Consider the following 72,089-nt stretch of genomic DNA (forward strand, 5'->3'; position numbering starts at 1 on the left):
TGAAGGCACGGTCCCCAAACCACTAATAAAAGCTCTGCTTTTCGGAGCTTTTCGGCTTCTCTCGAAACCAGCCGAACCAAGCAGACAGCAGACACTACTAGAGTTGACGAGCTGTATCTTTGCGGGTGAACCCTGCCCAAGCACGGCTGCGCAGTAGCAAGGGGGAGGAGCTACCGGCTGCGCGTCATTATCCTTGCGTTCTGTCCTTGCTGTCGACCACCCAAAGGGCGATTAGGTGGCAACTACATAAACGTATCTCTCTCGCACACTGCGCGGAGTAGCCAAGGCCACCCGCAAAGATATAGCTCGTCAACTCTAGCAGAAACCATATAAGTGTTAACACGATCTCGAAGATAAATATTTGCTTTATTATAAACACAGAATTATTGAAATAAATCATTATAACTGTTCCAAATTCCAAACTTTAAAGCATTACTTTAAGTTTCACGATTTGTAAAACGTGTCAATAATGTCGATGTTCAGTTTTTTTTTATTATTTAAAGACAAACATGTTGTCCCCGGCACTGGAGAGCGCTGGAATCTGAAGAACAGCTGGCTGTTGTCCTCCTCACACCTCTCTCACCTCAAATTGCAACGCCACGCCAGTGTTGACAACTACCAAATACTTTACATGGTATTTATCGTGAGTTTCCAATTTCTATACAAACAAATTCAATAAACTGATGTTTTTTCGATAACACTTATGTCAAAAGCAATGAAACTGTTCTGAGATCTGCAAATAGCAAAAACTTTAAGTCCTAAATGCTATGAAACTCAAAACACTATTTTTATTAATATGATACATTGTCCAAAAAAAAAAAAAAAAAAAAAGAACGGCGCATTTTCTTCCTGTTCTAATGACTTATTATTCCAACGCTTAAAATAATTTTAAGCTTCAAGTAAGTTATTTTACTCTCCCGTGAACAATAATTTTTACAACGAAATTCTGTTAGTTTCGGAGCTTTTCGGAACATTTTCCATTTGTGTGGGAAGAACGAGTGGTTCAAGAGAGTGTTCTCTTTTGTTTGGTGTGTTGTGAGTTTACCAAAACAAACATGGCGCAGGAACGTTTTTCATTGGGGGGGTACAAAATACGTATATATATATATGCAAGCATCTAGAAATACATTTCGGGGGTCCAACAGTGTCGCAATAATAATAATAAGAAGAAGAATTATATTTAATTAAATTAAAATATTAATTAATTTACATATTTAATTAATTAACATTTTATTGTTATTATATTACATGAATAGGCAAAAATAGTAAAATAATAGAGATATAACAGAACGTATTCATTATCTAGCTTACGTCTATAGTTAAGATCGCCAAGATTTGCATAAAAACAACTGCCCTAACAAGGAATTTAATATCAAATAGAAATATAATTGAATGTTTATTGAATAAAGAAAGGAGTTGGATCCAATTAATGAAAAGTAAAGTTCCTGATTAATATTTTATGGATATTATAATTAACAGTGTGCATATATCCTTCGAACCCTTCAAAGCCGTATGAGCCAAATTCCTTGCCTTCAAATAAGTTCATCGATTGGATCCGGACCCCGCCTAAATACGTCTTTGATACCTAGGTATATCGTGAAGCCATACGAAATATTCTATTTTAGAACAGCACACACGAATGTCCTGTTATATAATGCAAAATTTGCATAAATATTTTATTCTTTGTTTTTCTTAGAATTTATGTGTTTTTTTTAAAAAAAAAAAAAAACAGATTATAAAACCAGATAACAATTCTGAAACATATAAAGCTCTGGACCTCTTTCTCGGCTTATTTGGATTTAACGGAACGGAAAATCAGGAGTTCGAAATGTGAAAATTGCGAACAAAGATGCATCTATTCATTTTAATGCAGGTTGAGATTAAAGGGCATGAGGAGGATCTTGAGCCACCCCAACCAGGAATAATCATCTCCCACCCACTGGATATAGAAACCACATTATTGAATATATATCATACTTATATAGAGTTTCACTTCAGTTCAGTTCATTCTAATTTTAAAGTCCTATAGCTATGCATAAAAATATCTTTATACAATTTATAGCAGATGTGTACCACAGTCAATGCCTTTTAGAAGCAGGCATGTATTTGGTATTTTTTCAGACATCTATGGGGCATTGTATTAAGAAGGAAAGCAAATTGATTTGAGATGGTTGGCGATCAACTCGTAAGAGTCTACCTTTGAATCATTTGTGAAACATTTTACAAAGCATTTATTTGTTATATAATTAGCTGTACCTAATGACACTCTTTATGCACTGAAAGCACTATCATTACATATACAAAACCGAAATCCTTCAGATCTCAGAGGAAGCAAGTATAGCGATACGCTCAAAAGTTTTTTTTTCTTTCCAATCTTTGGTGAACAATATGAAGAGCCGGCCAATGTTTCTTTTCGTATGCAGTGGAATTAAATGCAGGCACATGCGTGTGTTTTAGGGTGAAATGTCAATTTCTCGTTTATGTGAAAAGGTAAACTTTAATGTAAGCAAAAGCATGTGCGTGTCACAGTTAAAGATCTTCGCATCTACAAAGAAAATCCAAAACACATTCCCGCCTCGCCGGCCTCCGTGGCGGAAGGGTTATCATAGCGCGCTATGACGCCAGAGGTCCCAGGTTCGAATCCCTGCCTGGGCATGAGTGTTATTTGTGAGTGTCCCTTCATCAATTTCATCAAACTCATCCTCATCTTTGCGATTAGCCAAAAGTGGCAGAAATGCGAAGTAAAATAAACCAAATAAATCAATCAAAGCTTTCCATCTCACTCAAAGACCTGAATCCAATCCAAAATCTGCCAATAGAACCTGCAGTGAGTCTCATTTATCTCGTGCATTCATCTGACTAATGTAATTTTCTTATAGTTTGACTTTAGTGTTTAACTTAAAATGTTGTGTTTGTGTTGCATTCGATATCAAAATTCGATTTTAAGCAATTAATATCCAATTATAAGTATACCTAATACATAGGTAAAAATAAGTCTCTCACCCGTCTGATAAAATAGCAAATTACACCCTGTTTAAATGTCTAGGAAAAATTTCATTTCACCTAGGAATGATACCGCGTTGCGATGTGTCGAGAATTATCACAGCCTCATCTCGTCTTCTGTGTGGTGAGGTCCTTCTCGTTCTTTTTTGTGCTCATTTTTGTTTCGGTTTCCACTCTGAAGTTATTAAAACTTATTCTAGATTCACTTCATGCTCAGATAGGCTAATCGGGACTATATTTTCAAAAAAAATTCTTAATATATAGGTTTAAGTATAGATTTCCGAATACCCTCTTACAAAGTTATGAAAAATATGGATGAGTAGTACATTGTACCCCCTCAAGTTGGTCTGTCATGACTCGTCTCGTTCGTGTAAGTATTTCGTTTCGAAAAATTCCATTTTAAATAGCTATTCAAAAGGAAATGGGGTTGTATACTCTTCTGATGAAGATTTGTATCTTATCTTCGAATCGACGCGACCACTTCATTAGAAAAGTGTATCCCCTTACGAAAAGGAGCATTCGTCTGCAGCGTGATTTTCTGAGAGCAAATCTGATTCCATCGTTCCACACACATTCTAATCAATTTTCATCTCCTAAAAGAGGTTTCCAATAACATAGGTCAATGAAGTAACTAGTAGCAAGTACAATGTAGTAGAATAAGTTTACAATGGTTTGAATTTCTGTAGTAAGGAAGATAATGCTTTTACGTAATAAAAAAATACACATTTTTATTGGGCGAATTGAATATAGGTTCTTTTAACAGTAGCACCTTGCGTCTGCTGTAAATTACCAAAGGGGGGTACAGGGGGTACAACTCGATTTACGGATTTAGGGGGTACAGTACCCCCTTCAAAAATTTGGGGGTACAATATACCCCTGTACCCTCCGTTTCTGCGCCACTGAAATTGTGTACGGGAAGCTGTAAATAATAGCAAGTACTTCATTATATCAATAACATGACCAACAATTTGAACTAAGAAGTATGGCCGTTGAGAGAGGAGTTTGGGATATATTGTTATTATTTAAAATGTCCTCTCTTTCCTAGAAAAACTGGGGCAACGGGCTGTATAATTTATTTAACCCCCCCCCCCCTTTCGGAGTACGGCATTGCTTGCCTTCTCCTTAAGACCACGCTTCGCCACTGCTGTACTGTATAGTGCAGGCAACTTCAATCAAGTAGTAATCTATATTTTATTGTCACAACAGGCAGTAAGATACTATTAATCGTCAATCTTTGCAAAAATTTGTACCTACTCAGCCATTATACATTATAGAAGTTGAATTCAAATTACGTAGCTATATTCGTATAATTACAACAATAGATAACTGCGATCGACCAAAAAACGATCCGCAATCGATCGGTCGATCGCGAACGACGCGTTGGACATGCCTGGTATAGTGTATTTAGGCCTATGCCCTTTAAATACACCATAATAAACGTGTTTTGTTGCTATAAACGGATTTTTAATGCACTTTCAACTGTTCTTTTAGGTTATTTCAGTTAATCCGGACTTTCGTTAAACCGGTCAACTTATCCCCCTATTAGTCCGGATTAACGAGGTTTTACTGTAATAAAGAGAAATTGATACTGAACATATTTTTTTTCTTTTCTGTACTATAAGTTGTAGTTACTGATTGTATTTTGGAGAGTAAAATTATTTTTAAAGTAATTAAGATGACGGCGATCGAAAGGGTATCCCACCCAAGTCCCAAAAGTCGACTACGAACTGAATTGACCCAGGGGCGTGGCTGCAGCCCCCGCGCCCCAAAAGTGCGTTTTCAAAAGGTCGACCGGTGCCGAAAACATGGGTCGTTTTGGGATTTTTTGGCGCGAGAACCGTAACAGGTGGAGCAAAACTGACAAAATTAATTGGAAAGAGGAGGTTTCGGGCTACCACCAAATGCTTGTATTGAAATCAGGGGGTGGGGGCAGGGGGACATTGCCCGCTCAACCTTCGAAGGAAGTCAATTCTAGGGGGGGCAAGGGGCAAACATTGACGGCCAAGGGCACCTGCAGTGGGTGCAAAGAGGAGCAATTGCCCCCTTCGAAATCTTATGCATATTATATAAAATACATTTCGCAAAATTTTCTTGCTTGCAAACCCTGCTTATCTCGGTATCGTCAGCTTCAGAGTGGCGGGAGTCGGCCATGGATGCCGAGCGATCTAAATGAAAAAAAAGTTGTAAAAGAGAGAATGCCATGGCGTCCAGTGAAATTATTTGTGCCACATTAAATCAATATTGTTTTTTATTGCAAAAATTGGATCTAAAAATTTTCTTGCTCGTTTCGCTCGCATTTTACTTCATTTCTGTAATGTAATGTATTTAAATAATATGTGTTGTAAATATGCATTAAATAAACTTTGAATACGTACACAATTAATGTTGCATATGTATTTTCACTGTTATATATGTACAAAAAGTATTATCTTCGGAATGCATTTATCATTCATTTTCTATCATCAAAAATACAGTTTGAGTCCTTGTTTTCCATTATTAGCTCTAATGTGAAATTGACGGTGTTGAAAAAAATATTTCAAGTAGTTTGCTCCAAACAAATGCTTTAGTACCGACTTCTACCCCCTCTTTGCGTAATTTATGAGGATAATAAATAATACTACCACTAGTAATAATAATAATAATAATAATGCCTTTATTGTTATTATTAGTGTTGTTTTTGTTGTTGTTGGTTCGTATATCCTGGTACTTGCCCTCCCTCCAGACAAAAAAATCGTGGTTCCGCCTCTGCATATTACCCGTTACAATTCCCTTGGAAGTCTCCAAATTGCTATTTATATAGTATCAATGGTTAATTGATAACGTAATTCACTTGTGTCCAAGGCTATGTTGTTCACGTCCAATTTCCATCATAAAAATCCCCTTCTCCAAAGTTAAGTGGACGCAACGTGCGTCCACAAACCCACCTGTTGACGCCACTGCCCCTAAATACTTCCTTCTCTTCATATAATGGATTAAATATGGTGCATTTAAGGTGTAAAATTTTAGGTGTAAGGTGTTATTTTACTTCGCTTTTTGTGCAACTTTTGACTAATTTGCGAAGATGGGGATGAGTGATGATATGATGAATGGACACTCACAAACATCCATGCCCAGGCCAGGATTCGAACCCGGGACCCCTGGCGCGATGTTCTAACCACTCCGCCATGGGCCGGCTTGGGGGTAATGCGTCCACGGTTTTGGGTGAAATGTGCGCCCCTGTTTAGGGGGAGGGGCAGATCAAGTATAGTGTTAAGTGAAGCTAAAAAGGTTACTTTCAATAGACACGCTGTCATACTTTAATACTTTACGGGGATTATAACATCATTTGGGGGGACGCGCCTTTGCCCTTGTTGGAAGGAAGAGCGTCCTATAAAATCGAAATAAATCGCACACAAACCATTATTTTCATTTAACTCGGGATCTCGGGCGACTGACCTAGTTGCCCCTCCTGTCGACAACCCCCTTACACACCCAACATTTCTTCAACACCCCGTTAAAATTTTGAACAAATGCCGCTTACATTTACCCCCAACGAACTCCGCCCCAGATGGAAAATTCTAGCTAATTCCCTGTTCTTGAATCTCCGCAGCCAGAATTTAGGGCATCTCTATGAACAGTAGTAATGATTTGTGTGCTATTTACCGCTATACTCAGCACCTTCCTTCACCATCCGTACATTTCTTACGCGGCGACACACCCTACGATAAAAGTTCACGAATAACTGTGAAACCAAAAGTTCTCTTTTTCCCGCGCCAGAAGTGTAAAGGGGGGAGGGGAGGCAGAAAAACGATTGCACAGTTCCAATGCGCGGCGTTAGATGCAGCGGGTGGGGGACCTGGCGCGAGGCTAGTGACGTACGCGGCAGTGGCCAATGACTGAGGTCCCGCTAAGTAACGTGACCTTTATGTAACGCCGATGCGTTTCGTATCTTTTGTAATCCTGTCTTTCCAGCATGCTGCGCCGCTCGGATTCATTGCAAGTGAAGTGTTCGTAGGAGTAAGGTGTTGGAATGGTGCGAAGTGACTGTGTGATAACTTGCGAGTGTTTTTTGTCAATCGTTCCTGTTTCGGAAATTGTCCGTGACAGTTAAAACAAAAATATTAGTGTGTTGTGTCTGTGCATGTGTACATGTTAGGCTGGCGAGCATGGCCGAGGTAGCGAGGGATGCGTTTGTAAACAGCAACTACAGGCTGGCAGCCGAAATGTACGAAAGTTGTTTGAAGGAAAGGGGACACAAGCCTTTCGATGTTTATTTTGGCTACGGCGACTCTCTGGCTAAGTCAGGCAGAATCAGGGAAGCTCTAGATGTGTATTCTCACTGCTACAGACTGGGTACAGTGCCCCAGGACAGGTTGAAACACTTGGCTAGCGCCTTACTCGAGGTCGTTGCCGGCGATCCCGCTCTAGTGCAACAAAGGAACGCAGCCAGCAGGGTCAACCAGAGTGACAGTAGGTTCACGTGTCCCATATGCGAGGGGGTGCTTCTGCAGCCGGTTACAACAGTGTGTGGACACACTTTCTGTCGCAAGTGTCTGGTCAAGGATTCGTCAAAAACTTGCAGGAAGTGTGGACATAGGTTCGCGGGTTCGAATCTTGAAAACGTCGAAACTAACATACTCGTCAAGAGTTTGGTGGAAAAGTGGTGGAGTTGTGAGCTCGATTCTGCGAGAATCAGAGAAGAAGGGAATGATCTGTTTGAGAAGAATGAACTGGAGGCAGCCCTTTGTAAATACAATGAAGCAGCCTTGTATGGTAAGTACATTAATAAAATATAATTAATAAAACTAAATCTTTACAATGTGCTGTTTACTCTAAGTGTATTTGCCTTGTACGCATTTTAAAGAGTTTCGTTTTGTTTGATTAACGTAAGCTTTCCTTCTTACAATTTTGTGCAAGTAGGTAAGCCTATATAATTTACCCCCAAATATTTCGGGCGTAGACCGTTCGACTCCCGCCCTAGAAATTGACATATTCATTTCAAGTTACAAAAAAAGAGGAAGCTTTTTTTATTGTTAATAACACAAAATTCAGGAACCAAGTTATATTTTCATGTACTACCATTTAACCCAAAGAATTAATGATTTTACACTTTCTAAAATTCCAAAAAATATAGTTTTATGTGAGAGGTCACACAACAAACTTTACGAGTAAAATGTTCCCCTAACTTTTTTAACTTTTCGTGAACAAGATGTGTAAAAATTAATAACAAAATAGGAGACTTAAACTTTGCAAGTTAAGTGTATTTTGTTTAAACTACTGGGACCTGAGAAACAAGGAAACAAAGAGTGATTTTTTATGATTTTTCAGATGTAACTGGTATTTTGCATAGTAGACGTGGACACTATTTTTATGGGATAGAAAACTTAGTCTCTCCCCCACCCCTATCAAAGTTATGCCCAAATTCGATTCGAGCCCCTCCCCCCCCAAAAAAAATTAGGCCCCAGGTTACGCTCATGGTGTAAGGGTTGGTGCTATTGTTAATTGTCAGTTCTCCCTGTCAACAACGTTTCCTTTGTATTTACTATTTACTTTACCATGCACACGCACAGGTGTGCGTTCTTTCTATACATTGGTGTTGGCTGGGCGAGTGCATATTTCCTCAATTTGGTACCTGTGAACATTTAGTTGTCAACACGTGTTTGCAGTTTCCCATGTATACTTCCAGTGTCTGCTTGCGTCACGTAAAATGACAAGAATTGTAGTGCATTTTAAAATTTTAAGGACCTTCTTTCTGAACAAGTCTGACTGGTTGTATACACCGTTGCCCTTGTCATGGTCCTAGAGTTAACAAAACAAGCTGCAGTTGTTCAGTTATTACTACTATAAGGTGTGTACTAGGCTGTGTGTGTTCATTTACGATCAACTTTAAGTTTACCATAATATAATTTCAGTAATGATATTGATGGATTGAATCACTCGTACACAACTCAATTTAAGAACAAGTTTGTCAAATAATGTTTGAACTCAGCTTTGTGCTCAGATAGGATAATCTGGACTGGACCTACAGTTCAAAGTGGGATCCGAACTGTGCTTCCAAAATGATCAAAACTGGGACCCCATGATTACAATGCGACAGTGTTACTAGGAGGAGGCTCAAGTATGCATATAATACAATGAAATGGTTCACACTACTACTGTTTCTCGAAGTATGGTTCGAAGCCTATGGGCCTGAAACCTCCAATAAGAAAAGAGTGATGATTATCCGGCAAATAGGAGAACTCCTGACGAAGTTTAGTTGAGAAGGATAAGATGGATTTTTTTTAGTATTTGAAGGTAGAATTGCTTTTATGAACCATAATACTACTGTAATACTGATGGCTCAAAAACGGTTATAGGCTGGAAGAATCGCTAGTAATCAGAAGCTACAGGAAGTGGATGGGATTTTCAAGGATTCAAACTTGTTTGGGAGATAATAGTGTCTTAATTGAAGGCTTGAGGCTGCACCTATCCAGGTGTAGCAAAAAAGAATGCAAGCTTGATAGAAGAATGCCTTGACCTCCAGGCTACCATCACCGTTTTTTAAACGAAGGTCATCATTAGATAGAAATAATTCCACGCCCTAATTCCATGCCATCCATCTGAGGCATGCGTTTATTTGTTGGTGCCTTGCTAATGAAAATAGGATTGACACACAGGTAGAGGGCCTCCCGATGGCGCAGTGGTAGCGTCGTCGCCTTGTAATCAAGGGGTCCCGGGTCCGATACCCGGTGGAGGCACATAGTGGTTCGGATCCCAATTTAAACTATAGGTCCAGTCCCGATTTGCCTTACTGTTCATAAATTGGACTTAAAACACCAAATCAATCAGCATACAAGTAGAAGGAAAAATTGATGGAATTGTGCGGATGCAGGTTTCGTCGGATATCAAGTGCCTGTTCCAGAAAAGTAGTGCAATTCCCCGCAGCATCTCCGGCTTCCCTACTTGTACAGTGGGATCCATGAGTAGGCCATTATCGTGCAAATTGTCCATCACAATGTTCGTGCACTTTATTTGACTCAATAAGAGCTTCAAGAATTAAAAATTAAAAGGAAACTCAAAACAAGCTGTTGACAACTTCTGCACCAGCGTACATAAAGAATCATAGCTTAAAAACACAGGATGCGAGAGAAAAATGAATTATTAATGAAAATAGTCATGGACAATTTGCACGGTAATGCCCATGGATCCCATTGTACGTATGCAGATCAATCGCAATTAATTGCTGGAACTTTATTCTGCAATTCTGAGAAATAACCTAATTAAGTAGCACCCCCCCCCCCCTCATACCCCATAGTTCTTCTCCAGTACTCTCACTAACTGCTTAGGTTCTTGCTTGCTTTATATCTATTTTTGGCCATTTCTAGAACGTTTTTGGGCATTATTCCTCCATTCTTGCCTTAAAGGCGTCAATTTCCTCTTTTAAAACCATTCCAAGTGCCAAATTCGGATGCTTTCAGTACCTGTTATAGGTTTTCATGTCCGCGAATCCGTCCTTTACTCATAATTGCAGATGACCACTGCCGCCAAGAAATAACACGGTGCAGAAACTTACGTAATCCATTTGAAAGAGCTGTTGCAGGAACATTTGCCAAAGAATGAATCATGAACATAAATTGCTCAAGATATTTACATTATTTATTCTGTATAATTCAGTTATCTAAAAATTAGCTGTGATGTTTATCGAAATAGGTTATCACTCTTTCGTGCCATGCTTAATAAGATTAGTAAAATAACTGCAACTTCCTTGTAACTGACCAATCCCAGAAGGAATGGTGCAGAGGAAGTGATTATTATTAATCCAAGTCCCACGTGTCGAGCAGTTAGGACGGTTTCTTTGTTTTCATAGAGTTACGTAACGGAGTCTGTCCAAAAGCTGGTTGTATTCAACGCCTTTTGTTCTCGTGTAGTGCTTGTTCCGTTCGGAGGCTATTTAGCCAGTTGGATTTCCGCGCACAGACTATTTCATATGGGTAAGAAACAGGCCTGAAAAGAGAGATTGTTTTGTGGTTCCGATAGAAAGTGTGTAAGCACTATGTCATTGACCCTGTGCAAGCCTTGAAAGCGCAGATAACAGTAGTGTTGCTAACCCGCGTGTACGAAAATGATTCTAGAACACAGTTTTATCGAGAGAGCTGCCATCTTTTGATGTTTTCTTACAAGATTGTATTTTTACTGAAGTTGGATTTTGTATTGTATTTTTACTGAAGTTGGATTTTGTTTTCACATGCCAAGAACTTTTACGAACGTATGTACATAACTAGAAGGTTATGACGGATCTGTTACGTAAGATGGAATATCAATTGGAGATCAAAACAGTGCAACACTGTGCTTAATTTAAGAATACATCCGATCGGGACCACATTTAAGTATTTCACATCCAAATACAAATTAGAACTGCAAGACAAATTCCGATTAGTTTATATCTGAGTGTAAACAAACTTTGTCAAAAACGAACACAAGGGTCCATCATAAAATGCATAATTTGCAATCTTTATTTATTTTCAATACTTCAACTGTGTTCCCTATTCAGCAGAAAACTGTATTTTCTCCCATATCTGATTACGGCAATTTTCTGTACTTGTATCATACAAGGGCTTGTTTAAACCTTATAAAGGGTTTATGCTTCCGTTCACTGGGGGTGGTTGGGTTCCAAAAGTGGTGGGAGGGGCAAGGACAGTTTACTTTCCCTTGGTAGATAAGGTTTAGCATAGTGCAGGAGCAAAAGTCGCAAAAAGTGGGGGGGGGGGCAACTAACTGCCCCTTAATCGCCGCCACTGCTTCCTTTCAAAATAAAAATTTTAAAATTCCAAAAAATGTTTTCCCAAATTTTGATGATTTCTATTTGGAAATAATGGTGACTTACGTTGGCCCATGAATATTGAATCTTGTGCTTTATCACACATTTCCCATGTACAATGACAAACAAGTGTGAAGGGAAGGTGGGAATGAGACTTTACTCCTGTAGAGGGAAATAGTTGATGTGTCGTATTTTATTTTGGAGAGTTCTGAAGGTTTTTTTAATTTTTTTCCCGATGATTTTCCTTTGAACAGGTATCGATCGGTAAGCTGCACACCATTAGATGTGCTCTACCCACACGTTTTATCAGCCTTCAAAGGTCTATTGGTTAGCGTGAAACGTTTTGAAATCAGGCATTCATAAATTGTTAGCAAAGTTTATTTCCAAGTCAACCTAGCCCCACAATTTTATTGGAAGTATTTTTATTGCACAACATGCATAATATATGCATAAATTTGGTTATTTTTATTGACGTCTAAACGTTTGTGATATTGTTTTCCATTACATTCGATCAAACAAACAATTTTATTTTAAGTAGCGGGAAAAAGGGAACGTGATAGAAATGTTAAAATATCGCTTACATTCTTTCGAAAGAGAACAGTGCATTGCCGTATTTGAATATACAAGGAATTTAGAGTTAGTCGTTGAAATAATTGTAATAGTAAGGTACAAAAAGAGTTTCTACTGTGGTAAAAGTCGAAGCTTTTTAATGTTCAGAGTTGGCAACCCCGTTGCACATTGTTTGCTGTCTGTATTATTTTCCCGGTTGCGCTTCTCTAAGGTTAATGCCCGCTTTCCGGATGTTACAGTGCATTCTCCTCGTAACCATTCACTCTTTCTAAGCGGTAAAAGAGAAAGGCAGGCTTAGAAAAACACTCACCAGATACTGTTAGTTTCTAATAACCAAATTGTTCATACTTCCTGAAAACTAAGTGTTAGTTATCAACAGAAGTATGATCTGAACGAAAGGCTTGCTTTAAGGCATAACAAGTGTCTTGTGTAAATATATAACAAAGTTTTCAATTGATCCAATGTTGTGCTTGTAATTTTTTACTATCAAATTTAACTCTGGATTCACTGATTTGTTAAATTTTCCGTCCAATAGAAGATCATTTGTATTTTTTAAAATGATTATCCGTCGCTTTTTTTACCACTTTTGAGGAAGCCTCTCCGAACGTGTAGTGGTAACGTCGTCTCCTTGTAATCAAAGGGGTCCCGGGTTTGATACCCGGTGGAGGTACATAATGCTTTGGCTGCCACTTTAAACTGTATGTCCAGTCCCGATTAGCCTATCTGTGTACAAAGTGGACTTAAAACAAAAACTCAAGCTCTACCACTTTTGGGGGTGAATGATTACATGCCATTGAAGGAATGCTCGTAAAGAAACGGAAGTATCTACGCCGGGACTCGAACCCGGAACGTACGACGACGAGATCGTAAGTACACCGCTCTACATGCTCAGCCACGGAAGTAACAAACACAAAACAAAGAAATATAAGATGTAAAAATGGCATAATCACGTACGTTTGTATAACACTGCTCCAATAACGTAAAAACATCATCTCTGTTATCTTGAACAAATTCACCGGTGAGTAACAGCATAAAAAAAGATTGTTACGTAATTGCTTATGTAAATTGGAAGGAGGAGGAGATTATAACTGGTAAAGTTAGGCGCAGTTTCTTCCGAATTGTAAATATTGCGTACATTTTAGTCACTCAATTGAACTTTTCTGCTTGTTGATTTTGATCATGGTGCCTTATTAACATTGTTTGAAATATATTAATTTCCATTCTACTGTATCCTATATGAGTGTTATTGTTACACATTTTGACAAGTTTCTCATAAAACTCTGCCTCTACTACCAGAAACGTACTAAGACTGGTTGCGAATTATTCGCAAGTGTTCATTACCCACTAACAAAATGCAGATATAATATTTTCAGTAATCCTTCAATTTAAAGTCAGTGTTCATGTGATGTGAACATAGCTTTCATGTACGTTTTTCTTTATATCACTGAAGGTGGTCTCACTTGTTGCATTTTCGTACCGCTAGCGGCGCTAGTTAAGGGTTGTGGTGAGTATTGCCTCAAAAACAAATGCCTGAAGGGCAATGGAAAACTCTTGTCTGCCGCCCGTAACCAGGTCAATGACAAGCAGTGGATTGAGAACGAGGACACCCGTGTTTTACGAGTTTTTGCGAAATAAGTGTGTCATGAGAAAGGTTGAATCGTAACGCAAATGAACATACCGCCATGCTTGCATCTTGTGCGGAACTATTTTTAAGTGCAGGAAGTAAGTTTCGCGACGAGCAAAAGTAATATGAACGACTGCTTTCTGATTGGACAGCTGAGAATTACTTTTTGTGAAAACATTCAGTCTATGAGGTTCTTGTCGGGCACGTTCCCATCCTTGTTATGTGCACACAGTATCGCATATTTTATTACCGAAACTCTCTTTTTTTTACTGATATGGTTTTCTACTTTTGGGTTTATCGTGACGATAAGGATGCATGATAAATGATGGGGCAAACAAAGATACATCCTTATCGGAGTTCGAACCTGGAGCCTCTATGGAGTCCGGTACCAAAACTTAATGATTGCTTCTAGGTCATACAGAAAGAAGCGGTATATTTAATACATGTCTTTTTAACTTAAATTCTTAGACCATAATATGTAGGGATAGGATTTTCATGACTTATCCTATTTTTTTTGGTAAGGGTGATGTGTTCCCTAAATATATAGAAATCATATTATAAAGAAACTAATTTATTAAGGTGCTTTTAGGGGCATATTTGGTCATTTTTACGTGATTCAGCATATTTTCGCTTTTTCAAGCGAATTTAATATACAGCCATTTTCGAAGTGGATTTGTTCTTACTCCGATGTTCACTCAAGTTGTTGAATTTTGCGTCAGTTTATTTCCTGAAAAATGGTGAAAACCAGTCACCTTTTCTAAAGGAATGAAATCAGAAAAATGGACTTTGGCCCAAAATAACGCTGAGAAAATATTTGCTTATTGTTGAATTTCTTCGAAGTATAGATCACTGTTTATTTTCTGCAAAATTATGAGAACTACCTTTCTCCCCTAATGCAATGCAATACAATTTTTCTCTCGATTCTATAAAACTTGAGCCGAATGACATTGTTTACTTTAAAAATGTTCCTTTTGTGTCAGCGGAAGTAGAAAGAAGCCTTTCTCAGTACAAGGCTTTGCTGGCTGACAATAGACGATCATTTTTATTTGAAAATTTACAGAGAGTATTCATTGTACATTGCAACTCAGGCCTCATAAAGTGAACTAAAAATAGTATGTGAAAATATCGCTGCATGTGTTAAAAATTGATGTTTGAAGCTTGAAACAGTTCAGTTGCAAGGGCATATTTTTCAAATTATAGTGCATATTTTTCTAAACGTATAGGTCATAAAAGCATTTTTTTATTTTGCATATTTTGGTGATTTTTACGTCATAAAATCCTAGCCTTAATAATATGGTTTTATTTAAATTAGTCGGTTGTCAACTCCTTAAAGGTAATATTTATATATTTTTTCACTAACAGTTTTACGAATTGTTTCTTGCACCACCGAAGCTGGTCTATTTGATTCATTGTGTTTATCGTTTCACTTGTTTCATCTATCATTTATGGCCACGTCGTCATGATTAACGCAAAGGTGAAGAAAATAGACGAAATAACTAGATACAAGAAATCTTTAATTTCATCTTGCTGTTATCACGATCAGAAGCCACGAAGATCCTAGGTTCGAATCCTGGATGTGTCGTATTTGTTGCAATATTTATTTATTTAATTCATCACTCATCGTCGTGGTCGTGATATACTTGTAGAGTTAGAAGAATGAGGGAACGTAAAGCAAACGTTTCTGATGGACTTTTTACGCTACCTATGACACGTGTAGTATAACTTAGAGAGAGATAAGATGTATGGTATTGCCTAATTCTGTTATTTTTGTCCATTTTTGCCACTTTCGGCTAATAGCGACGATGAGGATTGATGATGACAGAGAGACTGAACAACCCAAGACTACAACACACAGAGGATTTATCTTACTGTGCGTTCAGACGCCAGAGCTACGTTAACTGGAACAAATAGATTTTCCAGGATTGTTTACATAACTTGTCACAAAGTCACCCCTTGAACTTCACAACCTAGATATAGTAAATTGAATGCATGATATAATTATATTTTTTAAAAAATGAAACTTTGTTATCGTTTTGTCGAATCTACAGTTCTGAGTTCTATTCATTCTTAAGCTTGATTCACATCTACACTCCAGTAACGAACGCTCAGATCCCAGCATTAGGGGAGAGTGACCTGAATGTTGCTTGAGCGTAGATGTGAATGGACACTTCTGGGTTGTAACGATCACATTGTACAACCATTGTTGATTGAAATAACTTTCACTGTAGCTTCGAGTAAGAATATTGACAAAATAAATAACAAGTATTAAGTTAAAGATATCACACATACAAGTACAGTAAGCGTAGCTGTGGCCGGACGAACATTTTAATATGCTGGGCATTGAACCCGGAACCCTTGGATACAAATCCTTGTTGGTAGATGAGCACGGTGCAAAGTGAAGGACCTAGGGAGAAATATGGGATCGGCGGCACGGCAGAGGGAAGCTTCACGTGGAGAGTTTGTGCAGCATTTCCTGTTGTAACAGAGTTTCGACTGCAAGTTACATAACGGCACCCTCTGTGACGCAGTGGGTAGCGTAATGCACCACGATGCCAGATGTCCAAGGTTCGAACTGGTCAGGCTTGGATGTATGGTTTGTGAATCACCATTCATCATCATCGTCGCGATTAACCTAATAGCAAAATAACTTAATGACAAATATATAATTAAATATAGTGAAGCACTACGGATCGAGGGGCCAGCATACTTAGAAGCTTGGGAAACACATGTATACATCACTGTGTTTGTCTCACCATTTTATAATTGATAGGGCCAGTTTAGCGAGGAGCATAGGCAATATTGAGTTCTTCCATTCCTCTGGATCATGTCTCGAAAATGTAACTAGCTACATGAAGTGTATTTTATGCACATTCCCTGATTTTATATTTTTTTGCAGATTTTCTTAACTTACGTCGCTTTTCAAAGCAACTAGTAATAACAACAGAACGGTTGATTGATTGAATTGATGTTTTACGTTCACTTTATGCACAATAAGGCTAATTGGGACTGGACCTACAGTTCAAAGTGGGATTCGAACCACTATGTGCCTCCACCGAGTATCGAACCCGGGACCCCTTGATTACAAGGCGACGACGCTACCACTGCACCATCGGGAAGACCCTAACAACAGAACGAAAGAAGCATCCATATCGTATACGGGATTCGAACCTAGGCCAGGAGTTGGGGAGCATAAGGGCTACAGCCCCGGGGGAAATTGCTTTGGAAAGGGTGTAAAAATGAAAAAAATCGACTTCCAATCCAATCTGGACGAAACAATTTGATAAGAAATAACTCTTGATCAGTCTCTCGACAAAGTTACAGATATCGAGCCTCAGACTCAATTTCAGTAGACACACGAATTGATCATAACTCGGCAATCTCAACCTTGAACTCGTAATACTTGCTTACAAATCCAAAACAGCAGACCTGAACTAGTGTTTTCATAATAATAATAAAGAAAACTGCCCTGGCCTTGAATGCATATAACAGCCTTACTCTTCAAGGTAAGAAAATGACACGCTGTGCTAATCGAGGACTTAAGCAGTCAGTTTTGTTAACAGCTAAAGGCAAAGCAAAATTACTTTTTTTTTCGCTGGGACTATACTGTCAGAGTGTATTCTTTTATCATGATGTAACACTCGATGACGATTTGCGAGACAATAATGAGTGAGTCCGTGTCACGACTGTGCATAAACTGTTTGGAAGTTTGTGTCTTTTACTTTTCAAATTTATATTTTTAGAGCACATACTACTGCGTCCACCATGTTTCATTACATAACTCCATGCATTGCAGTACTTTCATTATATAACTTGCTTCAACCACGTAACCCACTTCACCGTGCTAATTCTCAGATAAGACTGGAGTGTCTTTGGTGTTGATCACACCACCTCCACCTGCAACCAATATTTATCGTATAAGGGCCATGGATGTCCTGAAAGGGGGGACAAGGGGTGGAGGCCCCCGGAAAATTAAAGTATACCAAATTTTATATATTTCACATTATAATTTCATTTCAGTCACAGTAATATGTGTTTATTATTGAAAGGGCATTGCAGGAACATGGTACCTTCAACCTGTAGCAATGTTTCTTGAGCGAACAATACTATTACGGAGGAATGTGCCTGCTTTGCCTCTTCCCCTCCTGGAGAAAAACACCTTTCTTGCCCCTCCCTGGAGAAAATCCTCCGGACATCCATGATAAGGACTGATTTTCTCGTGAGGCGTTCAAATATCGGATTTTTTGTTCTGTAATCTGTCCGTGAATGTTTGTCACTGTCCCTTTATCAGTTCCATCCAATCATCATTTGATTCCTTCATCGTCTCGATTAACCAAAAGTGGCATAAAATTGACGTAAAGTAAAACCAATGAACGCCTTATGTGCTATCCAGGACAGGAAAAGTGGCCTTGAAGTGAAGCATAGTGTGTGAGACTAATGAGGAACTGCTTAATCATGCATCGCTGTGTGTTCACTCATCATTTTTCGAAATTCCCGCTTAATGTATGGATATAAACACGCGGTGTGCACTGTTGCCAAGTTAGCCTCTTGGCTCTTAAAATTTCCAAGTGCTCCAAGGAGGTTTTTATTTCCATACGAGGGTAAATTTCGCTCCAAATCAGTAAATTCGGATCAAAGATATGTTTTTCATGATATCTCGTACCACTTTTCGTTATGAGCTGAGAACTTAGAAAGCAAGGGTCACGTGTGTGTTACGGGTGGCTTGCCGAACTTTTTGTTGTAGGGGAAGAGCCTTTATTGCCAGCGTGAGATGGCGTAGAAGGAAAGTGACAGGGCTTTCTCCATTGTGTTACCTTCCAGGTTTACGAGAATTTACAATTCTACGAATTTAATAAGCCTGGCTTGCAAGTTGAAAGCCAAGTTGAAGCTTCAACTCTGCAGTGAACACTATACTGTCTATCCAAACGCGCTGGAACAAATTTCAACATAACTTTACACTACCGCACTGCCAGCGTAACACTCTGCTCCACCCTTTACGAAACGCTGGTTACGTCATACTGCTATTTAACCCACCATGGAACATCAGGACGTCAATAATTACAACAGTGGAAACAATAGAGCAACATCCTTTCCAAATTTTGCAAAACACTTTCGAAATGTCCCGTGCCTAACTGTTATGCAACACACTTCTTTTTGGCGTCCAGATTTTCTCGGTGATTCATCTCCTCAAGCATACCAGACGGCGTAGCAAACGGAAAGACCATCTTCGTGAATCATTTGCGTTATTCACTTGTTTTTTATCTCTATTCTACATGTGACGTCATAGGAAATAGAAGTGCACTGGGGTTGAGATACATAAGTTACTCGGTTCCGTTGATGAAAGGGGTGTGAGAATAAAGTAAATATATGGAAAACGCACAATGCATCATTTTTAAGAGTTTAACTATTATACAGGGTGTCCAAAAAATCACGCACCTAAGACTTTGAACGTAAGCAACTTTGGTACAAAATGCGATAGAGACTTGAATCTTACACTGTGTGTTTACGTCAGGGCATGAAATTTCAAGTTTGAAATCAGTCGCCGGACTAAAATCTTTGGTCGCCACTATTTTATATTGATAAATAATAAAAATATGAGCAATTATTAAATATTAATGTTTGTGTAGCGCTGTCGTTCTGCACTGAAGTACCACTTATCAATCGCAGCTGCTGGGTCAAACTCTGACAGGGAGGATGGGGGAGGGGGTTCCGTTTACGGAAACTCTGAGCAAATCATCCAGTGTCTCAGTCTTCAGAGAGTTCCTGTAAGTAGTGTTGAGTTTGTTGTGACAGCTGAAACCTCCCTCACATGAGGCTGTGCTCACTGGTAGAACAGCACAAAATGTCAAAATCTGGAGCAAGTTGGGGAATCTTGCTGAACACTCTGCACTGTGGATCGGCACTGTGGATCTTCTCCAGCGTCTGATTCAAAGCTGGAGAAGGAAACAAAAGTTTGTATTCTGTCCACTCTGCTGACAGAACATCCATTTTCTCATTATAAAGGCTCGGGTTCAAGTATATGTAGAGCTTCTTTATTTCTTCTATCCCAAACTGAAGAATATTTTCTTTGGGAGGCCAACCCAAAGTGTCGAAAACATGCAGAGATGCAATCGCATCTGTTGACATAGACGGCAATGTTTCTGTGATGTACACCTTCGCATTGTTAATTAAGTTTCCTCTAACAGTCTGAAACTCTTGCACATCCCTGATCTTCCCTGAAATGGATACATGGTCCAAGAAATCTTGTTCGCTTGGTCCAACATTAGATTCCAGGTCAGCCAAAACTGAAATACAGTGTTCAATTCTTATTTTCAGAGATGAAATCAAAAGATTCTTATTTTGTAGTGCCACGCTTAAAGGGTTCAATTTCCCGTAGAAATCCAAAAGGAAGTACAGAAGCTTAACAAATTTAAATTGCTTCAAACTTTTCAGCAAATCCTTAGCTTTAGCGCCATCATTGTCTTTTCATGGGCCACCTGTTCAAGATGGGTCACAACAGCTTTCAATGATTGCAAGAGAGCTCTTTTTGCACGTTCTTTGCTGGCTAACCACCTAATAGTGTGGATATCACTCAGTTTTAGAATTTCTTCTATAACTTCTGCCGTTTCTCTCAAGAGGTGAAGTCTTGAGGCGTGTTTGACACACATTTGAAACAACGAAATTTTAGTCGCCAGCCCAAAACTTTTGGTCGCCAATGGCGACCTGGCGACCGGAAATTTCGCGGCCTGGTTTACGTTGTCTATCTGGATATTTTTTAAACATTAAACAAGACAATCATGCTCTACATGAACTTTCATTATGGCCTCAGCGTTAGAGGTCCTCACCAGTTGGTTCAAACAGTCGGCACGGCACAGGACTAGCCAGAAGAGGAGTTTAAAGTAGTGGTTGCGGAGTGTGGTGTAGGTTTTACTGTTCATTTAAGTCAAAAAGTTTGTTGCTGGGAACGAACTGCTCCAACCGGTTTTAATTCTCGCGGAAACATTCAGGCCGGTTTGCTTCTTTATACAGCAGTTTTTGTCCAGTGTCAGTCGAACTGCAACTTGGACAAAATTGCTGTGTAGAGAAGTGAATTGGGACATAGAGGCGAGTGTACAGAACCGAATCGGGAGTTCATTGGCTACCTCCCTTTTAAATCAGCTTGTGCTGTGCTGAACCGTGCCGTGGCAGCTGTTTCTTCTTTATCGTATCTCGTAGGATTATGCGAGTTTGTAGCACATTTGTACATTTAGGTCTTTACCACTAGGTGGCACAAAAATCGATAGTGTTGCTCTTCATTTGTTTCGCACGATATTTGTGCTTGCTTAAGTATTGATTCGTGAATTCTAACAGAGAGTACTGTGCAACATTATTATATTGTATCAAGTAAGCAACGAAGATTCAGTGCTAATTGTTCTTTTCAATGTGTACCTAATGCTATACCATAATATAATTGTGTATTAAATTATATTGCTGTTGCAATAAATAAATGCCTCCTGGTATATTGAGGAAACATTACAACTTTGTAGGTTGTACATTTATGAACATAACAATAAAAGAAAAGAGTTCAAGTAATAGTTCTATAACTATAACTAGTGCTTTTTTCTGGCGGTACACCGCGGTATCTTTTTATAGGTGAGAATAAAACTAATGACATTTTATTTTAACGAAAGAAATGTGTAACTACATGAACATACCACAATAAAAACCAAACTTGAAGAGTACCGGGAGCTTTCTTCGCAGAAAATAGCATTGACTGTAACTATTTAGATCTTGTCTGATGATCTGGCTCGGCAAAATTGCTCGTTGCAGTAATTGAACAGTAGTGGCATCTGCAAAGCAACAAGTGAACCAAAGTAAGGCACAAAACTTGATCAAGATATTGTTACAACAATTGAGCAACCTTGCGATGTTTTTCTGTTGCTTTGCCATTACTCTGGGCTAATCGTGCTATTGCACGTTCAATTAAGTCCGCGGTCTTACATGCGTCCTTCAATCTTTGTTGTTGCGGAAACCTGCCCAACGCTCACATCGATTAGTGAGCGCTTGGCACATACAGTAGCGTGCAAAGCTGGCTCGGTGCCCAGCTTTCGATCTCGCCATCGCAGTTCCCGAGTTTGAATCCCGACCTAGCCGTGGGTGTTCTTTGTGAGTGTACCGTCGTCAATTTCATGAAATCCTCATCTTCGCGATTAGCCAAAATTAGCAGAAAAGCGAAGTAAAATAAGCAAAATGCAAGTATAAAGTAACGTACACAATGAGCTTGGTAATTTTAGAAAGGTGGGTAAGATTTGTCAAGTGCAAGTGTGTGTGTGTCTTCCGGTAATTATTAATAGTTGTTGTCAACAATATTGCTCTGGGATGTTTTCTTATTTTTCAAGATACGCTTATGTTCCCATAAACTGTAAGTAACGTTCTTCCAAATTACTTCTCGCAGTTTTTTTTAAAGAGTTGGCCTCTTCAGAAGACTTCCTTCCCTTCTGCGTAGTATGCCATGGTGTCTGCAGTGACGTGCCAAAGGGTGGTGTTGGAGGGGGTCATAACCCTCCTTTGGCCCAGTATTTCTAAAATAAAAACGTCAAAGGCACGAAAAGATGATAAAATGAGGACTCACTAATAAAAAAAAGTATGCGTAACCCCTTTTTGAAAATCCTGGACACCCCACTGGGCGTCTAGATCTACAGCCAGTATAATCTCTAGGATTTGCGTTGTGCTTGCATGCAGTTTATCTTTCCACCGTTTGTCCTCATTGTCGCGATCAGCTAAAACAAGAAAAGGGACGTAAAATAAAGCAATCTCACAATTTTTATTTCTTGTTCGTGAATTTGCAGTTCCATCAATCACTCCGTTGGGTACGGCGATGTTCACAGACCTGACCATTGCCCCAAAATAAACTTTTTTGCATTGGTCTACTAACAAACCCCAACAAATGGTACTTTTCTGTCAGACTTGCGCGTTATCGAGAGACCTAGTAGTTACGTAATAATCACTTCGTCGCATGAAGCTGGAATAATCAACCATGGTTCATTATCTTCCAGAACAACAGCACACAATGATCGACATGACGTGGCTCGAATAAGTCGTTCGAGGCGTGTGAAACTTAGTGTGTACAGATACGTTACGTTCAAAACTGCTGTCAATAATTTTCTGGGAATTGGCACAAAGTCGAGATAAGGGGTTACGTAAGTGTACACAACGGATTTCGACCGTTCTGTTGTTGCGTAGATGCAGTCCCTTCTGTTCGGAGCTCTTTTATAGATCATGAACAAAAAGCTTCGGTCCAAGACAAAACAATTGAAGCCATCCCATGTCATCCTTCCTCCCCACCTTTATTTTTGCCTCGTGCACAGGTAGTTACGTAAACCTTGAGCCTGGAAGAGAGGGGGTGAGGTTGAAGTTCACGTGCGCGTTTCACGTGCCAAAGTATGCAGCGGTTCAGCTATCGATTTTTCTTCCCCTCAAGCGGTGGGTGAAGGGGGAGGAAGGAAGCATTATTTAGGATATCCCGTAGGTGGGATTTTCCTCAATGAAGTGCAAATATTTTTCCACAAATTTTCAAAGAAATGCAGTAATTGCTTTTTGTTTTCCTGTTTGTTTCACCACTCTGTTGAAATACATTACACGTTGTGCTCGTAAAATGTGAAACGAACTACAAAGATGTTCATTTAGTCTAGTCCCCCTACCTTGTACACTTCTCGCAGAACTTTTCTGAAGAGGAAAGTTTAAATGTAAAATCTCAACATTTAAGAGAACTTTTAAAGTGTGTTTATTATTTTGTATACTTGCGAACCGGAAAATTTGCCGCCATCAATAATTGTCCGTTGTTAACTAAATTTTCAAAAAAAAAACATTTCATGGGTAGAAATTTTAGTTTGAAACGAGACCGGTGAACAGTAGTAGTATTGAACGAACATGCTGTTTAAAAACAAAAAAACATTGTTGATAGTTTGACTGAATTAGGCTATTTTACGCCACTTTTCGGTCAATTTTGGCTAATCGCGACGATGATAATGAGTGCTGATATGAAATCGATGAAGGGACCCGATTGCGCAATGGTAGCGTCGTCGCATTGTTATCAAGGGGTTCCGGGTTCGATACCCAGTGGAGGCACATAGTGGTTCGGATCCCACTTTAAACTGTAGATCCAGTCCCAATTAGCCGTACTGTGCATAAAGTGGACTTAAACCATCAAAACAATCAATCTTTCCAGTTTATGCTTGAACAATGGCTCAAAATTAGTATTAGTATAGGTTCAAGCGAATATATCAAAATAAATTACTTACACAATTGTTTATTCTTATTTGGTTTATACGATGCCACACTTTAGTGTTAACAGCAATTTACTATATATTCAATAGAAGGTACGACAAACTTGCTAGTTTTATGCAATCCCCTGCTGATTTAAATCAAGAGAATCATACTTCTAAAGTCTCGTCGATTACTGAAACAAACACATTAGGTATCCCTCTTTATTATACTTTGTAATAACGTGTTTATGCCTTGACATGTTGAAGCAGAAGCCTGGGGATTATACCCAACGACCAGTTCGCCAGTCATTCCACAAATTACTGTGTGGCGTTCAGTTTTGAGGAGAGATGGGGAGGTGGAGGGTGTTGGTACTTCTAGGTCACGTTACGAAATCGAGCGAGGTGATTTGAGTGTTTGAGAACAATGCCCAGGCATTCGGTCGAACTGAATCGTTGCAAACCGTTCCCGAACAGAAATTACGCAATAGTACCTAAAAGGAGAACACGAAGTGTGTTGATTACAGTTAAATTCATACACTTGTAAGGTAATCACACCCAATTTCTCGGGTTTTCACGTCATTTAGCGTCGCTTTTTTCCGCTTTTAGCTTATTGCGACGATGAGGACGAGTAGGTAAAATTGACACCCATGCCTAAGTCGGGACTCGAACTTGTGAACTTCTGTCGCACGGCCACCGAGTCGGCTGTATATTATTTCTTTCTTCAATATTGTTAAGCGTTTATATTTTGAATGTCAGTATTCCTTAGAATTACTTAATCCCAAGTGTGTATAACCTGTGCACATTTGACGTTTGCGAGAGCCATCTACCGAATGCTCTTAAACGATTAGTAAGTAGTACATTAATTCATTGAGCAAACTAATATTTTCTCTTAACCACGTTATTTTATACAAAATAACCACAATACAGTATATTTCTAGTTCCATATAAACCCAAACAGGCAAGGGAAAAGGCACTAAAAATTCGAAGAAAAACACGGCATTAGGCACAAAAAATAAAACTGGTATAAACTTTAATATTTTGATTAATGAAAAAAAATTAAAAAATCTTATGCAAAATTTTAATATTTCGATGACATCAACGACTGTAACGATAAATCGTCAACTAACGTAAAAATACGAAAAGAAATGTTAATGTACTAATGATGTTTTCCAATATTGTCACGGAATAATACTCACGGTAAGGACGGAATATGAAGAAGTGGGGGGCAATGGTAAATGAAAGTTGATTCGTTCGACTATGAACTGTGAAAAATGGGGTGAAATAATTTTGGACAATTCTTACATTTTACACATGCATTCTAGAGAAAGAAAGAGATGATGACATAAAAGAAGAAGGTTAGGAAAGAAGCAGAGGCCATCTGGTGAAAATTCGTCCACACTAGTCCATTGTTGAATTCCCCCGAACGAAATTGTCTGGCGACGCCGCAGCCACGAGAACCAAGCTAAGGGATCAACGATAGAGAAAAAAGCTCGTTAACATTTTGAACACTCCCCTATATGCGCACTTTTCCCCAAGAACCTCAATAATTTACGATAGCCGTTAAAGAGATTGAATAATCTCAAGGGCAGCCTGGGATGGAGGCACTTACGTAATGTCATTGTTCTGAAGAAGTTAGGCTGACCGTACATGCAAGAGTAGTAGCTGACGTGACTGGAATCGCGTGATTCTACCTAACGCCCAGTACCAGACACCACCTGCTCTTTCGCTGTTTTTTGTACCGTGTCTTTTTTCGCCCTTGTGCAATTTGTCCACACGAAATCACCTGTCGATTACACCCGTGCTTTTGAACGCATGCATCATGTTGTGTATAGAGTGAACAGGTGAATCCTGGATGAAAGGTGGTTGGACGACAGTAGTTGCAATGAAGGCAAAAAAATGGTACGAAATTAGTCGCGCCTTTGGATAAACACTGCACCGTATGGGAATTTTCTTCCTCGGAAATGTAGCAAAATGTTCTTGTACCGTGTCGAATCCCCATTGTTTTCGAATGAACGTGCATAAATATGTTCAAGAGGAATTTTGCATTACTTCCTTGTTAAGTGATATGTAAAATGATGGGAACAGTTAAGATATCAGTAACTTTTAATTTGTATTGTTAAACTTAAGTGTCCTTTTTAAGTGGAAACGAAACCACCCACGAAGATTTCTTCTTTACAAAGCCTTTGTGACTGTTTTCCTTCAGTGTGGGAACTTCTGAGTTGTGAACAATAAAATTAAGAATTACTTGTCTCAATTATTACATCAGCTTAGTAATCAGTATATATCGATTGGTTTCCGTTGCTGACTAAAAGAAAACGCGCTACGTGACTAGTGTTCTTCTTTTCAAACTACAATAAATAAAGATAACACTTTGTTGACTGCCTGAAGCATGTAATTTAGTGAACTTTGTACACTTTACAGTACTGCCCAGAAACTTGGTATCGTGAAAGACCTATGACGTACTACTTTATTGTTAATATTATTAAATTGATTGGCCAGACAGATATGGCACCGAGACTTAGCGTCCGAGATTGTCGGTCTCGTTAGAGACTTTGGTGCCATATATATATATATATATATATATATATATATATATATATATATATATATATATAAATACCTAAACCAAACTTCTTCAGGAGTCAAGTTATAAATATATAGATAGCCATATGTTTCGTTTATAGTAAGTACAAAGTATAAACAATTAATTATTAAGTCCAATTTCTGATTATAGTCCACAGTGCAACTCCAAATTGTGTTTTGAGGCATTTCGTAAATATATAAGTAAATTACAAAACTTCTCTTGTTCAGCTGGAAAAATTGTCCAAACGTACTACATTTAAATAAACTGCTCTTTTTTAAAATTTATAGTCGTATTTCTGCCCCTTTTGGCTAATCGCGACGGTATGATGATTAGATAAACTCGATGAAAAATACACTTGGGTGGCGAAGTCGAAAGTCGACTTATTCAAAAATAATTTTACGCGTTTTAACCTGAAATTAGCATGAGGAAATTTTAAGACGAAACATATACGTTCGCAGAGCGGGATGAATCAGTGGTTAGAATGTGTTAGAACTTGTCACGACCCCGGCAGTTCACCGGGATTTTCCCTTCGGTCGCCGTGAGTGAATGTTTCATATAACGAAGGTCAAGGACGTCCGTTCAGAATACGAATAAGAGCTTCCCAGGTGTAAGCACATTGAACAGTGATTCGAATCTCACTTTCACTGTAGGTTCGTCCCGATTAGTTTACGAATCTGACCGTAAAGTCTACTTCATACATGTTTTGATTCAACTTGGAAACTTATCGGTAAATAAATTTTTGAAAAATTGGGAGGGAGGGTAATATCGTAGCTGTCAAATTTATTACTTCACGATCGTAATATGGCAACCTACAAAGGGACACACTAATCATGCTGTGCACATCGTGTATGCACACCATTCCATTAATAATGACATTTGAAACGGAAAATTAAACCAAAACCTTACGGTATTGAAAACTAGGGCCTCTGATTACGCATAATATAATTTTAATTGCTGGACGACGTGAAAAACTCGCAAGAGATTGCGAAATGGAACTTGCATGTATTTTACTGCACCTGTTGCATAATGTTGTTTGAAAAATGTTTTCTTTCGCAATTTAAGTGCAGTAATTAACGACGCTTTGTGTTATTATTGTTGCGTAATAGTAAATAAGGTTGTTACAGCAGTAGTAAGACTACACACACATATAAGAATTCTTGTTTAAATAACAATGTTACAGAGCTTATGTAGAGTCTGAACGTTTTGTATTCCATTCATTTGAAGCTGTCTATAGGATTGGGCGTCGCCAGAAATTGTTGTAAGGGGCGGGTCCATTGATGCAACTTGAATAGTAAGAAAAATATCAGTAATAATAATAATGGTCATGGTTATTATAGTTATTTTACAATAATGACTATAGAATCTAATAAATAAACGGATTTTATTCCAAAAGTATTATTATTAGTTTTAAACCTTAGAGATATCTACAGGGAGGTTATTTCAGTCGTTCACCGTCAGACCGTCGGCCGTCGAGCGCCTCCTTCATGCAACAGTTCCCGGCAAATTGACTTACAGGAAGCCCGTAACAGAAACCGCTTGCTTTGTAATGTTTCCACTTTTCACAATTACAGTTACAATTACAATTGAAATAAGCACGTACCTTGTCGCAAGGATGCTGGAAAAGGTGTATTCCCAAATACAAATATTCCTGGCACCTTATTTCTGACATCTAATCTTGGATTAGACATCGCTATTTTATCCTCAGTATGACAGAAATGGAAGAGAGCATCCCGGCAAATAAAGCAAACCGAAAGCGTAAAATGATATTTAAAAGTAATAATAATGATGATCACTAACCTCCTGTGTTATAAGAGATGTTTCAACAGCAATACAACACGTTTCTTAGGTTCAAGAGATCCTGTCTCTCGTAATTGCCTGACCACTTTTCTGCAAGAATTCGTTTTCACGTAATTATCGTACATAAAAACTCTTTGTTCAAGACTATATTTGTTTAGCGGCATAACTAATGAATGAATAACAATTAACACACAATAAAGCACTAGCACTGAATAAATGAATAAAACCGTATAAAAAACACGCGTACTGATAAACGCAAACAGAAGTGTGCATGAGGGTACGGTACACTCACTACGTCTGGTAGCCGACAGTGTTGCTAACCATTTTTCGGCAATGTCCCTACAACTGACCAAATGTCCCTACGCCAAGTAAAGCGACTAAAAAAAACAACACCTCATGAGCATGCAAAACAGAAGATAAAATATACACATTTACTTACCAAATCTTTCTGCTCGGTGCTTCCACAATTAATGAAGGAGCGAATTTACAATACAGGACCCCTCCCTGATTTTTGTAATATTTCGCATACTCACTAATTGAGGCCTCCTAATCACGAATTTGAAGTTAAAATTTGGGGGTCACGTGTAGAAATTGCAAAATAAGTTAAATTGAGTGGTCCGCGATCGGCACGATTGCTCATTGTTTACTGGAAGATTTTGTGTTTCCAATACTTAAAAACTAAATATACATTCCTGATATTACTACGACCCCAAATTTTAACTATGTTTGCCTATCCTATCCTAACCTAACCTTACCTGAATGGTTCGTGGGGCTATTCGTCAAACGTTTGTGGGGCTACCTGTGCATGGTTTTTCGACCCCAAATTTTTAACTATGTTTGCCTTGCCTAACCTAACTTAACCTAAACTTACCGAGAATGGTCAGTGGGGCTATACGTGAATAGTTTTGGGTTAATTGTGATTACGAACCGATAAAAAAAATCTTATTTTCGTAGCACTTTAACGGCAAACGTTCATCATCGAAGACGCCATTTTCGTATTCTGCACTTTTACGATCGATGCACTATTACCAAACTTACCTGTAATCAAGTCAGTCCACACTCCACATGTTCTTCTACATCGTGATTGTCGCTGTCACATGTAAGCACCTTCTTTCGGCAATATACCGAAATCCATAAGTTTATTAATTAGCCCACGGCCATCCTCCTGCACACTCCACCTAACAATCTGTACAACATTAACAACATTTTTACTGTTCTCGCCCGACCCTGTGGCCGAGTGGTTAGCACATCGCGCTGCGACGCCAAGGGTCCCGGGTTCGAATCCCGGCCGGGCTTGGTTGTTTGTGAATGTCCATTCATCAATTTCATCATTTCATCACTCATCCCCATCTTCGCAAATTAGCCAAGAGGCACAAAACGCGAAGTAAAATAAACTAAATCAAATCAAAAAGTTTACTGTTCTCTTCCGCCATTCTTACACGATCCATGCTCTCCAAGTATGAAATCAACAGTGTGGCAACGCTGTAGACAGCGTAACTAATTGCGAACGTCGTCAATTGTTCATATCAACAAATATGGCTACCATACTTGTATACTGAGAATCATTGCGAGAATGAAAAAGCTTATTTTACAACTTATACACGTTAATGACCCAATTTTTTTACCTCACCCCAACATGTTAACTTGAGATAAATCATCACGACTAATTATTTCGTGAGTATAAGACGTAGCATAGAAATTACAGAATGGTCCGGTATTGTAAATTCTTGCCTTAATGAATAATTAGAGTGTGCGGGACAGAATTTTTTGGGTCGGGACGAAAAAATTTGCTTTTCACTTTAAGTGATTGTTTTGGCATTTCTAGATTAAAAACTTACAATTTCCGATAAGTTACAGAAACTTACAATGCAGAAAACGTCGAAAATTAACGACTTCTTAAAGTGACCATTCGGTAGCTATTTCCCGACTGTTTGGGATCCCGAAAAGTCGGGAAGTCATTTCCCGAAGTCGGTATCGGGACGGGAATTTTTTTTCCCGATCCCGGTCCTGACTTTTCGGGATCCCGCACACCCCTAATGAATAACGTTGAGTCGTTTACTGTTGATTATGTTATTTGAAGTCATACATGCTGCTGCTGCCAAGAGATAGATGTTGGTTGGTGATGCTGTATTTCCTTCAGTCTTAAACAATTCTGGTCCCATTTTATTTATCTTTTTTTTTGTTTTTGTATCACTTAACATTGAAAATATTCTTTCCGTTTCCGCGTTAGAATGTGGCAATGTTAGCACTATTTTCGCGAGAGTGAAAATGTTTTCAAAAAATAACTTGCCTTGAAAGTTCTTGGTAACCGATAACATGTTTCAAAATTCTGATGGAGATTTGTTGGTTAGTTCTTTTTTCTCCTCCTCGCTAAAGTATCCAGATAAACTAATCTATTCATTCCAAACCGAGCACGAAGAAAGTGCAACTGACTGGCGAGTAAGCTTTGCACCTTTGCACAATAAAATGTTGTTTTCCAAGATTGAAAAAAGTCCCTACGTTTTCCCTTATTTGGTAAAATCTGTCCCTACGCGGGCGAAATATAGTGAAAGTCCCTATGCGTAGGGACATGTCCCTACGGTTGGCATCACTGGCGACAGGTGTCGCGTTTGTTCAGTATGAAGCGCCTTCTCGCGGCTGACAACTCCCCCGACCCCCGATAAGCTGCCGGCGCTGTCGCGACAACTGAGGATAAAGTAGCGATGTCTAATCTAGGTTTAGATGTCAGAAATAAGGTGCCAGAAATATTTGTATTTGGGAGGACACCTTTTCCAGCATCCTTGCGACAAGGTACGTGCTTATTTCAATTGTAATTGTAACTGTAATTGTGAAAAGTGGAAACATTACAAAGCAAGCGGTTTCTGTTACGGGCTTCCTGTAAGTCAATTTGCCGGGAACTGTTGCATGAAGGAGGCGCTCGACGGCCGACGGTCTGACGGTGAACGACTGAAATAACCTCCCTGTACAATTCATCAGATGAATGAATATTATTGAACTGTTTATCTTTATGCTATATTTTTAACTCATTCCATTCAGCTAGTGTACTGAAATGCGTAGTTATTCTATTTTGGCCGATCTTCATGGTGGAATGTTTGGCCGAGCACGCTACGACGCCAGGAGTTCCGGGTTCGAATCCAGGCGTAGGAATGTGTGTGCTTTGTGAGTATCCCTTAATCAATTTCATCACTCATCCTAATCTTCGCGATTAGCCAAAAGTGGCAGAAAACTTAAATAAAATCAATCAATAAATTATTCTATTGTTCAAGCAACATCTTTAAAGTAGTGATGGGCATTAGTCGACTAATATTAGTCGATTAGTCGATTATTAAAACCATCGAAAAAATTATCGACTAATGAAAATTAGTCGACTGAAAAAATTAGTCGACTAATATTAGTCGAATTAGTCGTTCGACTAATATTAGTCGAATTAGTCGTTCGACTAATATTAGTCGAATTAGTCGTTCGACTAATATTAGTCGGATTAGTCGTTCGACTAATATTAGTCGGAAACATTCCGACTAGTATTAGTCGGAAACATTTCGACTAATATTAGTCGGAAACATTTCGACTGATTTCAGTCGGGAACATTCCGACTAATATTAGTCGAAATGACCGAACATGTCTCATTTCCAGATGAACAATCGACTACTTGAGCAGAGGGCTTATTGTCAAGAAGGGAAGCAAAGCAGGTAGGTATTTCTTGGAAAGGTCAGTGACTGGAATCTTTTATCCCTTGATGCCGCGACAGAGCTGGTCTGCAAAGGGAAAGCTGACCCTGCTGTAGCTCTATCCCCCCCTACCTCCAGGGGGCGATGCCTACCGTCATTCATGTCGCTATTTTTGTTTTCTTTGAAGGGATACACATTCATAGTTCCGAGAGTTTCTTGGTATTCACAGGCCAGTGCACATTGTTGGTGCAAGAAAGACACCGCAACATTTTAAAAGCAAAACTATCCATTTCTGACCTTCAGATGGATTAGAGGGTTTATGATAAATGCATTTTACTGGAATGGAAATATTCTTAAACTTAAAAAACCGGTCGAATATAAGAAGAGAGTTTACAATCCACCAGCTCTGATGCAAGGTAAGGTAAAATTAATTTAATTAAAAATAAACATTAATTATGTTCGTGGGGCAAATACTAAAATATACGCTGTCCAGAACGATCTCAAACTTGCTGCAGTCGCTAGATGTTAATTTACCTTTCTGCCCCTTATGGGGTACAAATTTGCCAGCAACATCGGTGGCAGAGCGCGCAGGGTGGTTCATTCACATTCACGCCTTTTACGGCTCCGGGTTCGAATCCTGTGGTGGACATGGGTGTTTCTTGTAAGTTTCCACTCATCCATTTCCTGTAATCACAATTCATTCTCATCATCCCGATTAGCCTAAAGAGGCATAAAAGCGATGTAAAATGAGGATAATAATAAAGAAAGATAGAGGATGTATGTCACTTTGGGTAACCACGACGATGAGGACGAATTGATCAAAAAGAACATCCGTGTCCAGCCTAATACTCAAGGGGTGGGGCAATGGGGTCATTTACCCCCTCCAACTATGAAATGTTTTAATATGAAGCTGTAAAACCTACGAAAATAACATTGACGATTTTTCAGATTTTGCAAGAAATTCGATTTTATTCTTACATAAATGAATGGGTTGTTCGCGAAGCGAGATAGGCTCCAGGACTCTGCAGTCTACAATATTTGGTTATTTTATAATTTTAGTATTATAACCTTTAAAGGTTTAATTGATGCATATCTATCAGACGCCTGGATTCAGCCCAGAGTGTCCTTGTTTTAAATCCCCGTCCCGACTTTCTTCGAACTGCATTCACGATGAAAAAATGTCTTTTTTTTTTCATTTAATTATTTATTGAAATTTCCAGTACAGCAGAAGCCATTTTAAACCGGAAAGAAACAACAGTAAAAAGTACACTGGTGTTAAAACGAACACATTAAACACTAAACAAAACCAAAAAATTAAAAAATTATAATAAAGAAAAGAAAATAAACAAAATATAAATAATAAACAAGACAAGACAGTACCAAGATAAACAGATTATTTACACAATGCATTACTTATGTACAAGTTGGTGATAAAAGACGAATATGCAGTGAATATATCTACTTGGTTTGAGATGTTGTTGAATTGTTTCGGTAGCCTTTGGAATATTGAACGTTGTATGAGCGAGAGTCTGGGCGTTGCAGTGTGGAAAGTTTCCTTGCTCCGTGTTTTATGTCTGGGCACTCTGAGGGAGAGTTCGTGGAGTTCAGACATGCTCTTCATTATAAGTATCATTGCTATCACATACTTAATTTAAAAATATATCATTTTCTATACATCTAATTATCATGATTGGTTAATTGATAGTCAAACATAGATGGTTTTGATTGATTGATTGATTGATGTTTTAAGTCCACTTTATGCACAGAAAGGCTAATCGGGCTGGACCTACAGTTTACAGTGGAATCGGAACCACTTGTGCCTCAACCGGGTATTGAACCTTGATTACAAGGCAAAGACGCTACCACTGCGCCATCGGGGAGGCCCTCAAACATAGATGGGATTGGGTGCCAAAACTTGAGGGGAGGGGGAGGATTCTATCTTGATTGACAAGGCTTAACACTATGAAAGCATAATATTTCATCTCGCAATCGTCGCATTAACGCATTGACGCATCAGATCACGAAACCAGTTAGAGCGACACATGATCTTTGGACGCAGAGAATTATTTTTTTAAGTAAGTACTTCGCAACATTAGTAAATTTTCTCACATTTAATATTAGTCGAAATAGTCACACGATTAATTTCAGTCGAAATCGACTTTATTTCCGACTAATATCAGTGGAAATCGAACACAACTGATTCTGATTCCGTTTCCAGACGAGGCGTAGACCACTGAAGTAGAGAGGGCTTATCGCTAAGAAGTGATGCGAGGGAGAATGGCCTAGGTGTATTTAATTTCTTGGAAAGGTGAGTGACTGGAAAATTCCGGTACCGCCTCACAGCATGCCAAATTGAAAGCGAAAGGTGCTCCTGCTGTAGTCATTCATGTGGCTATTTGTTGTTTACAATGGTGTCTTTTCTCAAGAGATACGCATTCAGGACTTGGAGAATTTCTTGGAATTCAAAGACCTAACCATCCCTAGGTATCATTAGTGGTGCAAGAAAGATATCGCAATATTTAAATCTCAATGTATGGCCTTCATGTAAACTAGAGATCTTATCTTAAAAGCATTGTACCGTAATGAAAATATTCTTAAACTTAAAACTAATGTCAAACTTAAGAATATAGTTTAAAATCAACCAGTTCTCACGCAAGGCAAGGGAAAATTAGTTTTAATAAAAATGAACACTAATTATGTTCTTGGAGCAAATACTAAACTTTACGCTGTAAAGTACAATCTCAAACTTGCTGCACTCGCTATAATACAACCTTGTATGTTGATCTTCACTTTGCGCTGAGTGGCCATTCACATTATCCGCCAATCACGACTCCGGGTTCGAATCCTTTCATGGGAGTGTTCCTTTGTAAGTTTCTACTCATTAATTTTCTTTAATCACCATTTATTCTCTCTTTGTCCTGATTAGCATAAAGAGACAGAAAAGCGACTAAAAATTTGGAAAATTATAACGAAAGACATAGGATTATTTACTGCAGAAACTTGTAACAAATAATCATCAGGTATGAGTAACGTTCTTTCAAGTTGTTTCATTATTGCTGTTTCACTACACAAAATAGGCATTTTACATTATGATATTGCTTCTAAGTTGTAAACCTTATTTTCGAACCGGAAAGTAATCATTACTTGAGAGAGGACCTCCCACATGGCGCAGTGGTAGCATCATTGCCTTGTAATCAAGAGGTCCCGGGTTCGATACCCGGTGGAGGCACAAGTGGTTCAGATCCCACTTTAAACTGTAGGTTCAGTCCCGATTAGCCTTAGTGTGCATAAAGTGGACTTAAAACAGCAACTCATTACTTGAGAAGGGTGTATTGAAGCCTCTTATAGTATTCGAATTTTTATTTAGAGTCGCTTTTCTACCACTTTTGAGTAAACACGACGACGATGATGAGTGACGATTAAGAAATTAGTGAATCGAAACTCACAAAGAAAGCCATGTAGATCCGCGTAATCAAGGGGCGATGAGGGCATTTACCCCTTCGAATTATGAAATGTTTTAATGTGATGCTATATAAAACCTATCAAACTAATTGACGAATTAATTTTATTTCGTCCTTGCATAAATGAATGGGTTGTTCGCGGAGAGAGGCAGGCTCCAGTCTGCCATATTTGGTAATTGTACCCAGGTAGTTTTATAACAATTGATGCAAGTCTATCAGACATCCAGATTTAGTTGGGACAGTCAAATCTTTTTAATCCCTGTCCCGAGTTTCTTCTAACTAACCGTCGCACCCTGCTTTTTCAGTCAAAAAAATGGTTTATAATCTCTCATCTCGTAATCGTCGCATTGGTGCGTTAGAGAACGAAACCAATTATAGCGGCGCATGATCTTTCGACACAGTTTCGCAATACTCTGGTAAATTTTCTCAGGTGTAATATTTCGACTATAATGCACAAATCAATAACAACTAATGGCTTACTTTTTTGTTTCATACCGAAAAAAGGCTTACTGTCACAAATAAATTATGTTTGTCGTTTTAGACTATTCAATTTCAACTTATTCGCTAGTATTTCATTCATCCTAATATTGCACCAAAGGCAGTTTACATCGTAATAAATAATTTTTAACTGATCAGAACTATATTTTTAAAAGCTTCACATAATGGTCACACCCCTTTAAAAATTTCGACCAATATGTGTTGGATAGTATGGGAGCAAGAACTCGCCTCCACTGTTGATTAAAGGAAATTTGAAAACACTGTTAAGGAATACAGTACTATTAGAATACTATTAGAATACTTCTAAGAATATATGTAAACATCAAACATGAAGCTGTACGACGTATGCGAGGTATCTATCAGTGAGATTGATTTGTTCCGTTACTTTAGATTTTAATGTAGCATCTCTATAATTGTATGTCTAACTGTAATACTACTATAGTAAAGTTATCGGTCACATCTGACACTCCAACAAACAACATTTCGCATCTTTTCTTTGTTCCAATTAGGATTTGTCCCCCCCACCCAAGACACATGATAATTCCCGTCTATGGGCCTGCCTATGTCTTCTTTACATCTTTATTTGAAGCCGGAACCTTGATGGTGACGGACATCGTGAGTACACAACTCAACGTTTCGGGCCACAGAGACTGTTCTCAATGTTCTCATGCGTGACCTTGTAATGAAGAGATCCCGGGTCTATTCTCTGTGCGCCTACACACACACACACACACAGATATATATATATATATATATATATATATATATATATATATGTGTGTGTGTGTATAAACATTCGTTTATAAACAGTCCAATTTAGCCTGGCTCAGCTCAGCACAAGAGTGGAGGAATTTGAAAATAATAAGAAAAATATATAGTTCCACTTTGACTAATATTTGTCGTTAACGACTGATTCGACTAATATTAGTCGAAAGACTAATTCGACTAATATTAGTCGAAAGACTAATTCGACTAATATTAGTCGAAAGACTAATTCGACTAATATTAGTCGAAAGACTAATTCGACTAATATTAGTCGAACGACTAATTCGACTAATATTAGTCAAACGACTAATTCGACTAATATTAGTCGAACGACTAATTCGACTAATATTAGTCGAAAAAGTAGTCGACTAATTTTTTCGACTAATTAGTCGATATTTTGTTTCGACTAACGACTAATTAGTCGATGGTGGAAATTAGTCGATGGTGCCCATCACTACTTTAAAGGGGAATTTAGTCAAAGTCTTTGGTCAACGTTTATGTTGTCTGATCTCTCGCATGGTAAACTAATTATCTGGATTTTGGAAAATGGAACCATCTTTCAACACAATTTCAAGTGCAAGTAACACAATTGATATTTTTGCAATGAAATTACACAATTTTAAAAATACTATTCCTGGATCACTGAAGTGAATCTATTGTAGTAATATTATGTAGCCTAATTGTAACACTATAATTGGGCTCGGCCTGTTGGTTTCTATCAATCAATAAATAAATACATTCTTGGGATAAAGTGGTAGAATGTAAAAATAAAATATGACTTGTTCGTGTCCTTTTTTTTGTAACTTGAAATAAAAGATGCGCCCTTTTTTTTTTATTGTTGTTGCGGGTGACTCTACACCCGATGACACAACCATGTTATTTCACTGCGTGTTCCACAACAGAGAATAACCTCTACTTCATCATCCACATATTTTCATTTCGTAAAAAAAATGTAGGAGTAAAAATAATGAAAATAGTCGTGGACAATTTGCCTGTTATCCTCGTCGCCGACTGTCCTGGATAGGGGAGATTCCCATTCTCGGTAAAGAAGGGTTTGGATGTCTTTCAGGGAAGCAAGGGACTGCTTTTCGGAAGTTCCTCCTCTGAACCGAGCTCTGGTGTTTCTCGACCGTACGTTGCTTTAATGCATGTGACCGTTTTAATATTGATCCGCCCGAACGAGACCACCACCTCCTCGCGCGCTGGCTTACGTAAGCACCGTTGTTGCCCAGCCACGTGAATTACGCAACGTACTCAGAAGCGACATCAGTCTGAAGGGAGAAAAAATGCCCTTTACATGTGTTTGTTGATTTTTTTCCGCAGAGCAAATGTTTCGCGGCTTTTACGTAACGTGAAAAAGAACCAATTTCAAGCGAACATAAGATAGAAGGTCATTTTATCTCCAGGATGGGGGAAAATCGATTTAAAAATTCACAAGGCTTACATAGCTCATAGTCCATTTGGTGCGTTCTGTAATTCCCTGGCGTTTACGTAACGCGTGAATGAAAGGACGGCCTGCTGGCATTTTAACTGGCAATTTTTCTTATCGTTACATATTTCGTAAGTAAGATGAACGTGCATTGCAACAATTACCGTGTTATCTGTAAATTCCCATATCAGATGAAGTAAATTAAGGTTCCCTGTGGAATAAGTTGGAGTAACAAATGAAGCCCATCAGTGCGTGAATAATTTGCTTCTTAGATTTTAGTTCGTACAAAGGATTCCCACTCGCTTGAAAAACCCTGGTAAAGTCGGAGAAATCAATCTAGATCTGAATAGTTCATGGTTTTGATATATATACATATATAAAAAAAAGTGGAAAGGTCACGGAAATCAAATGCTTTTTTTTCGCTTGCTAGAATTTGGAACTGGAAACACATCTCACTTCATCCTCTCAACTGGTTTATTATTATGATTATTATTATGGTATTTCATATGTTATTTGATTTATTTTTTTGCCATTTATTTTTAACAATGTTGAAAATGTATGTTCATCATATACTTTGATCTCGCTACCTAAGTTCCCTGGTTCAAATCCCGGCGTAGCAATGAGTGTTCTTTATGAGATCTCCTTAATCAGTGTGGGCTAATCACTGATCCTTGTCGGCTCGATTAGCCAAAAGGGGCAGAAAAGCGACGCTAAATAACAGAAATACAAATACTTCTCTCCTTGAAACCCAACTGGTGGATAACTCAGTGTTTTTGGGTCGGTAGCATTTTTGGACTTCTGTTAGTAACATGTGTGGTTATCATGTAAATCGATTTTTCTTTTTGTTGGAATGATCGCCTGAGATGTGCTTTCATCAACTTCACATCATCACCATTCTACCTCATTATCGAAATTAGCCAAAAAGGCAGAAAAGTTATGCTACAAGTATAATGGCAGTATGATATATTTGGATTGAACTTTTGCCCACTCTTGGATGTGTGCATGCGAACTGTCAGCTCAAGATATTTTCATTTACAGTTATATAGTCTTATATTAAGTTCACACTTGACATTGAAGCAAAACTAACAGAAGTTTCTATTTTCTTTTCTTTCCAGCACCAAACAATCATCTGGTACTAAGCTGTAGATCTCTTACATTATACTCTCTTAACAAATATGAAGAAGCCCTCACAGATGCAGATAAAATCATTAGGATACGACCAGAGTGGTCCAAGGTATGTATAATTAATTTCTCATGTGTGTGACATAAGAAAGGGTTGAAAAAGAAAAGGTTTGTGTGTAGAGAAAACTTAGCTACAAATATACTTAAATATGTGCTAATCAGTGCATGTGCTTGCAATATCTTGTATGTACACAAGTTAACTAGTTGCTCTGAAAGATCACTATGTTTAATTGCGACGAGTTTATTTGTTTGAGTTTGTTTTTAAGTGGGATTCAAACAACTGGGTGCCTCGACCAGGTATCGAACTCAGAACTCATTGATTACAAGGTGATGTCGTTATCGCTATGTTAGCAGGGACGTCCTTCATTGTGACAATGAATTGATTTGATGAAGTACATGAAATGACAAATATAATGAAACATCCATGATCTCACCAGGGGTAAAAAGGAGAACATTTGACATGATACCAAAATAACACTACATTATGGCACATCTCATATATACTATATTCCATTTTTCATTAAAGAAATTGCCGGCCTCTGTGGTGGAGTGGTTAGCACATCGCGCTACAATGCCAGGGGTCCCAGGTTCGAATCCTGGCCTGGGCATGGATGTTTGTTAGTGTCCTTTCATCAAATGTCATAATTTGCATCACTCACCCCATCTTCGCAAATTAGCCAAAAGTGGCACAAGAAGCGAAGTAATATAAAGCAAATCACTGCACTGCAATCATTGAAGAAATTGTTCACAAATTACTAGCAAGAAACAGCACTGATTTATTAAAGTTAATGAAACGTAATTAGCATAATAACAAAATGTATGTTTGTTTATAATATATTGAATTCTCCCAAAAACAAACAAGTGAGAACACCGGCAACTTTACCCCAGCTAAGAATAAGATTTCAAATATATTTAAATAAATTTGAATAAATGAATAATAATGAATGAATCCTGTATAAATCACAGTATTTAGTAGCTGTTTCCAGTTATTCTGCAGAATTTTTACAGCACAGGTTCATTCCATATATTGCTTATAATTTACACCACAATAACAAAAAGGCTTATGAAGAGCACATTTTTTTTTTTTTCAAATAGAAGCTCTGGATATTATTAAATTCCATATGAAGACTTCAAAAACATCACATGTGCCCTATTTCAAATATCTAATTATGTTTAAAATCTCATGCATGCATTTGGATAATATAATTTTGTATTGTATTAATATTTTTCCAGGGCTATTACCACAAAGGCGTTGCTCTCTCTGCTCTTGGTCGTTATGAAGAAGCGCTGGTAGCTTATAGTTTATTTGCTGCATTGGATGGAAATGCTCAATCAGTGAAATATGATGTCATGAGGGTAAGTGGTTGTTATTATTTGGATGAACATTTGTGAGCAGGAGGGGAGGGGGATGCAGATTATACAGAATTAGGAGTTGGTGCAGTGTGTGATAATTTTGATTACAGAATTGTGCCAGTGTGAAATAGTTGCCCTGAGAATTTTTGTTCTTTTTATGCTGCATGACTTCCACCTTCGGCTAATCAAGAAAATGAGGATAAATGATAATTGGATGAAATTGATGAAGTGACACTCAGCCCATTCCGAGATTCAAACCGTTCAATTTCTTAATCTGTTGAAAGGATTCTTACCTCTCATCATGCTCAGTTATGTTGTAGCAGTTCATGTTGTCCTTGCTAGCAGACAATTTGGTGAAAGTTGAACACCTGGCTGACCTTCAGTTTAAATCTCTCACTGGACCTTGAATGCAGTTTCCCTATGAATTACATACCAGTTTTTCTTCTTTCTACTTTGGTTATTTTTTGTTTGGTCATTTGGATTCAAACCCATGATCCCTGTCTTAGGAGCATGCTATGCTAACCATTCCACCATGGAAGTCAGCTTAGGGACTGTTCTACACTCATAACTATAATGGCAATGCCTAAATTACTACATTGAAATAAGTATTGGTATGTACTTTATTTGGATTGACAGGAGAATGAGTAAATAGTATTTCAAGTATTTACGAGTGACATCACCAGAAGAAAATGAGTGGAAAGGTAGATATTTTGGAGGCAGCCACATTTACTATACACCTAAATGCAATTCAAAAAATGAGTATTTGGTAGGGATGGCTGATATGAAATTTTGACCAATACCGATATAAAATTTATCGATACCCGATACTCTACCAATCCGATATAATCTTCAAATGGTTCATTTACCTCTTTAATGAATGTATGTTGCCAGATCAACCAAGTTTTTGCAATCTAAAAGAAGCTGCATAGTTAGACATTTACTGTAAAAAAGAAATGTACTGAATGAAAATCGTATGTTTATATCAATAAAAATTTAACAAAATGGCACAATATTGCACTAAATTGTAAGATATTTATAGATATATTGGATCGGTAAATTTATCAGTAATTTTACCGATAAACCAATACACTGATATGCCTATATTAGCCAATACTGATAGACTTCTGATTAATCTGTCCAATCCCTAACATTTGTGCTAAAATAACATTTGTTTATATTTTTGTGTGTTCACTGGGGAATGTTTATCCCCTTCTGGCACCATTGCAGGTGTCAACCTTGAAAGTCAGTCCTGCAGGAGAAAGAACTGTTAATTTTTTTAAAAAAATATGGGGGGGGGGGGTTGGTTATGAAGGGCTTGATGCTCTGTTTTATGCACACTAAAAAAGAACACTGATATGTAAAACAAATATTTTGCATGTAAAATATAGTTAATATATCATAGAATGTTGGTTCTTCAATAACATAACTTATTTTTTCTTCTAGGTACTTCATCGACTTCTGAGTCCCTCTCGGAAAACACGGTGGCATTCCCTGGGGCTACCCGCCCCATATTCTCTGAGTCATAGGTTAGGACGGAACAGGTTCCTTGTGCCATCACACCCACCCCTTAATTCTAGTGACTGTGAAGACAACTCAAGTGGCGAAGAGGATTCCGGACAGGTAAGAAATAGCGATTAAAAAGTAAAACTCTTACCTTCTCACGATGAACGTAATACATATCTGAACTTCTCTATAATCCCTGTGTCGCAAGTGGCATTAATGGTTTAGACACGCAGCACAAATAGTTTATTTTAAAACTATTTGAAAAATATTACCAGTTATTATCAATGTTAGAATTTCTTGAGTAGCCATCTTTAGCCTTCTCTTCCTAGAACTGACAATTAGACACACCAGTTATCTTTTGATTTTGTATTAATGTTTGCAGACCTGTATGCAAAACTGTATTAATTCCAGACTAAGAAGCAGATTATTTTTTTAGAAAGCAAGTAGTAAACATATATAGCACCCAAGATGTTTTTTAGTTGAATCTTGAGTGTGATAGAATTTGTATTATATGTACATTGTAAGGCCTTTAACTTCGAAGAAGCTACTACATCTCTGTAATGTAATGAATGTCTACAAAGCTTCAAATATTAATTTGAATTTGCCTTATTTGCAGATTCTTAGTCAGCGAATGGTGTCCCCTTTGGCTGTAGTGCTTCAAGAGAATTCAAGACTGCATTCATTAGTAGATAGACTGTTTCGAGAAGTAGAGAAGATAAAACGTAAGTTATTATTTTTTTGTGTTAACATTTTGTGCAGGATTATTTTTGTCAGTATATGGTTGTAACAACTATAGTGTGATCTACATGATTTTGCAAAATGACAGAAATATATACCTCTAATTGTTTTCTCTAAATATTGAACATGTTAAATTTTTATGTAGTTTATTATTAGGTAATGCTTCTGTATACATCTGTTAAATAAGAAAATAAGTTCCATTACTGTATTTAAAGAAAATTATTCAGGATGAACTTCCCTGGTTTATTGCATCGAGTGTTTTCTTAATTCCTGAGCACAAATACTATCCACGTGTAAAGAAAACTGAAGCAACAGGTCACAGAATTACTCTTTGTAAGAACTAGTAATGTTTAAAAATTGTCAATTACAATATCTTTTTGAAATGAAAAAAAAAAGCACTTTAGCTGTCACCACTCAGCAGATAATTTCAATCATCCATACAAATTATATGGAGATTTTTGCAAAGCAATATATTGTTTCGTAAACATAAAACCAAATTTACTAGCATAAATAATTTATATCAAAATGATTTACAGCATATGTTAGATTATGGAGTTTCACTTCTTTCAGGGCTGGAACCAAAGTCAATAAGCTTGGCGATCGAGCCCCTGCAAGTTGATCAGTCAGATTTTGACTGTGTACTTTGTTGCCGGACGTTGTGGAGACCCGTCACAACACCGTGTGGCCACACGTACTGTTGGATGTGTCTCGATCGTTGCCTTGATTATAGCTTTTCATGTCCTTTGTGTGTGACTTCAATGGCTGATGTAAGTTTTGTTGTATTCAGTTGTGTTGAAAATTGATATTCTTGTCATAGTCTTTTATTTGTGGAGATTATATACATAGACTTGTTTACTGAATGATTTGTCATGCACAAATGTGCTGCATAGATAGTTAAGCTCAGTCTTCTGTTTCTCTCAAATAAATTTCTGATAACAATCGATGAGTAACACAAGCTGCTGATTACACCACCTCCGTACATTGAGAATTTCGCCCTATGTTAGTAAGACTCTTGGTAGAATAGATTCAAAAGTTTATGAATTCCCAATAAATAAAAATACATTATTTTCACAAGCTATGACGTAAAATTTACATATCATTTCAATATAATATTTTTTTATTGTACCAGGTTGTGTAAAAATGGTACAATAAACACTCTTTGAATTACAACAATGCATTTCTTGCTGCAAATCTTTCAGTAGAGTCTCAAAATTTTTATTTCACAAATAAAAACAAAAATCTTCAATGCTTTCCACAGACAAAATAAAGGGTACATTTATTGAGATGATCATGTCTGAAATAACATACTTTTTTCAAACTGTGGAATTTATTTACCAATACCAGCTGATACTTTTCCAGCACTTTGGTTTTCCGTGGGGTCCACAAGAATACAAAAAATACTGCACAATGCTTTCACACAGTATATTCTGGAGATTATGCAAAATTCTACTAAGTTTCTATTAATTTTGCACCAGTGTTGTGTGAAAAACTGAATTTTGTTATTACATAACAGGTGTTTTTATATTCTGATGTGATTTTTGAATATTTGAAAGCAAAACTCTGATAAATAGTACACATAATTGGAGTACACACTAATACGTATTAATGATTAGTTTAGAAAACCTTTAATTGTTACAATTTTCAAGCATTGGCATTGGTGGCAAACAGTAAGGTATCGGCTCAGCTGTAATAAAGGTTCTGATGTCTCAAAACACGTGTTTATCATAACTGAAAGCTAACTATATTTAATGCAAAAATAAGTGATAATTGAGAACTGGGCATTATTCTTAAGTGACAATATTTACAGTACTTGTAGTTGTATTTGTGTGTTATGTATACACATTGCAATACCATTCTACATTCCTTTCACAAGGTAAGAAATAATTTGCATCCTTTATTTTGTGCTCTTGGGGATTATTTTATGTATAGTGTCCCAAAAGTGATGTCTCTGTATTTGAATTTAAAATTTTACGATTATTGATTCATTGACATGTAGGCTATATAACCTTTGAGAGAAATTTTATTGCAATTACTTTGGTATGCAACAATTTCTTATGAATATTTCTTTAAAGTTTACACAATAATAAAAAAATAGAATAGAAATTGTCCAATATAAATAGTGATTTTTGGTACATCATATATTATAAACAGAACAACCAAGCACAATTGTAAACAAAATTGTATTAATAATGAATGTTTCCTAATACATGTTAGTAATTTTTTTTATCTGATTATTTTCTTCCAGTACCTAGCCACAAGTCAGAAGAGTGTGACAGAGTTTCTCGAGTGTGCTTTAAAACTTTACCTGCCCAAAGAATATGCCGCACGTCAGTATAATTATTGCCAAGAATTGTCAGAACTCATTCGGACTGGATTAGAAAGAGACCCTCAGGTGCCAGTGTTTGTGTGTACAACGGCTTTTCCATTTGTGCCATGCCCCTTGTTCGTGTACGAGCCACGATATCGACTGATGGTGAGAAGATGCATAGAAATGGGAAGTAGGCAGTTCGGCATAGCAGCATGTTTGTCAAGAGATGGACCGAAAAGGTAAGATTTTCTGTGATTTTTTTATCTTTGTCTTATGGATGCATTGCAAAATGTACGAGGGATGTTCAAAAAGTAATAATTATTGCCAGGAAAGAATACAGTAACGCAGAGTTTTTGGGAATGAATCAATCACACTCCTTTTATTAGCATTCTGCGATGTTCCTTCTTGATTGCATCCTGCAACTTGGTTAGGAGATCCTGGTAGTACCGTCCAATGATGGTTTGGCCATTCCAGCCATAATCCCGCAGGATCATACCATGGCAGTCTCAAAAGACACTCAGTATCACCTTCCCTTGTGATGTCATGACTTTGACCTTTTTGCAAGTTGGTGACCTGGAGTGCTTTGTGTCTTCTTTTGTGGGTCATAATGATGCACCTAGCACTCATCCACAGTGTGAAATTTAAAATTTTTGCTTTCAAAAACAGAAAGCGAATCACATCTCGAACTTCAGCTGGCTCGACAGGCTGTGCCATCTTGTTTTCTATCTCCCTAGCAGTGTTCCGCAGAACTACTATGTGTGGAATGTGTACCAATCCAATAGCTTAAGAATCAAAGGCTTCCCCACAGCGCAAATTCTTGAAGCAAGCATGCAAATAAAAAGCAAAGATTATTACTTTATGAACGTTTCTCGTAGGCATGTAATGGTGCTATAGATCTTTAACTTTTGGCAGATGGTAGCTACTTGCACCTGTAAGCATTATCCTGAGGGTCAACAGACAGTACTTGTTTGCACCTGTAAGCATTATCCTCAGGGACAACAGTACTTGTTTGCACATGTAACCATTATCCTCAGGGACAACAGTACTGGTTTGCACCTGTAACCATTATCCTCGGGGACAACAGTACTTGTTTGCACCTGTAAGCATTATCCTCAGGGACAACAGTACTTGTTTTTGGCGAAACTATAAACCAGCCTCTTCTCAGCTTCCAGACTTGGACAAGGGACACGAGAGTCATTGTTTGATAAAAATAGGGGTCCAAGGTGGTCGATTTGCAGAAACTGTGAAGAAAACAGCCAGACGTGGGGATCATTCTGAAATTCAGAAGACTTTGCACACCTACAGTTTGTGTGGAACTCTACCTATTGTAGCAGCTATAACTGGATGAAACCAATTCGGTCTGCCAACCATTCCTACCACGTAGTAACAGTGTGTGGCAAAAATTGCCAGCACAGGGAACTAATAACATTTATAAAATATTTAGAATTTATGCGTATTTAGGCTGAACAGTACACTTAGCAGTCTACACTTTAGAGTAGCATTCTGTAAGAAGGAGTGAAATGAAGCTACTGTAGCTTATAAGTCATGAAGTATTGATTAGTGAATGTATTCTTGATACATAAACTTATTACAGGTATGCAGACTATGGGACGATGCTAGAAATTCGAGACTGGCTTATGATGGGTGATGGTTCCTCCATTCTCACAACCGTTGGAGCTAGGCGATTCAGGGTTTTGCACCGTGGAGAGAAGGATGGCTACGATACAGCTCAAGTTCAGTTCCTCCGTGACCAGCCAATCACATTCGAACAAGTAGCAGGTGGGTTTCTTGCAGATGAAGTGTATGTGTGTGATTGTGTTTATTAGCTTTGTGAATTAAGGAAACATTTGAAAAGCATAACACAACATTCAGCAGAGGTTTCTTTTAAAAAGACGAATTATCTCTGTGCTGCTAGTAGTGCTCAAAATTGTATGTCCAGTCCTGACAATCGAATTACAAATATAACAAGCAAAAAATGATTTTAAATGATTAAGTTTTTCTGGCTAAAGCTCAGTAATACTGAACTGCTTAACTTAAACGTTCCATGTGCAATTACATTGTTATTATTGTGAGGTTGACAAACAACATACAATCTGTAGTTTTAAGGTACATGATTCATAAATGACAATTACCTGAAAACAATTCAAAAAATTATTTACTTCATACATCATATTTACATTACTGAGTGTGATCCTAGTAATATTTCTCTTAAGTTTCCCTATCATATTCTATTGCATTCTATGAGTGCTCATTACAGTATCGAATAATCTTTTAGGTATCCGAGATCTTCACGACCGAGTGAGGAAGAAAGGAAAAATGTGGTTCAGCACAGTGGCGCCAACATCTCAGCTCGAGATTCTGTGTACTTTTGGCACAATGCCAGAGGTTGAAGAAGACTGGATTTCTCAACCCGATGGACCTGCGTGGGCCTGGTGGTTGTTGGCCATTTTACCTCTTGGTCAGCATTTACAGGTTAGTTTAACACTACTAATCTCTAATCAACAATGTGTTGTGGATATAGAACAGATTTATATGGAGTAGGGATGGGACCGATTAATTGGTACTCTATCGTTATTGGCTGATATAGGCATATCGGTGTATCAGTTTATTGGTAAAATTACCGATTATTTTACTGATCTGATATATCGATAAATATCTGATAATTTAGTGCAAAATTCTGCCATTTTGTTGTAATTTTTATGCGTAATCTCCATGCCCTAATTTCTAAAAAAAAGTAAATGTCTAAATATGCAATTTCTTTTTCACTGCAGTCACCTTGAAACACACATTTATTAAGGAGGTCAATGAACCTTTCAGGTTCTTCAAGGATCATTTCTAATTTCATATCGGATCGGTAGAATATTGTTTATCGGTATCGGTAAATTTTATATCGGTACTTTATCGGTATCAGCCAAAATTTCATATTGGCTCATCCCTAATATGTAGTAAAAATATGCTAAATATGTAAATACATATTTAGTAATTTTCACCAAAATATGGAGTTAAATATGGACAAAATTGTAAAAATTTACCTTTTTAATAATATAAGACACTACACAAACTACATAAAATACAATACACTTACATTGACATTAATTATAAAAGAACACAAAATGTGTTTTCATTTTCTGTTTCCAAAACATTGAACAAAAAATTTTGTAAGTGATGTAACGTGAATTTCCTTCTATTGTCTTTTAAGATGGAATTATATTGACTTGCGTTCAATATCGCAAGAAGTAATGGGAGTGTATTTCAAATGCACAATGTCTGCTTAGTTAACATTGCCAAAATAACTTTTGTAACAACCAGGAGCCAATGCTTGAGCCCTCATTCTCTATTGTTGACAACAACTGTAAAGAAACAGGAATTTCAAGTGTTTTTCAATAGCAAAAGCAAACAGTTGGGAGGTGTAAAATTGAATATATTGTTCAGATGACAGAAAACTTGTAATTAATGTAACTGGAGGGTATAAAAGAGGTCGTAAATTTTAGTTTGTTTAACATCGCTTTGGACTTTGTCAGTTATTTGCAAGAAATTCACCCAACTCTTTCGGTCACCGGGAACATGTAGTTATTGCGTGATTATGGAGTATATGTGGAGAAATGTTCTGAAATATGGAAATAATATGTAAAAATAACTAAAATATGAGTCAAAACTTAATACCGTATATGTACAGTCATAGACACTGCCGGCTTGTAATGAATACATTGACTTTCAGTGGAATCATTACAAGCCGGCAGTGTCCGTGACTACAAATATGGAAAATAAAAAATGAATTTTTCAAATCTACGTGCCATGATGCGCAAAGATAATACAAAATATAACTGATTTCAGCTTCATACATAAATATGTATTTACATATAATTCCTGGTAATGAATATTAATTAAAAGTCATTCTCTGCCTGTACAGTAAAAACTTTACTTTTTGAATATAAGTGTGCTTGCTAGTAAAAAAGCCCTGAAAGCTTGATTATACATTAATGATATTTTTACTGATCCAATATATCTATAAATAGCCTGTAATGTAATGCAAAATACAGAAAAGTAGGAATGAGTATCGTATGTGCTCAGTATGTGGCAGTAATTATTTCACATGCATTCTATTCATACCAATTTTTCTTCTTTGGTGTTGAAATTCTTCCTTGAATCAAGGTCTTAGACATAACAGTTGGGCTGAAAAGTTCATAGGCTGACTCATAGATGGCGTTACTAGAATTAAATCCATGTGATTTTTACTTAGTACTAACCTTCAAAAGATACGTGTATAAATTTCACAGCTGCCGGATAATTAGTTCGTGAGATATAGCATTGTGAGTGAAGCAGCTTTTGTTATTGTGAAAAAATGTATAAAAAAGAATTTTGTGTGTTAATAAAGCATTGCTTTTTGGCAAAAAAAAAATACTGTTGATGCCAAGGCTTGGCTTGATAAACATTATTCGGACTCTGCACCAGGAAAATCAACCATTGAGAAGTGGTTTGCTAAATTTAAACGAGGCGAAATGAGCATCGAAGACGATGCACGCAGTGGACGCCCCAAAGAGGCTGTTACCGACGAAAACATCAAAAAAGTCCACAAAATAATTTTAAATGATCGTAAAGTGAAGTTGATCGAGATAGCTGAGACTTTAAAAATATCAAAGGAACGTGTTGGACATATTGTGCATGAATATTTGAACATGCGAAAGCTGTGTGCAAAATGGGTGCCGCGCGTGCTCACAATCGATCAAAAGCAACAACGTTTTGATGATTCGGAACAATGTTTAGCGATATTCAGCCGTAATAAACACGAATTTTTCCGTCGATATATTACAATGGATGAAACATGGCTCCATAACTACACTCCAGAGTCCAATCGACAGTCAGCCGAGTGGACTGCACGTGATGAACCGAATCCAAAGCGTGGAAAGACGCAACAGTCGGCTGGCAAGGTTATGGCATCAGTATTCTGGGATGCGCATGGTATTATATTCATCGATTACCTCAAAAAGGGCCAGACCATCAACAGCGATTATTACATAGCGTTGTTGGAGCATTTAAAGGATGAAATCACGAAAAAAGGCCCCATTTGAAGAAGAAAAAAGTGCTGTTTCATCAAGACAATGCACCGTGTCACAAATCAATGAAAACGATGGCAAAATTATATGAATTAGACTACGAATTGCTTCCCCATCCACCATATTCTCCAGATCTGGCCCCCAGTGACTTTTTCCTGTTTGCAGACCTTAAAAGAATGCTCGCCGGAAAGAAATTTAGCACTGATGAAGAGGTAATCGCCGAAACTGAGGCCTATTTTGAGGCTAAAGAGAAATCATACTATAAAAATGGCATCGAAAAATTGTATGACCGCTATAATCGTTGTATCGCCCTGAAAGGCAACTATATTGAATAATAAAATCAAATTTTGTCAAAAAAATATTTTTTACTATGTTAGCCTACGAACTTTTCAGCCCAACTGTTATGTTGCATCTTTTGTTATTGAAATCAATAACGGTCATATTTATTTTATAATTTCAGGTTGGCATCCTAGCAACAACTAGCCTAGACAAGAGACTACGTGCTATTGACAAGACACTTGATCACATTCACAATTTGGAGAGGCACGAAGATCGTAAACCCAAGTTGGAGACAAAAGTTGACTCATGACACGCACATGTTTCGTTTCTTCTGTCAAAAGTCACGTGACATCAAAGAACTGATAAACATTCAGAATAAAAATGTTGTATCAGATATGTTAAACCTCAGGAAAATTTGCGAGTTCAATGTGAGGGTGCATGCCAGAAGAAAGTAGATTGCAGAAATGTGGTTTCTCGAAAATCTCTTTTACATGTGAAGTTAATTGGGACTGGATTGGGTTCAATAAACTGCTCAAAGAATTGAGCAGAATGACAAAGAATGCATGAAACCCAATGTGAATGTTCATATCTAATGGTGTACTTTCAATGTCCTTATGAATAATTACCACCCTTTATTCATTCTTACATTAAACTGAGTTCAGAACAATTCTCTGAATGCATCTTCATGTGCAAGAACTGTTGGTTATTCTATGTAATAATGCCTACTTGAAGTCTGTGCCAAATGAAATAATAAGAGTATGGTAAAAGTAATTATTAGTGTATTTATTCAAGATGCACAGGTGTGCATGTATTCGTGTTTGTGTGTGTGTATTTCATAAATAAAAGTTTATGAACCGACTTTTGATAAAGTTAATTGGAAGAAACCAATCAATACTTGATTTAGCAAATTTTACCTTCAATAAAAATGTGCAAATTAAAAGATCTGGTTCTCGAGGACAAACTTCAGAGAGCTATGAAAAATTATCTGTACCAAACACATTGCACAATTGTGCATGTGTTATCAACTTCAAACAAATGAAAACCAGAATTCACTCTCATGTTATGTTAAAAATATCAATGTGAACACACACACTACACAGTTGTGATCTATTTCTCTATGCATTACTTTAATGTGATAATATATAAATGCGGCTATGTTGGGGAATACATAACAAAATCCACATATATGTGATATACAGTCTTTTCAAATTTATGCAAAAATGTGGTAGTAAATTTCACTTAATGCATAGAATTGACAGGCAGTGGCCTCCCTGCTGAATTTTTTTTTTACTGTTTTCAGTAGATGCATAGGTGTTTTGAAACATCTACTGTGTTTACATTGTCAAATAGATATAAAAACAAATTGTAAATTGGGAGGAATGAAAAGTTATAATTACAGCCAACATGTACAATATTACATGTAATACTGAAGAGAATATTTCACTTGTATTTCTTCTACTGTACATGCACAGTAGGCCTTCTAAACTTGTTCAGTACAAAACCATTGAGTTTCAGTAATTTCCGAGAGAGACAGTAAAGTTCAGTTGATAACAGTAGTTTCTGTCTACTGAAAACAGTAGAAATTTCCATCAGGGCCAAACCTGCATTGATGTACCAACTTACATACATGTGGTTAAAAAAAGAAGTACTAGTCAGAACAAATGTGCAAAGGAAATAAGATTTTTTGTTATTTACGCTAATTTTCCACTTAAGTTCAGTTCCATAATTACTTAAAAACTATTTCATGCACAATATGTCGTGAATATTGTTTTTATTGAGCATGCATCATTACTGTCGCAAGCAAATTCCTTTTTCTTTTTGCATTGACTGAATCTATGAAAGATCTCATTACTATTTCATGACAAGTGTAAGCAACAAAAGAAACAAAAACATACAAAAATATTTATGCAAAATATTATGTAGTAACACCTCTTTCATGGTAAACTGTGATGCTATAAACAAACCAGGAGTGTCTGGGATTATTCAGTTTGGACTGAAGCATGAGTATCGGGAAAAAAAGGTGTTCTTAAAAACAAAGGTACTGATAGCACATTCACATAATCTAGCAGAAAAAAAACCTTAAATTAAAATTGTGCCAAGTTTGAGATAACAAACATACAGATTTTGCTCTCTATGGAGAAAATGCAGTGTGTCAAAGTCACTGTGCACATCGTCAATATGTATGACGGTCCAACTGCACAGAGACTTTTGGGACACCCTGTATATAGTACTGTGACCTCTTGGGAATTTTTACAATCATCACCACTTTACACATTTACTATAAAAGAAGGTTTTGCTGCAGTTGGTGCTAAAACAGACTTCAGGTAGAGCACAATGCAGATAATATGTACTAAATGTCATTTGTCAGATCTCTTGAGAAAAAAAATAATTCTGTCACAGCACAACATTGGGAACACTGTGTGTATTCCAGTATGAAACTATGATAAATAATGTGTTGACTTATGCAAACGAAATGTCATATCTGAATGTTTTGATCCAGTAACTTCTGTTTCTCTTTACCAGTGCATGTTTTTGTAACAAAATGTAAAAATTTCCAGCCAAATGTGTTTGAATGATAATGTATACTGCTGAACTTTTGTTATCTGGAAATTTGAATAAGACTGATTGTAGTTATTTATGAAATAGAAACCTGTAAGATGTTAACCTTCTATGTTGTAAAACAATATGTTGCTTCACTTGAAACCCAAGTTCGATAAATTTATCAAAAATAATTGCATTAGTTTTATTTCCTGACCTAACCAAAATACCTTGTTCAGTAAAAATCTGAAAGTTACCGCATATTGTACGTTATCAAGCTAATGAAAGCACTTGTAATTTCAATCTAAGTAGATATACACTATTTAACTAACTACAGTGGAACCCCTATTTTATGTTCCCGGATTTTACATTTTTTTGCACTATACATTCAATCTTGATGGTCCCAACATAGTAAAATGTTAACCACTTGCCTGATTAACCCGAGTTAGCTCGGAATTTGTTTTTGCTTTACATATTATTTACCCGAGTTATCTGTTAAAATCTTGCAACTGCAGTGCACTTTTCTGCCTACCCGAACAGACTCGTTTGAGCTTTAAAAGGTGTTAATTCCCATTTTGGCCACTAGATGGAAGGTGTAGATAGCTTGTCAAGGTACTGCTGTCATCTACCGGATTCCCATGACACTACGTAGTTGTCACCTTTCCAGTGGTACTTGTGGTCATTGTGTGAGTGTAGTGCCAAAACTTACAGAGCATTTTTTGTGTTGTGAATACATTCTGTTCATGTTTTAGTGTTTTCCATCCTGTGAAGAACGACAAGATGAGTGACAACAAGCTTACAGACAACTGTGTAGAGGAGGAGGAGGAAATGGACGTGAGTGGAAGTGATACAACAGTGGACAGTGTGTGTACTGACGAGACAGATACAGATAGTTGTGGTGGTGTACAGTCACCTTCAAAAATCTTTGCTTTGGTATATGATTTGTTGGGAAAGGTGTACTGTTTGACAATGGACAATTATTATAACTCACCTCAACTTGCAGATCTGTTCATTTCGAAAAAGACTGATGTATTTGGAACACTGAAACGCAGTAGGAAATGTACCACAGGCTCTAAGAACAGACAAATTGAAGAAAGGTGAAGAAGTAGGGTTGCAATGCGGCAAAGTGACAGTCATGAAATGGAAAGATAAGAAGGATGTAACATTGTTGTCAACCATCCATTCTGTTGAAATGATTACTAACACAACGTCACAAAGCAAAAATTAAACCATGAGTGGTGGTAGATTACAACGACAAAATGGGTGGTGTTGATCAGCATATTGCTTCATACGCCACACCAAGGAAGCGTGGCAAAAAGTATTATAAAAAGATTTTCTTTCATCTGTTGGATCTGTCTCTTTGGAATTCAACATTAAAATGTGAAGACATTTTATTTTCCACAGTTTATATGCTATTTTGAAACATTTGTAGTACTTTCCATGTATGTACGAGTTAACTCGGGATAATAATTATGGAGGTTTTTTGAATAGTTTGGTAACCTTATTTGACCCCAAAAATAGAATTTCATTACTGTTCCTTAATTGCCGATATCGGTACATTACAAACACACAATAAAAAAAAAGTGTAAAATATGGACCATATTTTGGAAAATAATGTGTCAGGCAAGTTTTTAATAAATATTCCTCGATTTTGCATTTTCCTGTATCTTAAGTTCTTTCAGCTTGGTCCCCTAAAAAAATGTAAAGTCGAGGTTTCACTGTATTTACCAAAAATTAATTGGGCACCTGCCTGAAATGTTTGTCCAGGGTCCGTGCCATGTCAAAACCTGGTGGTGCCACCTCTTGCCATGCTCTGTAGCATGCTATCGACTAGGCTGTGGAGGACATCCTCTGGAATGTTCCACCATTCCACTAGCAAAATCTGAGACAGGTGGACAAGGATAGTTGGTGGCATCTCCTGAGACCTCACCCACCGGTCCAACTCATTCCAAAATGTTTTGATGGGATTGAGGTCTGGCTTCTTGTCAGGCTAATCCAAGCATTGTTCATCGTTGTCTCGATATCATTGCATAGTAACAGCAGCAACATGTCACCTGGCATTGTCATCCTGTTAGTAACAAGGGTCCATTCCCTAAAGAACACAATGTTGGGCGAACCTCATTGCCTAGAATTTTCAGAGTTCATCCTACCATGAAAAACTTCCCATGGTCCTGCAACATAGTATTTGAAATACCCCATGCCACAATTCTACCACCTCCCTTGTGGGCACTATGCACTCCGGTCGAAGGCATTCCCTGGGTAGTTGCCACACCCATTGGATCGAAAGAGTGAACTTTTGACTCCTCACTCTACTGAACTGATTTCCACTGCTCCAGTATCCAGTTGTGTGACGGTCCAAACACCACTTAGAATAGAATAGAAAAGTCTTTTTATTTACTACAGAGTGAGGTTCAGCCTTGGGCTGCTCTACCATCAAACTCTGGTAATTAAAAGTTACAGTACATATATTTATAATTAGAGACTGGATTTTAAAGGGGGGAAAATTCTCTAAAAAAGACAATAAAATGGAAATAATTGCCAAAACACTGGGAAAAAAAGGGACTACTATAGTTCCTTTGCACATCCACTAAAAACATTATTTTAAATGAAAGTGCAATATATACCATTCATACCGGGAGGTCCAAAAGTCCTGGAATGGTCACATATCATGAGAAATACACATCAAATCTGAAAACGAAAAAATAAGTGTTTAATAAGTGAAAGAAAGCTATTCAATGATAAAACACTTGATTCCCCACCCCTGCCCCCTGGGGGTTGTGGTCAATCGGGACTTGTTCATCCCGTTTCGCCACATTCTTTGGCCCACCCTGTATAGAGGAATTAGACCAATGCATGGGATTGTCAGTTCGCGGAGAAACTTCGTTTGTTTTCCCAAGAGACTCGCATGGGGGCCGACGACACTGCCACCTAGCGAGCTTCTCGGGGCAGACGTTTTTCCTTGTTGGGCAAACCAGTGTTCTCTCCCAGCCGACCCCGATAACAACAACTCCAGCAACGGTGTTCCACTTCGAGATAGCTGCCTGAGTCAATGCGGGCATGACTCAGCTCAATCTTCCCGTACACCTGGGACGTCGGCTAGCACGTGGAACCTTGCAGTCATGGAGTTAAGTATTATTTTTTTGTAAAAGGAGTTTAGTTTATCGCGTTACCTTAATCCATAATTTTTTGAATATTTGACCTCCCTCCCCCCTTTTTTTTTACTTAAAAGTTAGAAAACAACGGGACTTCACTTGTAATAATAATTTCCTATCGCCGGGGTCTAATTCCTGCAAAGTATATAAGTAGTCAAAAGAGTTGGTGTTTTTTAAGTCCACTTTATGCACAGTAAGGCTAATCGGGACTGGACCTACAGTTTCAAGTGGGATCCGAACCACTTGTGCCTCCACAAGGTATCGAACCCGGAAGTAGTCAAAAGAAAGAATGAGCATGGACATAGTTGATAGGATAAGTGTTGTAAGAGATAGTGGGAACCAAAGTAAAAGGAATGGTTGACGTGGATCGTCTTTGTAAATATTTTTGTGAAAATTTGCCAAGGGGGGTAATTGCTAACTGTTTTTTTCTGGTAAGAAACGACTTATTTAATGAGAACATGTTGTTAATACTGTTGTAAGAAATTAAATACTCTGCACTTGTTAAGCAAATAAAAAGCATTTTGAGAAAATACCTAATGTTACTATTCATGTAATTACGCAAAGCGCTGGGCGCTCCTTAAGATAAGTTCACCCCTTCCAGTATAATTTCTTGCGTAGCAGATTTATTATTATTATTTTTTTTTTTTTTTTGGCAAGGGGCACAAAAAAAGGGGAGTTGTATTTTTTTGGTTGCTCATATACACGTCAGTTCGTCGGGAGTGGGACTAGAGGAGCCCGCTATAAAACTCCGGACCAGCTGGCGGTATATGCGAGATCTTGGAGCGACGCACTATTTAATACCAAGAAAATAAAACTGGGATTAGTAGTTTTGACTTGTGCCCATTTTGATTCTCAGATCCTTTTGGTTTTCTCCCTACAGCACCGCAGCCACCCGTGATTGAGAAACTTTATATATATATATATATATTGTAAGTATTTTCTTTTGTGAAGGGTGTGTTATTTATTTTTATTACAGGGAGATAGCCAGGAAAAAAAAAGCACGTACTTCCAAATAAATAATAAAAAATGGGTTGTGACGGATTATTCCAAACAACATCGAAATCGAGCAAGACGTCACAAACTATATGGTAGCAGGCATGGCTACGTTTCCCGAGGTGCTTTCGCTCCAGTGTTGGACTTCCGCCTTTGATCAACTGCGTTTAGTTCTGTTAAACAGGTTTGCAGTGAATTTTTTGGGGGAATTGAAATTATTCGTGTTTTGCTGTTAACTTAATGTATTGCCTTGCCGAATTGCAGAATTTTCCTACACCCACTATCTTTGATTATTAATAGAATATTTTTTTTCAGGGTTTTAAATTGTTTAAATTTTAGTTCCGATTCCCATTATTTTCTTAAAGTTTGACCTTCTGTGATTTTTTTTTTCATTATGTCACAGCTTCGAGGCAATGTCCAATTGGACCCGTCCACTACACCCAAGCGGGTGGATTATGTCAAGGTGCCTAAGGTCTTGTTTGTTCGCCCCGAAAGCGGGGGAGAACCTACAACGGACGGCAAAACGGAGCAATCTGTTTCTCAACCTTCTTCTTCAGCAGATAAAGTAACCTTACGTAACCTTGATGCAGAAATTGATGAATTGCCTTTATGTGATGGGGAAAATGTTGATTTTTTGTTTGACTTTGTTTTACGTCTGCAATTACTTTTTAGTTTCAATATATATCCTGACCAACTTGTTCTCCGTAATGTTATTAGGAAGACTACGGGACTTTTGAAGATGCTTTGGCGTGAGGCACTTGCCGCCTCCGCCTCTTGGTTTGCTCTAAAATGTCACATATGGTCAACCCTGGTTCCATCAAACACTGTAGCTTTACTTATTAATTCTCATGTTTGCAGAGTACAACACGCTACAGAATCATTATCTGCTTACGTTTCTTCGGTCATTGATTGTGCCAATGCCTTGAATTTGTTCTGGGAAGAAACACTTTTGATTGATGAAATTTTTCAAAATTTGCACCCGAATACACAGGGTTTTCTTTTGTTTCAAACCAAGCCAAAGAACTTAGCTGAATTGCTCAAATTGGCACGGGACATTTCTCCCATGGAGCGAAAATTTTATAGCGCTCCGCCATCGGATGAAAGGTATATGAATACAAATACACATAGGTTAATGGCGACGACTTCAAATAATCAATTGGCTTCAGGCACCAATTTTAGAGGTGGTAATTATAATGTAAATGGTATGTCTAGGCGTAATGTTCAGTGCCGTCACTGTTCAAAATTGGAACATGTACAGGCTACTTGTAGAGTTCGTATGCCTAATGAAACCCCCCAAAATGTTCGACGATAAGAGCAGTTTTGTTAACTTGTATGTCTTGCTCTGTAGAATCTTGTCACCTTTATCTGTTCAATATTTTTTTTCCAGAGTGTATATTTTTTTTCTCTATCTGTTCTATATCTTTTCTTCCTTCTTCCCTTTATCATTAGTAATTTTGGTTATTTTATTTTTTTGCATGTACATTTCCTGGAGAATTTTGATTGTTGATGATGTGGCTTACCAACCCGGTTGTCAGTGACCAGTGCCACTAGATTCTGCATGCTACGCTGCGCCTTCTATTTCCCCCTGCTTCTCGTCACTACTATGGATTTTTGCTTCAGTACATCTGTACGCCCCTGATTCCTGGTATACTGCATGGATATTGCATGTTTGGATCTGGACTGGATTGTGGATTTCCGACCGCAACTGTACATTGGTGTTCATGGATTGCACCAAACAGATGAATTTTTTGGGAATTCAGGTATGTCTTGCGGAACGCCTGTGGTTTTTTTTTTTTTGTGTGTGTGAATTTTGGCTCGTACTCTTCTTGGAGTCACACAAGTGAATATTTAGTGCTTCGATTGTGGTGGTGATCCACCTTATCCTGCGTTTTTGGGCAGTAAAACTTATACAAAATTTTTGCCCTGGTTCTTGTATGAAGAATTTTCGCATCTTCGTCGTTGCGATCTTCAGTATGGTGTTTTGGAAAGTGTATTATTGTCTTGTTTCCTTCGACATGGTTTGGTCGAAGCTTGACTAGATATCCAGCACCCTTCATGTTCTTCTTTTGAGCGTTGCTCTACGTTGTTTTGTTCGCAAGATGACGCTGGACTTCCATATTTATTTACCTTTGCTGCGGGATGCGCGAAGATGATGGAAAAGCAGATAGACTGATAATTTCTTCATCCTTCGATGGATTCACCATGGTGTGGAATTTTTGGGACTTGAATGCCGACCCTGTGGGAGTGTTTGGTGGTCACCGCTGGATAGTTCTGGGATGTCATTCATGCAGAAACTTTACGGTGCACTGGACACTTATTTTCATTTTCAGGTGGATCGTGCTACTTTGATGATATATAATATATATATATGTGAACCTAGGTATTTTTTTTTGCCACAATTTGTTGTTCTCCTTTGGAGTTTTCCTTTCGTTATTGCTCCAGGACTTTTATTTTAATCAGAGTATATATTATGCATGTAATCTTTGTTATTATCATCATGTTTTCATCGAAGTGTCAGTTTTCAGCCTCATAATGTGTTCACAAGGCCTTGATTCATTTTCATTCATCATATTTATTAGCATATTATTGTGCTCATTTAGCTATATTTCTGTCTTGGTATTTTTTTGGTCTTGCCTACTTTATATTAAGGGTTCCACTTATGCTTATTTTCATATCTATTGGATATGTATTCCATTATATATTGTATCTTGTTTCACCTTATTTTTTTAATTGGGCTAATTGGGATCTAACAAAATATTGGAAAAAATTAAAAATAGAACAAAAAAAGTTTTTTTGAGGATACATGCTCTATGGTGGTGGTGGCCGCGGTGGCTCAGTCGGTAACGCGTCTGACTACCATGCTCAAGGTCCCGGGTTCGATCCCCGGCCGGTTCAAATCCGGGAACTTTTCTAATGGTGGAAGCGGCCCCGGCGCCTACCCAGCGTCGAATAACATGGGTACCTGGGGGAAACCCTGGGGGGTAATGGCGGTCAGGGGCGTGATGCTGATCACATCACCCCCACTCACGACCGGATCAAGAAAGTGTGGGGCGTTACCCCCACACCCCCTATACGCCTTCATGGCGTGCTGCTATGCACAGGGGAACACTTTTTTACATGCTCTATGGATATGGGTTTATACGCCTTTTTTGGCTTTCCTTCGTACAAGTGCATTGTTTGCTATTTGGTGCCTGAGGTTTTTTTCGAAGGTGGGGGAGGTTGTGGTGAATCGGGACTTGTTTATCCCGTTTCACCACATTCTTCGGCCCACCCTGTATAGAGGAATTAGACCGATACATGGGATTGTCAGTTCGCGGAGAAAATTCGTTTGTTTTCCCAAGAGACTCGCATGGGGGCCGACGACACTGCCACCTAGCGAGCTTCTCGGGGCAGACGTTTTTCCTTGTTGGGCAAACCAGTGTTCTCTCCCAGCCGACCCCGTTAACAACAACTCCAGCAAACGGTGTTCCACTTCGAGATAGCTGCCTGAGTCAATGCGGGCATGACTCAGCTCAATCTTCCCGTACACCTGGGACGTCGGCTAGCACGTGGAACCTTGCAGTCATGGAGTTAAGTATTATTTTTTTGTAGAAGGAGTTTAGTTTATCGCGTTACCTTAATCCATAATTTTTTGAATATTTGACCTCCCTCCCCTCTTTTTTTTTACTTAAAAGTTAGAAAACATCGGGACTTCACTTGTAATAAAAATTTCCTATCGCCAGGGTCTAATTCCTGCAAAGTATGTAAGTAGTCAAAAGAAAGAATGAGCATGGACATAGTTGATAGGATAAGTGTTGTAAGAGATAGTGGGAACCAAAGTAAAAGGAATGGTTGTCGTGGATCGTCATTGTAAATATTTTTGTGAAAATTTGCCAAGGGGGGTAATTGCTAACTGTTTTTTTCTGGTAAGAAACGACTTATTTAATGAGAACATGTTGTTAATACTGTTGTAAGAAATTAAATACTCTGCACTTGTTAAGCAAATAAAAAGCATTTTGAGAAAATACCTAATCTTACTATTCATGTAATTACGCAAAGCGCTGGGCACTCCTTAAGATAAGTTCACCCCTTCCAGTATAATTTCTTGCGTAGCAGATTTATTATTATTATTTTTTTTTTGGCAAGGGGCACAAAAAAAGGGGATTTGTATTTTTTTGGTTGCTCATATACACGTCAGTTCGTCGGGAGTGGGACTAGAGGAGCCCGCTATAAAACTCCGGACCAGCTGGCGGTATATGCGAGATCTAGGAGCGACGCACTATTTAATACCAAGAAAATAAAACTGGGATTAGTAGTTTTGACTTGTGCCCATTTTGATTGTCGGATCCTTTTGGTTTTCTCCCTACAGCACCGCAGCCACCCGTGATTGAGAAACTTTATATATATATATATATATATATATATATATATATATATAGTATTTTCTTTTGTGAAGGGTGTGTTATTTATTTTTATTACAGGGAGATAGCCAGGAAAAAAAGCACGTACTTCCAAATAAATAATAAAAAATGGGTTGTGACGGATTGTTCCAAACAACATCGAAATCGAGCAAGACGTCACAGGGTGGGGTGGGGGGACAACTGTGAAATTTTAAATGGAAACCCCCATTTTGTATTGTAGAATCGGAAAGAGGACTTCATTCCGAGTCCAACGAACTATCAACCATCCTCTTAGCTCAATTAGGTAGGGAGATATGGCGATTTTAAATTTTCGCGCGCGCCAAAAAAAAAAAAAAAAAAAAAAAAAAATCCAAAGGGACGCTTTGCCCCTAATTGAGCTAGAGTGAAAGCGATCGCAGATTCGGAATCTGCATGTCAAGACCTTTCATTAGACTATATGGTAGACCTTCTTTTTCTCTTTTTGGTGTCAAAAATTTAAAATCGCCTTATCTCTGTTCCTAATTGAGCTAGGAGGATGGTGGAGTAGTGTAATATACCCTATTATTGGGCCAAAACTTTCCTTGTATAAAATTAAGCTTAAATGCCTATAAAAGTTTATTATTCAAGTGTCCCCCTCTATGAAATTTAAGATTTTGTACAATATTATTGGGATGAAGAGGGAAAACAAAAGATGACCCCCCCAAATTAATGTGGCCAAACCTAAATTTGCTAAAATTGCTGTTTATAAATTTGTTAAAAATATGGCTTTTCTCGATATTGTTTTGACCACACTTAAAACTAAGCTAAAATGCTCTTAAGAGCTACACCCACCCACACCTACACACATCTACACCTTGATGCTACTATTGGCGCGATAAATGATGAGCCCCCCTCAGGCAGATTTGGCTACACTTAAAACTTGCTCAACATGCCCATATGAGCTTTTTGCTCAAGTGTGGTACTCCGTCTAATCCAAGATTTTTGTAAAAATGCCCTCGGGAAGTTCCTGTGAAATGATGAGCCCCCTCAGATTGATTTGTCCACACTTACAAAAGGCACTTCTGTCAGATTGTTGTCCATAAATTTGTTAAAAATATGCCCCTCTTGATATTTTTTTTGCCCACACCTAAAACTAAGCTCTTGCATCATGTTATGCATCAAATTATGATGCAAGAGCTTTTGTATTATGCAACAAATTATGATGCAAGAGCTTTTGCATTGTGCAACAAATTATGATGCAAGAGCTTTTGCATTATGTTGTGCATCAAATTCTGATGCAAGAGCTTTTTGTATTACATATCAGTTAGTATTGTGAGAGTGGCTGAGGAGTACAGATGTGTTGTTGCAGGGCTCCTCTTATTTTTTTTAAATAAAGCAGATTTGTATAAATTGAATTATAGGTTTGTTTGATTCAATATATAGAATTTTCTAATATATTGAACAAAGGGTTTATATTTGCCCTAGTTTGTTATACAAGATCAATACATGACACATGGTATTAGGTCAATGCCTTTCCATGCACATCACGACATGCCTGTGCAGACATGCAATTGTGAATGGTCAGTGCTTCAGTGGATCAATACTTATTCTATCTTTGTGCATGTAGGCTATCCTGTACAACCTGTCATAGGTTTATTAAGTATAGAGTTTTGATTTGAACCCCAAGAAATTTTATATAAATACCAAAGCCAAAAATATTAACACACATACACACATACACACACACACTAAATATACAAAACACACGGCTGAACCCAACTGATATTTTTTATTAAGCATAGAATTTTGATTTGAACCCCAGGAAATCTTATATAATAAACAACAACAAAAATGACAAATCAAAAATATTGTAATCAATGCAATAAGAATATAACCAGCCCCAATTGGGCCAGGCATCAAAGGAATAGTAATCCAGACAAATGCAGAACTCCCACAAAAATATGCCCTAAATGCCATAGAAAATATAGCATGGAATACTTCACTTATAAACATAAAGGTACTTGCTCTGCACAGTCATCAACATTGCCCCCTCAACCATCTACGTCTGGTCTGAAAAGGAAGCATGAAGCACCTGTTAATGCTAGAGCAGCAAAGCAGCCACGCTATGAACCCATCCATAGCAGTTTTAACGGCCAATTAAGGGATCACCGTTTTCTATCAGAGCCAAGATGTGACATTAAGAATTTTTTGAACAGTATAAATCCAGATGTGCAGGCAATTCTAAATGCACAAAATGGCTCTTATAAGCTGTCCCTCAAATTGTTTACACAATATAAGAAGCCAAATGGCACAAAATTTACACAGCCCCACATAACAGAAACTGTACCGGTATATTCAAATGCAAATTCAGACAAAATAATAAGCAGTTTGATAGATCAATTGAATATTAAACACTCTGAATTTGCTGGAAAAGAGTCTGGATGGAGCCTATGCGGCTCTTCACACAAGTTATATATTAATATTTCTGAATTCAACCCATTACAAGGATCTACATATTTGCCTTTACCTGCCAATATTAAAAACAAAAGAGCCGTGGTTAACATAGAAAATAATGATGAGAAATGCTTTTTGTGGTGTATTTTAGCTGCTTTGTATCCAGTTTTAAGGGATCCTGAGAGAATAAGTTATTATATACAGCATGAACATGATTTTGATGAAGCAATGGAGGGTTTAGAATATCCAATGTCTGTTCAGAATATTGATAAATTTGAAAAAAAGGCCAGGGATATTAATGGTAAACAATTATCTATTAATGTATTTATTTGTTCTACTGGCCGTGGCAATTGCTTGATAGCACCTCTCAGAATCAGTACATTTGATGATGATTCTGCTGTTCCGATTGATCTGCTCTTAATTGAAGGGGATGATACACACCATTATACTCTGATACATAATCTTGAAGCTTTAGTCAGAAAACAACTAGACAAAACTCATAGAATATTCAAGTTGTGCAGAAGATGTTTGACTGTATTTGATGGTCAAAAAATGGTAAATGGGGTTCGGGAAAAAATGCAGAAATTGCTAAAAACAAGTTAATTGAACATTTAAAATACTGTGGGAATCATAAACCTGTTCATATGCTTATGCCTAATCCAAGTGAAAATGCCAAATTCAAAAAGTTTGAAGCCTTGTTGGAACACCCAGCATATATAGTCTGTGATTTTGAATCAAACCTCGAACCCCTTGCATTCTGCAGCCCAGATCCTGATGAATCCTCAATTACATCATACCAGTTACATGAACCTTCTAATTTTTATTGTGATTGTACAGGATGGTGTTGTTAGTAAAGAATATTTATACATGGGAGCAGATGCCATCAAAGAATTTGCACATAGAATAGAAAATGAGTGCCATGACATAGCATCTAATATCTTATTAAAATCAAAACCCATGTTGCCTTTAACAGAGAAACAGATTGAAGATGTCAACAATGCAGAAAAATGCCCGGTATGTGATTCTGAATTTTCAGATACAAATATCAAGGTGAAACACCATTCTCATACAGATGGTAAATTCTTAATGGCCCTGTGTAATAGCTGTAATATTGAGATCCAGAGACCAAAATTTGTCCCTATATTTTGCCATGGTGCATCCAATTATGATTTTCATCATTTGATCAGGTACGAGGGGTTTGACAAGCAGAATTTAAATATTTTAGCTGAAAATAATGAAAAATATATTGCCATTAGCAAAATAATTAAAGTTAATAGTGTTCCTATTCACTTAAGATTTCTTGATTCATACAGAATTCTGTCTGCTAGCCTGGCTACACTGGCCACTCAATTATCTGATGATCAATTCAAAATCACATGTGCTTTGTTTCCAAATCAGGAGCTGAAATTAATTAGGCGGAAGGGTGTATATCCATATGATTATGTTACAGATTTTTCTAAATTTGATGAGTGTTCTCTGCCACCACAACAAGAGTTTTACAGCAAAATCAGAGCATCTGGAATCACTGATGAAGATTATCACCATGCCCAGTTGATGTGGAACAATTTAAAATGCAAGACATTTGGTGATTATCACAAGGCATATTTAAAACTTGATGTGACCCTCTTAGCTGATATACTTCAGGCATTTAGAAAATCTTCCATGCAAAATTATAAGCTGGATCCAATGTATTTTTACAGTGCTCCGGGCCTAGCATGGTCTGCAATGTTTTTAAACACTAAAATGCAATTGGATCTGATCCAGGATCAAGATATGTATCTGTTTATGGAACAATGTATAAGAGGAGGCATGGTGCAATGTTCTCAGAGATATGCCAGAGCAAATAACAAATATATTCCTGATTATGATCCAGCACTGCCATCAAATTATATACTGTATGTACAGCCGGCAGCCGACGAGAAGATCGCTGAATGAAGGAGACGAGGCACAGAGGGAATGCAGGGTCAGGTTCATTTGCAGAATTTAGGGGTGGTCGGGGAGAAGGAAGTCTTGTTTTCTTCTTGGCGGGTCATTGTCAAGCTGACGAGAAGAGTTCTGGCGGAAGAGCACCTCCCCCACGCGAAAGAGTGGAGTCGCCTGGCAGTACGTCACACCTCTTCTGCCAGCGCTCTTCTCGTGGGCTGCCAGCTGTAGATGCCAACAGCCTCTATGGTTATGCTATGATGAAAAAACTGCCATATGCAGGGCTTGAGTGGGTTGAAGATTTTAATATTGAAGATCTTCAGGATTTTGATGACAGTAACTATGGCCTGTTCTTAGAGGTTGATCTGACAATTCCTGATGATTTACACAACACATTTTCTGATCTGCCCCCAATTCCTGAGGTTAAGTGTTCACCTGGCTCTAAACAGAAGAAATTGATGATGACTCTAGAGCCGAAACAGGATTATGTCATATATTACAAAAACCTCCAGTTCCTGATGAATCATGGTGTTCAAGTGACCAAAGTTGGAAAAGTTTTGAGGTTCAGGCTCTCAAGATGGTTGAAGCCATATATTGATACAAACACAGAGCTTCGAACATCTGCAATGAGCCAATTTGATAAGACCTTGTTTAAATTGATTGTCAATTCTGTGTATGGCAAAACAATAGAAAATGTCAGAAAACATATTGATGTTAAAATAATTACTGACCCCAGCCGGAGCAAAAAATTGATTGCAAAGCCCAACTTCAATTACAGAAGAATTTATGATGAGAATATGGCACTTTTCAACATGAAAAAAAACAAAGATTAAGTTTGATAAGCCTATTTATGTAGGGGCTGTGATATTGGAATTGGCCAAATTACACATGTTAAAATTGTATTATGATGTGTTGAAGCCTTTTTATAAGGATCGTGTAAAACTGATGTACACGGACACAGATAGTTTTGTTCTTGATATTCAAACAGAAGATGTTTATCAAGATATAACACAGCCTGAATTGTTTAAATATTTTGATACCACTGAACATTCAAAAATTAAACCCCACAACAAAAAAGGTGCCTGGCAAGTTAAAAGATGAGACACTTGGTGATGTTATTGTGGCATTTGCTGGGTTAAGGGCCAAGATGTACAGTTTTGAAACATGTAGTGGCGCTGTTGCCAAAAAGGCCAAGGGCATTGGCAGAGTAACTGTTGACAAAGAGCTTGAATTTGAAGATTACAAAAATTGCCTCAAATCATGTAGCACAATCAGAACATCAGAATCCAGAATTCAGAGTGTGGATCACTTGTTGACTACAAATATTGTAAGAAAAGTGGCTCTGGACCCACATGATGATAAGAGATGCATTTTATCATGTGGCATACATACTCTACCATGGGGTCATTGGGATTTGAAAAGTGGTAATCAATGCCCAATTACAGAGCATGATTTGAAATAAAAAAACATGCCTATGAACTTATTTGGGTTCAAAAAACAGGCTATTATGGACCTGCCAACGCCACAACCCTCTTCTGATATAATATCTAAACTAAGTGCTTTGTTAATTATTCATCTGAACAGCATACTTACAGATGTTGATGATGAAACAGGTAAAACATTGTACATATTTAACAATAATTTAAATCATTACCAATTACCTGTAGGTGGGCAATTACAATTTATTACAACCCCTGAGGGTAATGTCAAGATTTCAATAGGGAGAAATATTTATAGAATTAAGCACTCAAACATGATTTCTGGCACTGTATGTACTGTTTCTGCTGGTGACTGCTTATATATTGAGGTCCCTGGATCCTATGACAAGCTTATACCTTTTTTTATAGAATTAAGAATTAGATATTCAATAATAAATAACCACTAAAACAAAATGCCTAATGATATATTTGGCCATACAAGACATGAAGATCACAGTGATGAGATTCTGATGCTTGATGTCAGAGTCAAGAAATTAAGAAGTGATTTACAAGCTTTACAAACCACACTCAATGCCAGTCTTCAACTAGAAATTACAAATTTACAATCACAATGCATGGACCCTCTTCTTAAAATTGACTCAGAACTCAAATTGCTGCTTCAAAAATATACTGACTTGGCTACATTGGATAATTTTCAAAGTTTAGAAGAAGCTGTAGCAGCTCTTCAAGCCAAATTTAAGACCCAGGCCACCAACTCTGAGCAATTGAAACAACAATTGGAAGAGCAGATTAATAATGTCCAGACACAGCTCCAAACAATTGTCAAAAGCATAAAATCACAAGAAGATTTCGATCTAGTGATTTCCACTCTAAAGGAACAGATTCAATCACTCCAGATACCTAATCTGGACCCCTTGAACAATGCCATAGCCGAGGTTAAAGAAAAAATTGAGACACTTGAAAATTTTATGAACAACTTGCCATCTTCTGATGCTTTGAATGCAATAACTCGGAGTGTTGCCAACATTAAGCTGCAACTTGAAACATATGAAGATTTTGGAAAAATTCAAAGTACCATAACCCATCTTGAGGGTACAATAGCAGCAGTGCAAAGTGATTTGACAAATATACAAGAATCCCGCCTGCCTGGTATTGTAGACACACTTGTCAGTGTCCAGCAACAGATCACAAAGCTTGAAAACCTCAACACTGAATCTGAGCTATCTCATTTTCATCACTTGATCGATGATATCCAAACAAAACTTGAAATTTTACAACAATCAACACCCACTCAGGCAGATATAGCCCTGCTCCAAAATGCTATGCAAAATGTGGCTGATGCTTCTGAATTAAATAATGTGAAATTGGCACTTGAATCTTTGCAAAATACTGCAACAAATCTGCCTACATCACAGGAACTTAAAAATATTAAGAGAGCAGTGAATCGCATATTGAAATCAGAAGATATCAAGAATATCCAGACAGAGATCAAACAACTTACTCAGACAGTGGCCACTCTACCAACTAATCAACATATTAATGAACTGCATGCCCTGTTTGAGGATATCAGAAGACAGGTCCATGATCTTACTGCTCAAAATTCAAAATTGGCAGTTATTGAAAATTTGCAAAAAATTGTAGCTAATATCAAGCAACAGCTAGGGACCATGGAATCCAATCAAGCAAATGCTCTGTCTGTTTTTGCCACCCAGCTTCAAGAGATTGTGCAACAATACAAGAAACTTGTTGTGGACATAAAAATCAAGCCAGGCCATGATGATGTTGTTAGGACCATCAATGAGCACCTTGAATCTGTAACAAGCAGATTGCTTACAGCAGAAAAAGAAATAACAGGCATAATCAAGAATCCTAAACATACAGTAATTCTTGAATTGTACAGCATCCCCAACAAAGAATATTATTCACCATTTACACCAGGTGGCAAAATATATATGCTGTCCCCTGCTCAATTTTATTACCAGTTTTTTGTTGGGGGCACACTGAGACCAATCAAAATCAAATATTGGCTACAACCACAGGCACACCACTACCCCACCTTATCAATAACAAATGCTGACAACAAACCAAAAATCACCAGTGTAGAGTTAGAGGATTTTACAGATCCCAATACATTAGAAACATCTTATGCTGAAGATGAAGGCTCTCTGGAATTTCATATACAAATAGGAGACAAATTATATTTAGAAAATCCTGTAGTATCAGCTGCTGAACACCCCATAGTTGCAATATTCTTGTTTTCATATTATGTCTAGACAAATTATTGTTGATGAATTACACAGACAAGCCAGACATAATTATAAGAGACTGCCAGTAGTCACAAAAGGCATAGATGATTTATGGCAGAGCGACTTGATTGAGATGGCAAGTGGACAGCTGAAAAACTTAGACAAAATCAACAAGGGCTACAAGTATCTACTCACTGTAATAGACACATTTTCAAAATTTGCCTGGGCTGTGCCACTCAAATCCAAGACTGGAAAATGTGTTACAGAAGCCTTCAGGACAATCATCAATCAGAGTGGAAGATCACCGCGCTATTTGCAAACAGATAATGGCAAAGAATTTTATAATTCTGTGTTCCAACAATTTATTAAAAGCCAGTCAATAAAACATTACTCGAGTTACAGTGATCTCAAAGCCTCAATTGTAGAGAGATTCAACAAAACCCTAAAAAATCTTATGTATAAACAATTTACACTTCAAGGTAATAATAAATGGCTTAATATTCTTCCAGAACTTCTACATAAATATAACAACTCGGTCCATTCCACAATCAACATGAAACCCTCTGAAGTAACTTCATCTGATGAGCAAAAATTGATCAGGACTGTTTATTATCCTAGATACCAGCCAACAACAAGAAAAGCCAAATACAAGGTGGGTGATCAAGTAAGAATCAGCAAATATAAGCACTTATTCAAAAGAGGCTTTACCAGAAACTGGAGCACTGAATTATTTACAGTGGTTCAAATTAAACCTGGGACCCTTAACACATATATAATAAAAGACCACCGAGGAGAAATTCTCAAAGGCCGGTTCTATGAAGAAGAACTCAACAAAACTAAACAGCCTGACACATATCTCATAGAAAAAATCATCCGCAGAAAAGGCAACAAGTTACTTGTCAAATGGCTAGGACTCCCAGAACACAGCTGGATCGATGCAGACAAAGTGATAATATGAGCACCTGGGATGTTATAAAAAGGATGCCAGAACCTGAACAGCAGATTAAGAGAAATGGCAAGTTGCTGCCTGATAATATTAGATGTCTTATTGTTGGGTCATCAGCTTGTGGTAAAACTACCCTAATGATTGATAATTTTTTATTGGCACCCAACTGGTTAGACTGGAAAAACAGGCACTTGTATGTTTTCTCTAAGAGCTTGGAACAATTAAAATATCAGCAGCTGATGAAGCTATATGATGGACTGGATATTGCCACTTTTGAATCAGATGTTAAGCCACTCCATGAATGTCTTGATAATTCTGTTGTTGTGTTTGATGACATTATACTGGATAATCAAAACAAGGATAGAAATTTCTTTACACAGGGCCGACACAAAAACATTGATTGCTTCAACCTGGCACAGACTTTTTCTAAAATACCGAAGCAGCTGATCCGAGACAACAGCAATTTTATATGTGTGTTTCATCAAGATCATACCAACCTCAAACACATACATGATGAATATGTAGGTGGGGACTTGAGCTACAATGATTTTTCCAAGTTTTGCAGTAGGTGCTGGAATCAAAACAGTTATGGGTTTGTCACAATTGATATGACAAGAAAACCCAATAGTGGTAAATATAGAAATAAAATTAACAATTTTCTAGACATTGAAACATATATAAATAACCATGAAAAGGCCAATCATTGATGATCTTAAATTAAGAGATTATCTTGTAAAAAGATTTAAGGGATGGAAATCAGAGAACCGAGGAATTTATGAACAACACAAACAAACAGAACAGCCTATTATTGATGCTATTAGTGAATTAGGTAAAAATATCAAAACTGTTACAGAGCAAAATCAAAATTTGATCACAGAGCTTGTACCTGTAGCTGCAAGGAACATATTAGATTATCCAATCACCCCACTTTCTAGTATTCATACACCTAGTCCTGTTGCTCCTCGAAGAATTGAAGCTACTCAGGATCCTATTGAATTGGGTCTTCTTGCTCAAAAATATTTAAGCACACCTAAAGACAACAAAGATGAGGTCTTTGGCTTATATGCTGACACAGAGCGTGATGGTAGCATCATACATAGAATTGGCAATTTCAGAGTAACATTTATGGGAGATGATCTAATTGTATATTCAGAATCTCATCTTGGAGAAAAAGGTGGTTTTGTTAAATATCCCGGCACACCTGGATTGTGGGAACTGATGACTAGGA

General features: G+C 37.6%; 1 protein-coding gene across 1 annotated transcript; it reads left to right on the top strand.

Moving 5' to 3' along the window:
* The first annotated feature begins 6,962 nt into the window (after nucleotides 1-6,962).
* On the top strand, nucleotides 6,963-53,519 carry LOC145990884 (LON peptidase N-terminal domain and RING finger protein 3). Its single transcript, XM_083126351.1, has 10 exons — nucleotides 6,963-7,755; nucleotides 39,511-39,629; nucleotides 40,811-40,933; nucleotides 42,374-42,550; nucleotides 43,050-43,155; nucleotides 43,742-43,938; nucleotides 45,417-45,718; nucleotides 47,074-47,258; nucleotides 47,755-47,951; nucleotides 50,994-53,519. Exons 1-10 carry the CDS (start codon nucleotides 7,149-7,151, stop codon nucleotides 51,120-51,122), a joined length of 2,142 nt encoding a protein of 713 aa, XP_082982477.1. The 5' UTR covers nucleotides 6,963-7,148; the 3' UTR covers nucleotides 51,123-53,519.
* Nucleotides 53,520-72,089: the final 18,570 nt, after the last annotated feature.

The sequence above is a fragment of the Lepisma saccharinum genome, chromosome 8, assembly GCF_977018435.1.
Source record: "Lepisma saccharinum chromosome 8, izLepSacc3.1, whole genome shotgun sequence".
Taxonomy (NCBI): Eukaryota; Metazoa; Arthropoda; class Insecta; order Zygentoma; family Lepismatidae; genus Lepisma; species Lepisma saccharinum.

Coding starts and splice junctions, on each gene's coding strand:
- LOC145990884 (XM_083126351.1), top strand. CDS start 7,149: ATGGCCGAGGTAGCGAGGGATGCGTTTGTAAACAGCAACTACAGGCTG. Junction 42,551..43,049: donor GCGAAGAGGATTCCGGACAG/GTAAGAAATAGC, acceptor CCTTATTTGCAG/ATTCTTAGTCAGCGAATGGT. Junction 47,259..47,754: donor CACATTCGAACAAGTAGCAG/GTGGGTTTCTTG, acceptor ATAATCTTTTAG/GTATCCGAGATCTTCACGAC.